Source organism: Benincasa hispida, chromosome 10 (genome assembly GCF_027475165.1).
Source record: "Benincasa hispida cultivar pf3 chromosome 10, pf3_genome.v1.1, whole genome shotgun sequence".
In the NCBI taxonomy this organism is placed as follows: Eukaryota; Viridiplantae; Streptophyta; class Magnoliopsida; order Cucurbitales; family Cucurbitaceae; genus Benincasa; species Benincasa hispida.
The window spans coordinates 6,684,039-6,756,127 of NC_143487.1; the positions used below are offsets into that span (position 1 = coordinate 6,684,039).

Below are 72,089 nucleotides of genomic sequence, written 5' to 3' on the forward strand. Positions count from 1 at the left end.
ATTTACTTTGAAATTCGCAATGTATCAATTTTAAATGTCCATTTTATTAATTTAATATTTGAAGAAGTCTAGACACGTATAAAAATTGAATGCATACAAGTTGAAAAGGTAAATTGAGACATACTTGGTAAAAAAAATTTTAAAAAAAGTTTAGACAATTATATAGTTAGAGGTATTTATTTAAGTTATATGAAACCCAAATTTATTTTAGGCCTGGCCTAAATTTGTATAATCGCTTTGATTTAGGGCTAGGTTAAGGTGGCCAGTGTCAAACCCCCAAGGAAGTCACATCACATTGCATTCTGCTTTCATTTTTTTTCCTTTGTTTCTTTGTCTCTTTATTTCTCTCTAATAATTAGAAACACCTCAACAAGAAAAATACCCATTGTTTTAAAACAACAAATTTAAGCACCCATAAACATCATGCAAGTGTGTAAACTTTCCATCGTAAAAGAAAACCACTAAATCTTTTATATGAATAATACTTTTAAAAAAATGAAAAAAAAAAAAAAAAACTCTTTTTATGAATAATGTTTGGATTGTAAAAGAAAACTACAAAAGCACAAGTATTTTATATTATACCTTTCAAATTAGGACAAACTGAAAGGAAGGCGATTTGTCTCAAGCTACTGCCTTATTCCGTCTCCAACACAACACAATTAGCCAAAAAAAAGAGTACATCAAGTCGTGGCCAAATCCAAATGTTTAACTAAAACGACAGATTTCTGATATTTGACAATAGCATAGAAACTATAGCAATTTTAATTTAAAACAAACTAACCTCTAGTTTTAAAACTGATATTGCACCTTAATATAATAGGGACCAAATATTTAACTTAGCCTGTTATTATTGTTATTATTATTTTTATTTTGTTAATTGATATACTGTCGGGTATTTTATCAATAATTACCTGAAAGAAGATGGTGTTATAAACACCACCCCCCCCAAACAAAAAAGGTTAGACAATACTTGATTGGTCAACGCTGCTGCATTTTTAGCTTCCTTAATCTACTACATGAATTATATATCCTGAGAGAGAAGCAAAATCTTTAACAAAAGTGGAACTTGGAAGTTAACTTTTATTTAAAAATAAAACAAAAAAATTATAGAGTTTAAATAAAATAACGTGGATTACCACGCGGACTTGGTTTGATTATCGGATACGACAAGTTCAATACAAAAAAATAGTATTACAGAAATCTAATGTCCAAACGAGAGTGAACTCTCTAAAGATATCAACATTATTGGTCCAAAACACATCTTTAGTCATATCATAGCAAATGATAACAAATTATAATTCGTATTAGTAGTGGTGTTCAATTGTTCAATTGTTTCTAATGTATGTATATGTGTACTCGTAGAGTGGAGACTAAAGATCACTTATTTTTCTTTATTATATTTTTAGCCAAACTGTCTAAGGGAACTTATGAAGCATAGACATAGATACGAATACGATCAGATACGACGATTCGTCAATTTCTAAAAAACTAAGATACGGATACGTCTAATGATGCATCATTTTTTTTATATAATTTTTAATATATATATATTTATAAAAAACGAGAATATTGATACGTTGAAAATACATTTTGTTTTTCTTTAAAAAAATCTAGGATGTAGATAAATTTAGCATACAAATTAATAATAATAACACAAAATAGAATACAAACACTGAAATACAATACAAAAAAAGCAACATCTAAGATGTTGAAGTACAATAGTTAATAAAATGCATAGAAAAGTGACTCATATTGCAAAGAAAAAGAAGAAGATTAGAGGGAGAAGTATGAAAATAAATGAAGAACTTCTTCATTGAATTGTTGAAGATATCCAAATGGTTTATATTTTGGTGAACTTTGTAGAGACTCAAATGTGAAGATGGAGATTAGATGATTCTAGTCTAGGGTTTGGTCCGTTATTTATTTATTTTCGTTTTAGTTTTGGACTCAAGTAGTGAGTTTTTTAAATAGGTTACCTAGTTTTAGATTGAAAAAGATTGGATGAGTTGCTTGTATTTTTTCTTTAAAAAAAGTACGCGTAGAAATAAATACATCAAATCGCGTATTAGATACGTATCTAAGAAGTATCTGGAAGTATCGGCATTTGATACGCGTCTAATATTGATTTTTTGCCTCACATGAAGTATTTGTGCTTCATAGAAGGAGACATTCTCTTGTGGGGTGTGTACTCCATTCAATATGATTACTCATTGAGATATAGAGCTCATTTGGATGTGTCATTTTGATGCAGGTAATCGGTTGAGACATAAAGTTTAGAGATTCGGTTGATGTGTTGTTGTCTATCAATCTATGTGTCCATAAAATTCCGTGCACCATCCTCCCCAATTAGTTAGCAATCACAGATTGTTCGACTTAAGATTTTTCTTTCTTGTTGGCAGTGGCATATGGGGACTTCAATTGTTGAGGGGACTCAAGCTTGGGAGTTATATATGTTTTTTTTGGGGGGGTTTCTTATCTCTCTGAATTTCTTTGGTTGTATGGCTTTAATTGTGCTTGTATTTTATTTGTGTGCATTATTATCGGGGGCAGTTAAGAAGAATGTGGTATTACGTAGGTTTCAAGAAGATAAGGTAAGGATACACAAGTATAAGAAAAGTGGGGTTTTAATTTCCCTTTGAATTATGTGATAAAATATAATAATCAAACTTTGGTTAAAAGGAAGTGAATTAAAAAAAGAAAAAGATATATAAGATAGGGAATGGCCGGAAGGGTAGTAGCAAAATATGAGTATAGATTATTAATAAAGCAAATGAGAATGATTCTCTGCCGGAACCTCCCAAATGTAACAGGACAAAACATTAAAACATGACCTAGCTACGCTCTAGTAAAAAGAAAAGCCCTAGCTACTTTTTACTTTCTAGTTTCAAACTTAAAAAAAAAAATGTTTTGTAAATAAAGATGGAAAAGAAAGGCTGCTCGTATTCGGTACCACCAAAATTTTGAAAACGAAAAATGGCAATGAAATAGAAGAAGGGAGATAGATATTAAAAGCTAACACTTTGCATAATCAGTTTTATATTTTCTTTTTGCTTTCTGCAGATATGAGAAGATTGGTGGTGGGATAAAGTTTTTTAGCTCTGTTTGTGTGGCTGTTTTTATTCGTTTTTGTACATATCAGAAAGAGACTTGGAAGCCTGCCTCTCGAAAAACAAAAAAAAAACCCATTTCTTTCCTTTCTTAAATCCCCGTCTACCCAAAAGCTTAGACTTTGTTCGGTAACCATCTTTAAGTTTTGTTTTGTTTCAAAATTTTTTGTATTTATTTTCTTACAATTTCTGTACCATAAGTATTGTTGGAATATTGTCTTGAATTTGTTATCCGACACTTCAAATGACCAAGTACGAGTCTAGGGGGACACACCCTCATGGAGGCTCGGGGGTGATGCTCCCAAAACCTAAATATTGGGTTTTTATATAATTTCTATTTTTTGGGCTTAGAGTTTAGAGCGGTGTCATATTAAGCCTTCAAGTCTTATTGGCACTTCTATATCTATATTTTATGTCTCTCTTTGTCCGTGGATGTTGTTAACGCATTGTTGGTGAACCACAAAAATATTTATGTTCATTCTTTTTTGTTCTTTATTCCTTACTCTGATATCATATTAAATTAATATTAAATCCAAAAACTTAATATATAATTAAATTTAAAATTTGTGGATTGATGAATGATTTGACGCTCCTTTCTAACTTAATGTGTAAGTAGGGTAGGATTTCCGTACTAAATTTTTTGATATGATATATATTTTTTATAGCTCCTTTTGTTCTAGATTTCCAAAGGAAAAAGAAAGTTATATGATTTTAAAATTGTCTCCACTTTTACCCTATAAAATTTGAAATGCTATATATATGCATGAAAAGTTAATAAAATTGTAAAACATTTACAGTAAGAAAAGATTTGGGTAATCCATCCATGGTTAAGAGAAGTGTACATTTGTGAATTTGAAGGTTGGGATTAATAGGGATATAATTGATAGAAAGTGGAAATTAAAGGGGTTTTAGAGAAAATATTGCAAAAGCTAAGGGGGGGGGGACACACTTTTGATTCTTCAAAATATACATATATGATGCTGACTTTCCAATGACATGTTGCAGTGTAGACCACATTATGCAATCATCCATCCTCAAATGCCCAAACCCTAATGTCCTCTCTCTCTAAACTCATACTTTACACCATATGATAAAAATAGTGATTCCCATGTGCTCTTCAAATATATATCATATTTATTACCTTTTCAACATTTCACTAACTTTTAATTTATGTCTATAAAAGCTGAGTGCTGTTTGTGTTACTTATCTTTGACTCCAATTTTCCACCTTACCTTAGCCCATTAATTTTATCAATTCACTACCTTTTTTTTAATATTTAATTCTTTTTTCTTTACTATATATATATATATATATATATATATATAATGTGAATATGGATCATTACGATGTGTTTATATAATAAAAATCATTTTAAGGAAGTCTCGCATGATCATTTTGACTTCAATGCCTTTCTTTTGACTTTTGAGTGAGCTTTAGTTTGGTGGCCTACATCATTAAAAAGAGAGATAATGAATAATGTAATTATTAAAAGTATCTTTTCTCAAAATAAATTATTAATATAACAAATTATGTTTAATAGCTAGCGAAAATTTAAGTACAAAGTTCAGTTAAAATCATAACTAGGGAAGTTTTGATGTCTATTCTCAAATTTATTTTGTCAATCTTCACATCTATATAATAGCATATATTATTTTAGTTTGTTTTTTTGAATTTTGCTACTATAAATAAATTCACTTACAAAAATCCACACATGCAAAAATACAAATAATTAAATTAAATTAAACCGTTATTTTCAAATAAAGGAAAATGAGCAAACTTATTTATAAATATAGTAAAATTAGAATAATTTTAAATGAAATTTAATAGAACAAATTTAAAAATTTATGTCCTGTTTGATAAATATTTCGTTTTTTGTTTTTTATTTTTAAAAATTAAGACTATTTTCTCGCTATTTCTTATCATATTTGCATCTTTTTTAAGTACAATGGTTAAATTTTTAATCAAATTCTAAAAACAAAACTAACTTTTTAAAAGCTAATTCTTTTAGTTTTTAAATTTTGATTGGGTTTTTTAAACCATTAATAAAAAAATAGATTACAAATAAAGAAATTTAGAGAAGAAAGTAGTGTCTATAAACTTTAATTTTTAAAAACAAAAACAAAAATTCAAATAGTTATCAAACGACACTTCAAGGATTAGATTAAAAATTAATTTTTATTATAAGAATATAGTATTATATATATATAATTGAAAACAGTTGTTATAAGTAAAAGAATTAAAATAAATTGAGAAAAGATGGGGGTAGGAAAGTTAAAAAGAGAAATTGATCATGGAAAAAAGAAACCTACCAGATTCACTACCATATTGATATATTGCTAATTTCCTTATAAAAGTCAATAAACAAGCATAGGGGGTGAAAAAATCCAGCTTTAGTTTTTCGGATCCGTTTGATAATCATTTGATTTTTTATTTTATTTTTAAAAATTAAGTTTATTTCATCACATAAAATAACTATTTGAAAGCTTACTTTTCTTTAGTTCTCAAAATTTAGCTTTAGTTTTTTTTTTTTAAACCATTGGTGAAATATAAATAACAAAACAAGAAATTTGGATGTGGAGATAATATCTATAGACTTAATTTTTAAAAATAAAAACAAAAAATTACTAAACCGAAACATGGATGTGTCACACGGCCCATCTTAACGTCACCCTCCCTAAGACATTAATCAATTAGCAAAATGCATCTGAATTAGCCTTAATTTCATCACAACAAAACAGAAAAGTGTTTGACAAAAATTTGTTGCCCTTTTGAGAGAGTGGTTAGCTTACACATTTGCCTTTCTTTCTTTTTATTCTATAAAATTCATTTCTTTTTTTTTTTTAAATCAATAAAATTCATTTCTCAACCTAAAGTTTTAGATCAAAACCTTTCTAATTTGCTTTAGAACATGTTTTCCAGTTCTAAAAGGCTGTACTGATCACTGCTCTCTACTTTTCAATTCCTATAATAAATATATTCATGTTATTAATGTTAAGGAATGAATTCATGCTATGTTTTTTTCTTTTTAAAATACTTTCATGCATCTTGGACCCAAAAAAAAAAAAAAAACACAATTCTCAGTATGTCGATGGAAATTTCAGAATAATTATGGAAATTGATTGAAAATTGATATAATTAGTTAATGAAACTTTGATTGTGGCTTAACGAGACTATAATTTATCATTTTTAATCACAATTTCTATAAAATAAGATGACATTTAGATGTTTATTGTAAATTTTTTATGCGAGAGTGGAATTTAAAAATGAAATGGATAATAATTAAAAAATAATTTAAAGTTTAAGATTATTTTGAAGTAAATGATGTGAAAATTATAAAAGTTTTGGATATTTAAAGAAAAAATCATATCAATTCAATTTTGAGGTTAAATGATGTGAAAATTTAATTAAAAAAATTTGAATTAGGTTAAAAATAAGTATATGTTTTTTTTTTGTGTGGTTTTTCATGTTCAATTTCTTTATTAATGAAAGTTTTGGGTAGAAAATAAAACTAAAAATTGAGATAAGTTGGAAATTAGAAAAAGTAACACGTGAAAAGGTTTAATAATTTGTTGAAAATGACATTGACGTCTAAAACTAGACTGGTGTGTAATCATGAAATTTTCTCGAAATCTCAAAATTTTGTCGAAATGAGGAGAATAGAAATATTCTCAATATATTCTCAAAATTGGGGATAAAACGAAATTCCTCCAATCAAAATTTTAAGGTCATCCAAATCTCGAAATTCCATTGGAAATTTTAAACCATGATACATAGCAACTATTTTTCTTACTTTTTACAAGTATTTTTGAGTTTTTTCTTGTTGTGCAATTGGAATAGGTTGCAAAAACATGAATGGAATTCAGCATACACCCAAATTTGATTTTTTTTCCTCCGATATATGTAATAAAAATCACCACTAAATTCTATAAGGTATGTTTTTTCTACGCATGTTAATCTAAACAAATTAATTGTTAAGAAAATAATTTTAAAAAAAATATATTTTTGGTTCCAAGATTTTGGATATAGTTTCTATTTCGTTCTTAAGTTTTCAAATATTATATATTTGGTCCGTAAGTTTTGAGTTTTGTTTTAATTTAGTTCATAAATTTCAAAATATTATAATTTTACTTGTGAGATTTGAGTTGTGTTTCAATTTGGCCCCTAGGTTTTATGATTTTACAATTTTAACCTCATTTTTCATTGACAACTCACTTTCAATCATTAACATCAATTTCTATTGATTAATTTAAAATAATTATGAAGTGAAAATTTTAATTTAATCTTAAAAATGATAAACTTAATAAATTATAATTCTTTAATTGATTTTTAATTTATTAAATAAAGCAGTACCGAAAATAGAAAATAAGTATTTCGTGAATAATCAAGGTTAAAAGTGAATCTCGAAACATAGAGAACAAATTGAAAGAAAACTCAAACTTCAAGAGACTAATTAGAAAATAAATCCAAAATTGAAGGACTAAATGTGTAATATTTAAAAATTTAGAGACGAAAGTAAACCCAAAGTTTAGGGATAAAAAATGTATTATTTGTGGGTAATAAGGAGAGAGAGAGAGAAAGGTTGATAGGGGAAAGATAAGATGGGGGAGGATTTGGTGGAAGTGGGGTGAGGGTGAGGCTTTTGGAAGGTTTTGAATGCTTTGGTGGTGGTTGCTATGTCCCTCCCATCTCCCTTTCATTTTCTTTCTTCCAACCTTCAATTCTCTCCTTGCAAGACAAATTAATCAATTCTATCATACATGCATAAAACATATTCAACTCAACTCTTATGATCCCATTTACATTATTATTTGTCTCTTCTATTTTGGTTTAGGATATGCTTTGTTTTTAAATCCTATAGAGACCCAAATCATGTTTATATTATGCCTCTTGATCATAGTATAAAAGAAAAGAAGTTGATGGAAAATGATATTTCTCCCCCAAGCGCTTTATGAAATTAGGGGTGTGACAAAGTTTACATGTGTTTAAAAAGTATAATGATGAAACATGAGACATGTTATCATTTAGATGTCTTGTAAAGTGGTTTTTAAGGTATGGGAAAAAATAAATAAATAAATACAACACCCATTTTCATGTTCCTTTTTAGTTCAAAATTACTTCTCGATCATACAATGTATTTTACAAACTAATCTAGCTATGGTAAAAAGTAAAATTTTCACGTGACAGCATATAATTAGGTAAGTTTGTTTTTGAAATGTAATAGTAAGAGAAAATGAATGGGTTTATTTGAAGGGGGAATTTGGTGAAGGGTGTTAAAAAAGTGATGACATGATTCTGCGAGGACAGAGGGCCATATTACACATACGGTTAAAATTAGAAGAACTACTCTGAGCCTTTTTCTTCAAAAATGTTACCCATTTTTCCACCCCACATTCTTCTCTCTCCTTCACATGCTTTCATTCCATTCATTCCCACTCACTACACAGACAAAAACTTCTTTGGATTTTCAGATACCTTCGCTCTTTCTTTCTTTCTTTCAACTATTCTGGTAATCCACCATTCTAAACTTGATATCATCCATGCTTCTGCCAATTCAATCCATGTTTTCTATATCCCTTTCTCGATGTCTCTCTTTGTTCTTTTCACCGTCTAGAAATTGAAAGTTCATATCTTTCTCTTCAATTCTCTTCTACTCTTTTCTGGGTCTATGCCAAACTCTGTTTCTTATGGCTGCCACGAGTGCTACCAAAATGTTTCGCAACGCCGGTGATGTTAGCCGCCAAGAAATTCAGGCCGCCATTGCTAAAGCTGTTGAGCTGAGGGCTCTTCATGCCGCTCTTATGCAAGGAAGTAGCCCTTCTAACCTTCGATTCCCTTCGGCTTCTCCTGTTTCTCATGCTGCTTCTCAATTCTCTGCTCAGGATTACCCTGTTTTCACCCCTGTGAGTTTAAATTCTACCCTTTTTTTGCCATTGATTGTCCTCTTTTTTTTCTTTGTCCTGTTTAATTTTGGTATTTCTTGATTCAAACTATGTATATGAATGTTTGATTATGATTAACGGATCTTATTTGCATCACTGACACGGATGGGCATTTATGGTTAGCATTTAATGGGTTTTTCTCTTGAGTTGAGGACATTTTAGGATCCACCGTCTTTCTCTTTCACATTCTAATATGTCATTTTCTCTTGGTTGGTTTATTTGATTATATTGAAAATTTGGGTATGTTTTTGTGGCTGTGTACGAAGCGATTTAGACTAACAAATATATTTATGAGGGGTTAACTTCAGTCAAAGGTTGAGACAATCTGTTTGGTGAGAGTAATTAAAAACATGGGTTTCTGTGAAATTGGTTGAATTTGAAAGTCTCTTTACAGAGTTATGAAGATGAGCCAACGAATGGATACCATCAAGTTCCGATGAGAATTGGGACTTTTTCAGAAAGCTGGGATGAGTATGGATTAGGAGGAGGAGGAGGAGGAGGAGGAAATGAAGATGAAACAATTTTATCCGATTATAAGAAGGAGATTTCAAAAGGCTTGGCTTCTGACTTTACCAATTTGGAACCCCATATTTGTCCTGCTGAGGATCATAAGCCTCTCACTGGATATGATTTTCAAACATCACCTGCAAATGATTACTTCAAATCATCTAGGAGGAATAGTTTGGGGGACTCGAAATCGGTTTCTTCATGCAACCGATGCAGGCCTGCGATTATTACGAAGGAGAGTGACAATACAGCAAAGAATAGCAGGCTTTCAAACACCATAGTGCCATTGACAGATTCTCACTTGTCTACTCAATCGCAACCAAAAAGTCGGGGAGTGATTTCGAGGTTGTTTCCACGGTTAAAGAAGAAGAATAAGTATGAGAATTCCCCAAACAGGACGGAGTCAGAGGATGTCTCTCAGATATTTAAGGATTTGGGGATAGTGTCAATTGAAACATTGAAGAAAGAATTGATTGATGCGAACGAGACGAGAGATGCTGCATTGATGGAGGTTAGTGAGATGAAGTCGTCTTTAGGTGAGCTGAGGCAGAAGCTGGAGGGCTTGGAGAATTACTGTGAGGAATTGAAGAGAGCTTTGAAACAAGCAACAAATGCAAGAGATCTCCAAACTGCTACCAATTTGCCGAAGAGAATACCATCGAGTGCAGGGACGAACGGAGAGAACCGAATGCCAGTGAGCGAGGAAGTGATGGTGGAAGGCTTCCTGCAGATAGTATCGGAAGCAAGGCTATCGGTAAAACAATTCTGCAAGACACTTGTAAGCCAGATCGAAGAAACTGACAATACCCTCATGGAGAATTTGAATTCAATTCTACAACCTTATAAGTTATCTCTAAATTCCAAGTACTCGAGAGCTGTGCTGTACCATTTGGAAGCTATTATCAATCAGGCACTCTACCAAGATTTTGAGAACTGTGTGTTTCAAAAGAATGGCTCACCTAAGCTGTTAGACCCTCACCAAGATCGCCAAGCACAGTTCTCGTCGTTTGTGGCGTTGCGAAATCTCAGCTGGAATGAAGTGTTAAGGAAGGGAACAAAATACTACAGTGAAGAGTTCAGCAAGTTTTGTGATCAGAAGATGAGCTGCATAATCACAACTCTTAATTGGACGAGACCATGGCCAGAGCAACTGCTTCAAGCCTTCTTTGTAGCAGCTAAATGCATTTGGCTGCTTCACTTGCTCGCCTTCTCGTTTGATCCGCCGCTTAAAATCCTGAGAGTGGAAGAGAACAGAAGCTTCGATTCGAGTTACATGGACGACGTATTTGCAGAGAGGCAGAAAAACGGTCCGAGTCGGGTTAAGATCATGGTGATGCCGGGGTTTTATGTACAAGAAAAAATTTTAAGGTGTAAAGTTGTTTGCAGGTATAAGTCACCTGCTTAAGGTGTTTAGAGATTGTTCTTTAATGTCCTTTGTGAAATTTTTCCAAAGCTATTTAAAATCTTAACCCAAACAGATGTCCATAAGTTTTCTCTTTTCACCACTGCCATTTTGGTTGGGGGTTGTAAGGAGATCTTATATACTTCTTCATATCATGCCATCAAGGTTGTGAAAGTGTATGTAGAAGCAATCAAAGTTCTGTGGATGCTTTGCATTTTTGCAAGGATTGGTAAGCTATCATATATACATAAGAATAGAGGTAGAAAATCAATCAAATTTTGTGATTCTTTGCTTATATGTTTTTCTAGTACGTTGAGGGATTCGAACCTCTAACATTGAAGTTGATAGCACATATTTTTATGCTAATTGAACTATTCTCACTTTGGCTTTTTGCATATGATCTGAATTACATTTGGGAAATTAGTCTATAATAATGAATGGATATATCAAACTTGTTTAGACTAATTAAACACGAGAGGGAGTTGTTTTAGAGTTGTGTTGAAGTTGAAGAGCCATCTCATAAGGTAACTCTGGCTTGAACCTTATAAGGTGACATTTAATCCAATCCAATGAATCATTGTTAAAATGAGAAAACTCAATTTGGTGGGCTTGCTTGAATTATCTACCAATAAGTGAAAGAGGCCAGAAAGGTTTCTGGAGAAAAGCCCAAGTTTTGAGTTGAATTGGCTAGACTTATGTCCAATTTCTTTGCTTCATACTTGTGATCCAAAAGTCATTTCTCAAGTGGAATTAGAGCTTATGACAGTTTTTAGGGTTTTATTTTGAAAAAATGACAAAATAGATAAATAATAAGATTTATGGCAATTAACATCACATGCATATGACTACAAATTTTCAAATCTCAATTTTACCCTTGTCTAGTTTGTAGCTTTTGTTATTGATGAAACTACAAATACGTGACAAAATCGTAAACAATGACAGAGTTGGTAATTGTTGATGTCTTAATTCTCTACTTTTCTCTCTAATCTATTCATTTGAAAAACTAAAAATAACCACCTTTCTCAATGCAAATTTTATTAGTAATTTAGATTCTATTAACCATTTTTCGAATTAATCTCACTTGAATTAAATATCCATATATTATCAAATTTTCTTTATCTAATCAAATTTTAAATTTATTCAAATGTTTGAGTTATTTTTTCATTGTTTTATACATATTCCTAATAAATTAACAATATATTTTTCCATATTTTTAAGATTTAAATTGTTTTGTATGTGTTATTATATTCAATTGTACATATTTCTTATTTAGTCACTATTTTAGCGGACATTTTGATAGTATCTTACTTTTCCTTGGTTCATATGTTTAAAATATTAAATACATTGTTAGTGTAGGGCTTTATTAATAACCAAGATATAAATAGAGCTTGATTAATAACTTAGATATAAATATAATGAAATTGGAGAGCTTGATTAATAACCAAATTAATTCTATTATAATCTAACATGTCCAATTCAAAACTAAAAATGAGCGTCATTCCATAATTTTTGCCTTCTTTTGCAATTTAAATTTATTTTTAATATTCACGTTAGAGTTTAATAACTACTCCACGAATTGATTTAAAATAAATCAATATCTTCCTTATTTTTCTCCCCTCATTGATTCAAATTCATTATCTATTTTGATTTGATTTAACCATTTTTTGAATAATTAATCAATTTTTAATTTGTATATCATCATTTTGATTTTAATTTATAATATATCTTTAGAGTTTACATTATTTTATTTGTTTTTTATTATTTTAAATTTGGATTAAATTTTTTATCTTGATTAAGATTTTACTTAATATTTAATATTATTATCCAACACAGTATATTTCATTTAAATTTGATCATTTTTTGTATTTTTTAATCATCTTTTATTCATTATCGTCTTATTATATTATTATAAGATTAATATGTTTTTTTGACAAAATTTGAATTTTATCATTTTTTGTACTTTTTAATCGTCTTTTATTCATTATCATCTTATAATATTGTTATATCATTAATTTGTCTTTATACCTCTACAACTAACTTTCGATTTGTTTAAATGTTTGTTACAAATTCAATTGTTTTTTCATTATTTTATACATATTTGTTATAAAATTATTTGATTATTTTGTTATCACTTTTCCATTCTTTCAATTCTCAGATCTTTCTTTCGATCATTCTCTTTTCCTTCTCAAATCTTTCTTTCGGTCATTCTCGAGGTTAAGAGATCTATAAGCACTACAAAAATGGACCTTTTGCCGACGCTACAAAGTGTGCCTTTGAAAAGCATTCTAAAATGTCGTAAAAAACCGTCGGGATACCTTATCCCGATGGTTTTTCGTCTATACCGACGCTATTTAAGTTCATGGTTTTACATGCATGGCATCAACATAGATTCTCTACGCTAGCGGCATTCATATGTGTCGGTAGATGCTTTCCCAACCCTTACATTTTGTATGCTCGAGATATTTTGTTTTTACAGACGTTGACGTTTTATACATATGCACATACACATGCACACACGCGCACACATGAACAAAAACCACAACCCAGTCCATGTTTAAAACGTAACAAAAACAATTCAAACCTAGTATTCAAAACAATAAAAAAAATTCCCTCCCTTTCAATTTCGATTTAACCTGCCGCCCTTTAAACAATTTTTGCAATTTTTTTCGAAACTGATTCAGGCAATTTTTTTTAATCTCCTTTTCAATTTTGATTTAATCTGCTGCCTCAACACACTCCTTTTTTTTTTTTTTTTTTTTAATTTATTTCCTCTCCAGTGCTTTCACAGATTTCAATTCTCTCTTATTTTTTTTATTTCACTCCATCAGTTTCACATATAATTTTTTTCCCAATCAAACACAATTCCACCCAATTCCTTCTCTCTTTTTTTTTTTTTTTTTTTTTTTCTTTTCTCAAAAGAACGACACGGAGAAAAGCTCTAATTAGAAAAATTAGACTCAATAAAGAAGGCAATAGACGAAAAAAAATACAATATATATCCAATCTAGAGTCTAGACTCTAATACCAAATGATATGAAAATCCTAAATTTGAAAATGTAGAACTTAAATGTTGAATCACTAATATCAAATTCTAAAATCCCAATCCAAAGGGGTAGGATTAGATTTGGATTAAATAAAGAAACTAGTTCCTTACTCCAAATTCTAATCCTCCAGCAAGATGATAAGACTTATCTATTCTTGACATGCAACACTAATTAAAAAAAAACTCTGACATCTACTAGAAAAATTTTTATTAAAAAAAAACCCTAAAAATACAAACATCAAAACACCACCCTACAATCTTTTTTCTACTTAATTAAACGGACTTAAAATGTCCATTTTACCCCTAACTAAAAAAAACTAACTCAAACAAAACATATATGGGTCAAATAATGAAAATACCCTAAAATAAATTAATAAAGTTCAACCGTTTTCATCTTGTAGCATCAACTAAAACTAACTATAATGAGAATCCTTCAACTGAGTTCATCTCCTCTTGATTGTGAGAATTCAACACTAATTATAGCTTCTTGACCCTTAAGTGTGTGATTGGTGTTGAAGGTAAGACAATGATGTCCTGGAGGATTCTGGCTAAGTTCAATTAAAGAGGGAAAAAAATATGAATTGTGTTTGAAAAATCATTCTGGAAACAGTTCAATGTTTTTTTTTTACAAATTTTTCTAAAACTAATTTCTAAAATTGCGACCAAATTATTTATAAAAATCAATATTATGTACATTCCTTGTATTGTTTAGTTTAAATTCGTTGCCTTAAAAACAATAATAAATTACTCCTTGTAATATTTCAAATGAGTAATTGTTGAAATATTTTTAAATATGGTAAAATGTCATCATCTATCAATTTCTATATTACTATATTAATTTATAATAAACTAAATATCTTAGTCAACTTTTTTTAGTACAATAATTAAGTTGAAGGATCAAATCTCTGACTTCTATGGTAGAAGATCATGCAAATTACCATTAAGTTCGGTTCAATTTAATATCTTAGTAAACTTTCCTTAGCAATAATTGATGTTATTCCCCTATTTGAGGTCTAAGATTTGATCTTCATCATCACAATTTTTTATTATACTAAAATTGAAAGTTTAAGTTTTTATTGTGGAAATTATATTTGATTGAATAATTTTGTATTAACTTGAAGATTTACCTATATAGAAAGGAAGATAATCGAATTTCTTAATTATAGCCTAAATATATGTATAATACATAAATCAATGGAAACAAGAACTCACAGAGACTCTGAAAATCAATTGATTGAATTAGCTGACTCACTCTGGAAAATCAACTGAATTGGCTGACTAAATTAAACTAATTGGACTGACTAAATGAAACCAAACCAAGTTGAGAAAATTTGACCATGTGTGGCTGTAACGGTTAGAGGTTCACGTATGAAGAATCTGAACAACAAAATTGGAGTGAATTTATGCATAATAGAAAACTTTTAAAGATTGGGCTCTAATACCATGTAGAAACTATATTTAACGGAATAATTTTTTGTATTAACTTGAGATTTAGGATTTAGGATTTTGTATTCATAAATCAAGGCCTAAATATCTCAACATTGATTAAACCCAACTTTTTGAAAAGAAAATATTGCCATCGTGTAATATATATATATATATATATATGAAAAAAGTATAGAAATTTATAAGAAACAAAATTCAAATCCATAATTCAAGAATTTATTTGGGTTGCCACTGTAATTTTGAAGAATCAAATAATACTCCGCGTGTGGTAATGTTTCTTCGTTTGCTATATATTTTGTGTACAGACGTACACGAGGTGGGATGGAGAGGGAAACGCTTCTCTCTCCCTGTCCCCTCTTCCATATCAATCTTTATTTCTACGAAATTTTTTGGAGATCAAAGTGGGAATTCTTCGTGAGAAAAATTTTCATTTGGTTCTTTTTAAGATTTTTCTATTTTCTAAACTAGTTCTTAAATTTATTCTCAACCCAATAAAATTTTCTATATTAACGGAGTCATTTTCAATACATTTTATATTCAAATAAAATACCTTAAAATTTTCTAATAATAATAATAATATATGTAAAACAATATAATTAAAATATTTAATCTCATAGTTTTTATAAGTTAAAATTTAAATATTACAATATTATAGTCTAGCTTCAATTTAAATATTACAATATTCATCATATTAAAAATTAAAAAAAAAATCTTAAATATAAAAATATCCATATCTTAAAAATGTATAAAAATATGAAAAAATTAGGATGAAAATTAGAAAAGAGTTAATTGTTGAAGCTATGGTTTTTCTAATTTCGCGGGATCTTCCGTTACATTGCAATGCAAGCCACCATTCGCTGTTAATAATACTTTTCAATCTGATATTCCATTGAAATCAATTTAATTTAATTTAATATTAGTTATTTTTTATTTTTTAAAATTTAATTTTGGAGTCCACTGTATTTATTTTTCTACTTCAGTTTTCTTCATTTTGTTTGTGAGACCAACCCAATTTGAATTGTTTTTTAATCATCTTGGACAAATATTATCGATGAGGAAATCATCATATTTCTATTTAATTTCAACAATAATTTTACTAAAAACAGAATAAAAAATAGAACGGGTAAAGGCATGGAATCGAAGTTCTTTACCATTGGATTCTTCCTTCGTTCCAATTGGTTTGTTGACTCAGTCCCCATTATGTTAAGGGCCCACCTCTTTCCCATCAAAATGCAAACCGGTTTTGAATTTCATTTCGCAAACAACTCGATCATCCAAAAAATTGATAAATTCAATCCAATTCGTATGATTTGAATTGGGTTATCAACTCATTTGGATTGAGTTGGGTTCAAATAAATAAAAATTTGATGAATTAAGTTGGTTCATGGGTTTACTTAAACCAAACCAACCCGAACAAACCCGAATTTATTATTAATTTTAAAATATTTTTATATTACTTATAACACAATTATTTATACATATATTGATTTTAATTTTATTTAATTTCAATATTTTTTTAATAATTTATTTTTCAACCGTTTTTTTTTCCACTTTTTTCATTATATAAATTGAAATTGAGTAGTTAATCTTAATTCAATATATGAAAATAATTAAATTAGATTTTTACATATTTATGTTTTGCTTCTTTTTAGAATAAAATTTTAAGTAAATGACCCGATTAACCCAAACTAACCCAACCCAAATATTTCATGGTTGGGTTGTTTTTTTAGAGTTATTTGGGTTGAAGAAATTTACAACCCGAACAATTGAGTTGGGTCTAAAAAGTCTTTCAACCCGATCCATGAACACACCTATCGGATATTAGATTTATATATCTCACTAAATTTGTCAATAAAAAATTAACATATAAAAATGTCAAACTATTTATAAAAATAGCAAATAAATACTAATAGACTTTTATTAATCTCTATCCATTTCTATTAAAGAAAATTAAAATTTTGCTATTTTATATAAATAGTTTCCTTTTTTTTTTTTTTTTTTTTTTTGAAAATCCCTTTAATTTTTTTTTTTTTTTGAAGGTATTTTAATTTTTTTGGGATTAACAAGACGAATAGAATCATTTTGAAACAAACATTTAAAAAAATAGCAAACATATTTCAAAATTAGAGAAATAGCAGAATGGACACTGAAAATCCCTCGGGAAGATATATCATTTAAATTTGCTGACAAAGATACAGTTACATTAAATGACACCAGGGACATTTTTGGAAACCTACTAAGGGTACTATCGAAATAAAAGAAATATGAAGCACATGCGGGAGAGGTTGTTTGCTAAAATTCTTAAGAATTCTTTTTATCTTGCCATGTTTCCAAATGCAACCTTAAAAGTTGTTATATGGCAACATTTTTTTTTTTTTGAGTGATAAAGTGCGATGCATAAGAATCTAATCTTAAAAGTTGCTATATGATCAAAATTCCCTTCTTTCCAAATACAACTGTCACATCCGGTCCCAAATTATCCTACCTGAACTTAGGACGGATTGCGACGACAACAAGCCTCAAGCGTGCAGTGGAGTCTATTGTCAAACTGAAACTTACTTGAATTGAATACTTTGTTTACTACATACCACAACCATCTGATTACATTCGCTAATCTCTGTTGAAACTCAAGAACAACTTGGTGGGGAAAACATTTGAATAAAGGTTGAGCTAAAAATGCCCAATGTGTGGTGAGTTTTTAGAAAAATAATTTGAGAAAATCACAATCATGCTAAATAGAGATACAAGTTCCGTAAATTGATTTAAAACATGAGCATTTTCAAGAGAGTTAACATGTATGGAATATCGTAAGCATATTCTTGCAATCATAAGCATAAACTGTAAATCGATGTAAAACATGAACAATTCAGAAGTTTGATAATTATTGCATAAATAAAATCGAGCATTCTATAGTAAATGTAAACGTGAACTTGTAGAGGTCCTTCACCGTTGTCACACCTTGTACCAGATTCCCCTTCTTAACGTAGAACGAAGTGTGAAGACATTTAACATCACTTCTCTCTATGACATCTAACATCCCAACTCTTAACATATCCTGTACTCAAGATCAAACCCAGACTTTCAAACCCAATTTAAAAAATAATCTACGTTCATTGACAAAGTTTAGGAATTTGATTCAGTTTAATTCACAATATTGTTTAAAAAAAATTTACAAACCAACGGTAAGGATTATTTTGAACAAAACCTCCCATGAAATGTAACTCACAAGTTTTAGCTATTCTGGAATACTCTCAAATACATGTATAAACAATATAATAGATGTTTAACAACACTAGTGGCATTTAGAGGCTCAACAAACACTGAGAACTTTGTCGCTACCTGAGGGGGGGGAAAAACATAAAATATTGAAAACATGAGCTAAAACCCAGTGAGTGGTAGTTTAATATAAACATAAGCTATCGCTTTCTAAATCATCAATAAAGTTTATCAAATCATTTAGTAAATCATTGAACAAAGTATAACAGATTCAACAACATCTCAAACACATGCTAGTAAAACAATGGCATGATCAACTCTCATAAGCACATTATAAAGCATTCAGCCGTTATCAGAAAACCACACAAACTCTGTACCAAAATATTGGTTTACAACGGTAGGTTACTCTGGACAAAGAATGCCCCCTGCGGTGTAAACCAAATCACAAGGTCATACGTGCACGCAGAGCTGCCTCAAAGCTAAGCATAGATACACGCCACAGGTCTAGGTTACTCTGGATTCTACTTTGGCCACATTTGAACCCGGTGGTAGCCCCCTGATAGCCTGGGTGGCACTACAGATGCAGGTTCCTTTGGACTTCCTAGTATACTCTAGCCACATCTGACCTTGGTAGCCCTTGATCGCCTGAGCAGTGCTACTGAAACATATTCAAGTAGCATGGAAAAATAACCATCTCTCGGGAACAAGAACCAATAGTTTGAAACCATTTGCATAACCATTCAACAACCTTGATTCCACCATCAAGAGGTTTTCATAAAAATCATACAAATCACAAGTATGTAAACTCCGATTCCAAACTACATTTTGATAAATCAAGATCATATAAAACCATCGAGAGTTTAGAAATCATAATTTAAACATTTTTGAAATGTTAGACAAGTAAAATAGATCATGTCATCACATTTCATAAATCATATCATACTATTATATATAATTAGTTTCTATATCAAAACATTCGAAAGTAAATCACTCGCTGTTAATCGACTCCTCAGATTTTTGGTTCATTTGTCCTGAAATTATATTGATAATCCTCTAATTATCCTTCACATGACCATAATCCAATTATTTGAAAATTATTCTTCAAGTATAACCAATTTCACTTAAACTTTTCCTAAATCCCTAATTTGATCCAAGGTAGAATCTGCTTTGTAATTTGGTCCTTTAATTTCCCTAAAATTAACTCAAGACCTTAAAATTAATCTTCAATAGGAACTAATTCTATTCCAATTTCCCTTAATTTTCTCATTAACTCTAATTAGGGTTTAGTTTAAATTAACTGCATAATCAACTTCAAAGTTGACTTAGTTTCCAATTTCTTCTAATTTCAGGTTTAAGATATCATAACAATATCAATTGGATCCCTAATTATGCTTGAGAACACCTAATTAACCTAAAATTGATTTTCTAGCTTTTAATGATGGACAATAGATGACAGACAGAAGTCAAACATAAAAGTAAACTCTTTCTTCATCCTTCAGCCCAAAAATTTTCGGATTTGACCTCTGTTTTTCCGGTGAGCGTTTCAGACTTAAATTCATCATTTTTCAGCCATTTAAAGCTCAATTAACCTATGAAAACCTTTTACCCATTCTCTTAAGTAACTTACCTCAAAATTTGGACGTCCTAATTGCCCTAGAACTCCCGAATCAACCAATCTTTCCACCGTGCCCCTGTTTTTCCAGCGAGAAGTTGCAGATTTTTTAGAGCTTAAAATAAAACATTCCAGCCAATACGATCAAATAAAAGACAATATAACTCTAGAAGGACCTTAGAAGTAACTTACCCTTAAAGTTGGAGTTTTGAATTAGCTTCTAACTCCACGGATTTTCTAAAAACCCGAGCATCCTCTGTTTTCGCGATAACTCTAGTGCCACTGTTTTTCTTCGTTTCCTTTACTTCTCCAGCAAAATTTCTTCAAATCAAGCCTCTTACGAGCTTCTTCTTTACTTCCTCTTTAATTTGTTGCATTTTGTCCAATTTTCCTTCACAAGAAAGGCCGCAATTCGAAAATTTCTTCCTCCTCTTTTTAAACCGGCCGAACACCCCAACTCTCCAAATCCTTGCTTATTGCCCGATTGCCAGCTCCAGCTTTGGGTTTTTTCATGTATTTGGATGACTCTCCTTTCATCTTTTGGGCACCCAATCAGAAAATTTGAGGAAGACAACCCAATTTGTCCAAATTTCATTCCTTTCATTTTTTCCTTCCTTTCTCTCGGTCCATCCAATTCCCATCCACTTTTCCTTCAATTTCTGGCCCAAATCGAGTCCTACAAGCCAACAACACCTCCAATTCACCATTAAACCCTTGAAATTTCTAAAATTGACGATAAATCAAAAGTATTGATTTTTTTGTTGACTTTGACTGTTGATTGTTGATTTTGACTTATCCGAACATGTCTAATTCATCATTGAATTTACTTTACATGCTTAACTAGGTTCGTTATCCTCAAATTATTCCTCGAATCCTTATTTCTTTTTCCTAAATGAAACAAAAGTCAGTCCAAATATTTTTTATTTTTAATTATAAATCTTAAAGAGAGATCCACGCCAAATTTTATATCAAGTCATCGAGTTCAATCTCAACTATATGCTTCCTAATATTCTAAGAAAGAGTATAAGAAGAGAGGGCTTACAACCATAAACCTATACCCCGACATGGTCATATTAATACGAAGAAACTCAACATATATAATAGAGAAACATGGTCATACTATACACCGAGTAAGCCCAAGATGGATAGCAGAGCAAACATGGTCATACTATTATCTGAGTAATCTCATGGTAAATAGCAGAGAAAACATAGTCATATGTACACACAAAGTAACCCTCAAAAGGCAAACACCCCGACACACAGATGAAAGCCTATGTGTGTGCCAAAGTGGATCTCAAAGACCTCATGTAAATCATGACTACACTATGGAAACACATTCACAGTAGTGTAATGGGAAATCACCATAGATACAACGATTTAGTGGTTTGAAAACCATTTTAATCTTAAACGCATGTATCTGCCTTTTTAAAAATCTTGCTTTTAAAACATATAATCGTGTTGATAGCATGAATTTACTTGAAAATCTTGATAATCATCTTAAAAAATCATAAGATAAATCTTCTAAATCATTTTAAAACATAAAATCATGGAATTGGTAACTTTTTTTGAAATCACTTATGGATGAAATCTCGTAATATTTTGCTAATAATAAAGTATTCCGTAAAATAAACCACTCACCAAACTTTTGACGTGTAAAATTCGGATTTGTACGTGGTTTCAATCCAGCTTCTTCTCCACTTCTGATTTGTAGCTTGCTTGGCCACGGAAGAGATTGGGTTTGAATCTTTCAAATTTTCAAGAGATTTTTATTAGGCAACTTTTTTTCCTTCTTTTTATTACTCCTCCTTCCATTGTTATTATTATTGTTTCTTTTATATCTTTTGCCAGCATACTCCCCTTTTTTACGTGCCCATAAAATTTTCTTTTCATATTTAAAACAATATTTTTCTCTTTTCACCACTCTTCTCCTTTATTTCCCATTTTGCCATTAATTTGTTTTCATTTTAATTATTATTGATTTACATTACTTTTTTTTCATCTTCAAATATTTCTTTTTCATTCAACTATATTTTTATCCATATAATCTTATTCAATTTATCAACTCTTTTAATTAATGAATAAAAGGATAATTTTATCTTTCCAGTTCACTTCAAATTTCCTCACTCAACATAAACAACTCAATATATTTATAATGTATCAAAATATTAGGAAACTTAAAAATGGATCTTATAACAATTTTATCTTCAAATGCACCAAATATTCTTCAATGCGAAAATAACTCTTTTCATAAATTTTTATCACATTTATTGATTTAGACTCTAATTTTTTAAAAACTAATTTTTTAAAAGAAGATAGTTAATGAAATCTTCAAATGCTTTGAAATTTAAACGAATCTAATATATGAATACACAAGTCAAACACAATGTCAAATATTCTACGAGACAATAAATTAAAATGTAAGAATAACAAAAAGATAAACACAAAGATTGATAACCAAATTCAATGTAACCACACCTACGTTTGCGAGTAATGTGTCCATTACAAGAAACATCACTAATAAGAGTTAAGCAATTATAATGAAGTGCCTATTTGATAGATATCAACTACAAAGACTTTTAAGCAACGTACTTCTAATGATGAGTTTAGGCTTCCCTAGACACCATCTTGCATTGCTCTATTACTCTTTTCACCTTCGTGTTGGTAATACACTTCAAAACATGATAACTTAAACTCCCCTAAGAACGAGAATCTAGACTTCTAAATATAGCACCAATAACGAAGATTATTCTTTAGAAGAATAGCAAGATCAACCACAACTTTACTGTGAGGAACGCATACAATTTATTCGGCAAGCTTCCTTTTTTCCAGAAACACCCACCTCTATATTTTATTCAAAATCGGGACCCTAAAAACCATCACCAGCTCAACTAAACATACCCTTGATAAGGAAAAAACTGTACAAAGGCAGTGGATGATTCATATACCGAAAACAAAATCCGCTGCCGATAAGGGAAACATATTTTTCAGTGAAGGATGGTTCAGATGACCAAGATGTTTTTGACAACTATAGCGACGAGATGCAGAGATAAAACCTAGATAAAAGAAAATAGCCAACATACCACAGTAACACACCTGAAATTATAAATACTTGGAATTATAGATATCAAATATCTTTGGATAACTATATCTTATTTTATATGAATATTTTTGTAGATATATTAAAATAATTGGATAACTGAATTTGTTAAATAAGCTTTTTATTTGGAATTGTCTTAAATATACATAATATTTCACAAAATATGACAAAATGAACTGCATATGAAGTCTATCATGTTTGTTTCTATCACTGATACTACTATTGTATCCACAAAAACTATGGTATAATATCCCACAATATTAAAGTACTGAAATATCCACAAAAACTAAGGTCTAATAGCCACAACATTTAACTAAGTCACAACTACATTATTACATCTGGGAGATTTTTAGGTCAAAACTAGGGACAATGTCCTTGATTCTAAGAGAATGTCTTGTTTCTTCTGGAGAAGCTTTCTTCTAGTCTTTTGCATTCTCCAACATCTTCTTTGACGGTTTAGGCTGTCTTTTCGGTCTAACATTTTTAGTATTCATCATTGTATTTGCTTTTTATTGAATAACTTGAAATGTCAATACTTAATTATAAGTTTATAAATATATATTGAGTCTATAAGTCATAAAGCAATAGAAGAAATGTGACAATTGTTATACCTTCACTTTTTTTTGCTTTGTCATGCATCATTTTTGACATTTTTCATGCCCATTGACTTCTTCCTCATTGTCTTCTTTTTTGTAAATATATTATATAAGTGTACCAATGCACAAAATTTTAGAAACTATTAATATACTTTGTCTATGATATAGTTTTTGTTGGATCTTATGTCATAAAACTCGTAGTTTGTAAACAATAGAACTTATTCTAAAAATTCAATAAGTTGTTATTGAATATTTTATTTTTAAGAAATCCAATAAACCTAAGTCCCTTGACTATTACATGAGTACTTGAACTTTATGTGGAGACATACAAGTGGATCAGGTTCGAGTAAATAGTCAAAATGATCTATAGTATATGAATAAGGTTAGGTGCCTTATTTTGGTAACACTATTGGATGCGGCCTACTCTGTAGTTATTACAAAGAGTTGTAAGTGCTACATACGAAGTGATCCTAATTCGTGCATGTTGGGACATGAGGAGTGGAGGTGTCTTGTGCAAATGAGTTTTGTGCAAGATCGAACCACGAAACCAGTCACTTTTACTTTATAACGTTGTTTTCTGTTTAAGACTGACTATTTCAAAGTGATGACCTAGGTAACTTGACCTTAATCCTGAGCTAACTATAAACTCTTGTTTGTTCGGAATTATCCTTTGATCTGCAAATGGTGAGAGTAAACCAACTCCCTCTGCTCAATAAGCTTACCATTTTGGGGATAAGACCGGATGAATAGCTGAGGACATAGGGTGCAAGACGAAATTCACTCCTACTTGATTAGGGTTAGTAGAGAGGTTGTTCCCTTCAAGTGCTGATTTTGGGTCTTGAACAAGAGGCCCCGCCATTTCTTTGGCTTGAGAGGGATTCAATTTGTTGATTGGATCACAAATCAGTTATTCATTAGGGGATCAGTGGGACTTAAGGAATGAAAGGTACTTTCAGGGGTAAAACAGATATTCGACCCAGTCGTTATTACAAACAACCTGTGAAGGGTTAGCTTACTAATCATGGTTATATCGAGTGAACATAAGATATCTACAATGAGGGGAATTCAGCTATGGCTTTAGTGAAATCACCCATTAGTTAAAGAATGAGGGTTAGATCGGTCTAATGAATTTAATCGATTAATCTCAAATCGTTGGAGCATATGATCTGTAGGTCCGCGAGGTCCTCCAACTAGCTCGTAAATGGATTAGTTCTAGAATAGTGTGATAAGTTAATTTGAAGTGTTCAAATTAGAATTAAATAAAATTGGAGAAATAATAATGATTTAAATATTTGAAGATGGTATTGTGTAAAATTAATTTAATATTTGATATTAAATTAATTAGAATTGTTTAAATTGTTTAAATAATTATTTATTAAATTTATTAAGAAAATTAATTTATGAAATTAATTTTACAAAATTAATAATATTTTCAGTTTTATTAAAAGAAATTGATTTATGAAATCAATTTATCAAAATTGAAAAAGAAGAAAAATCACAAAATGGAAAATAAGGATTTTCCATTATCTTCATGAAGTAGCTCACGAACAATCCACCTCTTCAAGCTTTATTAAACTCCAAGCATGAGTTGCATCTCATACAGAAAATCTCTTTGCATGAATATCTACAATATATTGAAGAGATTGGAGTGTTTTGAAAGGAATGCAACCGATAGAATTTCTCTGAAAAATTCGTAGAAGAAGAGAGTTCTTGATGTTGGGTTGCTGCTGTGAGTTAGTCTACAAATTCCCTTAATTCAAGATTATTTTGAGTCGTACTACTCAATCTAGAGCACCAAGAGGATAGTAGGAAAGATATTGGGGTGGTCTACAACAAGATTCAAAAGAGATTTGTAGCTGGATTCAAGCTTAGAGGAAGTTCTTCGAAGGTATGTTATAAAACCCATTTATTTTTGCTGAAACATGCTTTTATTTCTGTCAAAATTAATGAATTAGAGTGCTTATGGATCCTAATCACTTTCGCTGTACATTGGTACATTCTAACAATCTTTTCATTGAAAAGAAAAATTAAAATAACTAAATGTTGTTACTGTTGGACTCCAATAAAAAGATGACAAAATTATATCAGTGATAGAAACTTATGAATGATAGACTTTAATGAGCAGCAATAGTGGTTTTTTCTATTTTCTATCACTTGAAGTCTATAAAAACACAATAGCAATAACCTACTATTTAACTAGATGGATACATCTTTTCTCTCAGTAATAGTGGTTTCTTCTATTTCTTTCTCTTTCTCACGATTTTCTTCAGGCTTTTATGGATATTAGTATACCAATAAAAAAATGAAAATATTGTCAGTAAACTATATGTACTTTATATAGTCTATCATTAGAAGAAAAAAAAGTAAACAAACTAGAAGGCTTTAATACTTTTACCTCTTTATTCTTGGCATAAGTAGTTGCATATTCAACTACTTTATCAATATTAGCATCGACGTCGACATCTATCAATTCTAGACTCACATATGGAGGAGGATGATTCTTTTCGAAGAACTCTTGAGATTGTCTTTCACTTTGACATCTGTGTGCGACCTTGTGCTTTACAATTTCCGTTAAAGAATGTAACAAAGTGAGAATCTCTGTTTGTCCTTTTTTAAGATCTTCAAAATCTTCTTTGTGTTTCCTTTAAGACCTTCAATATCTTCTTGTAAGAAGATATTCTTTTCCAATATTTTTATCTTTTTCTGCAACATTTTCTCCTTCCTACAATCTTTTCTTCTCGATCTCCAGAAATTTTTTTGAAGTATTCTAATGTCATTTCTTCTTTTGATGCACAGGAACTAAAGAGAACTGAAAACATGATATTTAATTAGTATTGTATACAGAATACCTTCTTTTTATGAGATTTGAAATACTAAGATAATCATAGGTTGGAGTTATCAGTGACATAGTTTAATGAAATTATATCAGTAACATGGGCTTATCACTGGTAGACCTCATTATTGATAGACCAATATCATTGATATGGTCTATCTATCTTTGATATATGTTGTAATTGACGCTGATAGACTCCTTCCGTATAATTTTATGTGTTTCGATAGATATAATACTTCTATCACTAATAGACCAATATAAATGATAGACTTGTATCATAATTATTAATGAAAAAATTAGAAACTTACATTTCGTTCCGAGAAGATGTTGTCATTAAGATCTTGCCAATCCAATTATTTTGTTGTTTTCCAATTCAACATTTTTGGAAAGTCATTTCCTTTTTTTTTTTTTTTGTGAACCCCTCAGAAATTTTAGGAAGTATTTCATATGCTCAATAAGCTAAAACTATGGAGAAGCCTTGCAGATAAGCAGCTGCTTTTTTTTACTCTTAATAGATTTCTTAAAAAACTCGACAGTAAGACTATTAGACAATCTTCCCCATTGATAATTCCTAAACTTCTCCTCATCATTCAACATCTTAACATGCTTCCAATCCACACAATTATGAGGTTGTTTTGGAATCAACAAGTTTTCTAGCATATAAAAATTGACAAGTTTTGCTATTTTTCTTTCATCACTGCAGTGACTAGAAAAATAATTAAATGCACTCTTCAAATTTTCCCTAGTGATGCAAGTTACATTTCTAAAAAATGTTTGTCTAATTTCTAAATCATTTTCTTCAGTTCTCTGAAATATCTTCAATAGGGTATTCATCATAATTTAATCCAGTAATCAAACAAAAATCCCTTAACCTAAACTCTATAATATTACTTTCAATCTTGAAAAGAAGAACATTGTTATCAGTAGAGACACATTGTCTTCTAATTGAATGTGCTAGAAGTTGTAAAGGTACTTTGGACATTTTTAAACCTAACAAATCCATAAATGGTCATTCCTTAAACAAAGATAGACAAGTAGAATCTAAACCCTTAATGATATGGTCTATCACTTCCAACTTGACATAAACTGTGACTTTCAAAGTGGAATTCTATCTTTCTTTAGGAATTTTTTTTTGCCTATTTAAACAAAAAAAGAAAATATATGTTATAAATATTCTAAACTAAAATTTAGAAATAGATGTATACTAAATATATAGTTAATACCTTTTTTTCATTTTTTTTTTTTTTTACTTGATGGTTCTTCAAGTTCTAAGCTTGCTTTTGCCCCCTTTTTTTGTCGTTCAATTTCCATAATTGTTTTTGAATTATCAATATGTTAGAATAGTAATAACCACTTTAGTCAAAAAACTAAACACTTCAAATTTATCAATGATAGAGTTGATAACTGATAGACTTGAAGTGGTGAAGTCTATCAATGTTAAACTTATCATTGATACGCTTCTGTCATTGATAGACTTGAAGTGGTGAAGTCTATCAATGATAGAAACTTATCACAAATAAAACCTAATCAACAACATATTTGAAGTCTAAAGCAGGCTAGCAAAAGTCTATCAACTAAACAACAAATAAATAGAAATGAAACTACAATTTTTCTTCATTTCCATGAAAAATAAATCCAACATACTCCAAGTCTGTCAGTGATAATGATCTATCAATAGCAAACTTTAATCAACAATAAAATAATAATAATAAACAACAGTGAAATTGTACACTGATTTACATTGCATGAAAATACATTCAACATCCATTATGTATATCAGTGATATAACTTATCACTGATAGACTCCAATCAACAACACCAAATAAAAAAACCAATAAACTAATGCATTTACTCACTCATGAAAAACAAAAACAGGTTTAACATTCTTCAAGTTGATTGGTAATAGAAATCTATCACCAATAGACCTCAAACAAAAACACATTTGAAGTTTAAAACACACAAACAATAATCAATCAACTAAACAACAAAAAAGAAAAAAGAAACGGTCATGCAACTACAGTTTTTTTTTTTACCTTTGAATGTGATTCTGCAGTCGATTTCAATGAATAATCGTTGACGACGACGGTAGATGTTAAAAGGAGATAGTGCAGATTTTAGTGTTTTGAAGAAGATCATTGGGGTTAGGGTTTTGAAGAAGATCAAAAAAATAATAATAAAGGAAGAAACCAAACGACGAATGGATGGAAGATCCCAATCTTATGCAGATCAAATATCGAAGAGCGTCGGACGAGGGATCCCAATCGTCGATCGTTTTAGATGGGCTGTAAAATGGCAAAAATAAGATCGTGGAGGAAGGATATCTCGGTCTTGGGCTTATTACATTTCCATGGGATTTTTAGTCTTTTTGTATAGGTTGTACTCAAATTTGGCCACATTTGTAATTTGTTTTGGTTAATGTAATATTTACCATTAGTTTGGCCCAAAAGTTTATGTTTGCAAGCACTATTTTTTTTTAAATACTTCATTTATTATGCTTCATGGACAAGAAAAAAATTGATATCCTTTAAAGCTAAATGAACGAGTATAGAAGGAAATTTCTCCATCCATATACCATCCACTGAGTTCTCCCTAGCAAGCTTTGGAGTATAGTCTACTAATGAATTACATTCTAACCGCAAATTAGTTTATCAAACGTTAAAAAATTTTGCATATCATGGTAACTAGCATGTACTCTTTCTTCAAAATTTAACATCAAATTTCAATTAAAATTTTCATATAATTAAAACTTCTCTCGTTCTAAAAAAAAAAATCTCAAATAGAAAATTACGATCCATTTCTTTCCCTCTTGGCTTTCCTTGATGACTTTGAGGGACTGTTCTAATGGATTTTTTTAATTAATATTGTCATTTTTTTAAAAACTTATTATAAAAATATAGTATTTTGAAACTTATTATTCAAATATTACAGTTTTATATAAGACCTCCTCTCATCTGGTTAGAAATCCTTGTCATTATAAGAGAGAAGATTGTTTAATTCATTAAAAAAATAATAAGAAAACAACACATTTTTCCTTTCTTCTAAGATGAGGAAAGTATAAAATTTGAAAAAGAAGAGTTTGGCACAATAGTCAAGGTGCTATTTTAGAAAGTGGATACATAGGTTCAAGCCCTCACCCCTCCTCACGAATGATGGAAAAAATGCAAACTAAAAAAAAATCATTTCAAATTAAATAGCAGTCTTGAGAGAATGCTAAAGCCGCTAAGACATGGCCAGCTTTGTCCTTTCAAGAGGAAATAAAGTTAAGAATGAAATAAAGTCAATATTTTAGGAGATATGCTCAAAAAGAAAGGGTAGACCTGCGAATAGTAAGGAGAGCGTGTGAACAAAATTTCTTGATTGCCATCTATTGTTTGAGTTAGGTTTGTGTATATATAAGAGACTCACATGGGAAGTATGAATCAAAATTCCACTTCTCTTCTACACTTACATAATACATTTATACCTTTTATCATCCTCAATTCTTGGTATCAATAATGGAGGATGGAAAAAAAAAGAGCATTGTACTATTCCTGTTCATGGGGTAAAGCCATATCATTCCATTTTTAGCTTTATGTCACGCCCCACAAGATGTCCTTCAAATTTCGGAAAAAAACTCCTTAGCATAAGTCAAGAAGAGCCACAAAGCCTTGTAATGTCCCAAGACATGGAGGCACGATTGGCGTGCATGCACACATGCACCATGCCAGGCGCACGCCTCAGATGCAACACGCACAGGGCCCCATGTGTGCACACGCTCGAATGTCCCTACCAGATGCCCATCCGCGTGGCCCTATCAACATATGCATGCCTGTGCGTACGAACATTCCAGACGCACGACGAATGCTCTAGACACCTCACCCATGTCCTAAACGAGCCTAGAAGCTTCTGGAGAGTGTTGGACGGTACCAGCACCTTTGCGAGACACCCAGATGACCCGAGATAAATCCAGACAGCTGTAGAGATGGCTAGAACGTGCACAAAGGCCATAAACAATGCTGGAATGCTCTTGACAGACCCGAACACCTCTAGAAGGCTCTAGAACATGCTAGACAAGGCAGTGTTGGACAAGGACAGGAAGGAGCTGGAAGGGTTTAGACATGCCCAGAATATTTTAGAAGACCCTAGAATGTACTTAATGATTGTAGAATGATCTAGCTAGACCCAAGATGTATCAAGATGGTTCTAGAACAAGCCATAACTAATCTCGCTAGGTTAGTTAAAGTCCTTAGGTCGGTGAGAACAATCCTATAAATAGCCCCAAGGGCTCATTTGTACACCCATCAAGCAACAAGTTCTCAAAGCAATACACACTCATTCCCAAACTCGTACACCAACCTTCCCTTGACCTTTTTAAGTTCGTATTATCATAATAATTTTCAAACCTCTATAAAGGATTTCTTGGAGTGTCTTGAGCATAAGAATCACCCAAGTGTCGCATTCCAAACTGCTTGAAAATAATGACCGCGTGACATTTAGCTCACCAAATTAAGCAAACAAACACCAACTTCAAAATTTACTTTGTAAACACTCCTTTGAACACTACAAAAATCGAGTCTTCACTTTCCCCACATTCTTTCATTTGTTTTCTTGAAATCCCCTTCTCAAGCTCCACCTATGGCCTCCCACTGGCCTCCAAAAATGTTGATACCCTCCCTTACCACCTTTTCCTTCGCCTTTTCCAAGCTTCAAACTCTCTGAAATTCAAATCCTCCTTCAAGGAAGCCATTCAAGCCCTTATAGCCCACAACCATGCCCCCCCCCCCCACTCTGTATCATCTCCAACATCTTTCTTGGTTGGACTGCCAATGTCGTCAAATAACTCAGCGTCTACCACGCTATATTTAGTGGGACAGGTGGTTTTGGCCTAGCTTGCTATTGCTCTCTTTGGCTCAATCTTCCTCACCGGAACGTCACCGTTGACGAATTCTCTTTGCCCGATTTTAAAAAACCATCCATTCTACTTCATAGGATCCAGTTGCCAGCCAACATTAAGGATGCTGATGGTGAGGGTGATTGGTCGATTTTCCAGAGAGAAAATTTATCCGCGTGGGGGGACTCTGTTAATGTGTGAAGTTGAAGGAGACGAATGACTCACGCGGGAAGTTGAAGTGCGTGTTATCATTTGAAAAGGTATACGATGGGACGGTAAACAATAGTAGTAAAAAGGTAGACAATCACGCCAAAAAGTAAACGATAGGGTCAAGAAGTAGACGATAGCATTTAAAGGAGGTAGACGATAGCGTCAAGAGATAGGCGATAGCGTTTAGAAGAGGTAAACGATAATGTCTGAAGGAGGTAGGTGATAGCGTCAGAAGATAGACGATGGCGTGTAGATGATAACGTCAAGAGGTAGATGATATATCAAATAGAGGTAAACGACAGTTTTAACCAGGTAGACAATAATACATAAGGTACACAATAGTGGCACGCCAACCTTTCCTTTATATTTTCTTGTGTTTTGAAATGTACATAGGTGTTATATTTATACAACATGAAATCCCTAATTTGGGAAGCCAAGAATAATTCAACAACAAAAAATGGTTAGACACTTGTTGTAACCATCCTATTCTTTTAGTAAAGGGGTAAGACTATAATTTATGAAGTCTTGCATTGGTGATGAAGCTGCTTAGTGGATTTTCTTTTGGTGACGTGACTGACTGTATTGGCATCTTTAACATCCCCCCTCAAACGAGAGGGTAGTTCTACTACACTGAGTTTGGATCGTAGGTGGAAGAACTGTAAGTGTGTTAAGGTTTTGGTGAGGTAGTCAGCGATTTGGTCGGAGGATGGTACATAATGAACATCAAGCTGACCACTGAAGACTTGATCACGAACGAAGTGAATGTCGATCTCAATGTTCTTGGTCCGCGCATGAAACACCGGATTGATGGCTAGAACACCGGCGCTGAGGTTTTCACAACACAGGACTGAAGCCGACTTCTGTTTGACATCAATCTTAGATAGTAGTTATTGCACCCAGATGATTTCTACAGAGGCATGAGCAAACACTCTATATTCAGACTCCATGCTAGACCGGGCTACAACGGATTGTTTCTTTGAGGACCAGGAGACATGATTACCACCAAGAAAGATGCAATAAGCAACAACTGATTTTCAATCGTCTATGTTGGCTACCCAATCGACATCAGAGAAGACCAAAACAGACAGGTTGGACCCATGTTGAATGTAGAGGCCAAAGTGTCGAGTGCCACTCACATATCTGAGTACTCTCTTCATCGCTTACCAGTGAACATACATAGGTTGCTTTAAGTACTGACTTAGATGATTAACCGCATATGTAATGTCAGGTCTCGTGGTGGTTACGTATTGTAGGGCGCCAATTGTGCTCCGATAGACATAGGGATTGTCAAGAGGAGTTCCATCGAAGATGGAGAGTTTCTTGTATAGAACACTCGAAGAGGGTGCCGATTTTAGGTCTCCAAGGTCAAAGCGGTGTAGTAGGTCCTCAAAATACTTTTCCTGATTTAGTATAACTCCATTTGCGACAGTGTGCAGTTAGACTCCAAGGAAATAATGGAGTTGGCCAAGATCCTTTAGAGCAAACTTGGAGTCCAAGGCTTTTACAAGCTTGTTGATTACCTGCAGATCGGTGTCTGTGATAATTACATCATCAACATATACCAGTAAGAGTATTAAGGCAGAAGTGCTCCGATATATGAAGAAAGATGTATCAAACTTAATATTCTGAAAGCCCTAACTATATAGTGTTGTCTCCAATATGTTGTTCCAGGCCCTTGACGCTTGTTTGAGGCCATATATATGCCCTTGTGTAAGCGACATACATGATTTGGTAGTTGAGGATGAACAAATCCTTGTGGTTGGCACATGTAAACTTCTTCATCGAGGAGTCCATTAAGGAAGGCGTTATTGAAATCTAACTGTCTCAACTGCCACCCTTTGAATACAGCAAGGCTAATGATGATCCGGAAGGTGGACGCCTTTACCACTGAATTAAATGTCTTGAAGAAATAAATGCTCGGGTTTTGATGGAAGCCTTTTGCTACGAGTCACGCTTTGTAGCGTAGAATGGAGCCATTAAGACTCCGTTTGATTCTGAATACCCATTTATTCCCAACAATGTTCATTGTTAGGTAAACAATTGGTGGGTAGGCGATCAGTGGGTTTGACACTAGACAATGAGGGTAAATGATCGTTAGGTAAACTATCGATAGGTGCATGATCGTTGGGTAAGCAATTGGTGGGTAGGCGATCAGAAGAGAGAGGTGGGAAGGCTAGGCTGTCTGTAGAGTTATTAGTTGGTGATTGGGTGTGGATTGTTATGATAATTAGTGAGGGTGAGGTTGTGGACGTAGAGGGCATAGAGTCACTATGCGGTGTGTCCTGACTGAGGGGTAGCTAGAAAACCGGGTGGATGGCAACTGCTTGCTTGGCTGGTCTACAAGCTGAATGAGGCACCTGACAAGGAAAATCAATTTCATCAAACACAACATGTCGAGAGATGAACAGCCTACCATTGGGGCTGAGGCATTTATAGCCTTTGTTATTCATAGTAGGGTCGAGATAGATGCACTTCTCTGTGTGATAGCTCAACTTATGTGAATTGTATGGTCTCAAGTAGGGGAAACATGCACACCCAAATATTCGAAGCTCCCCAAACTTGAGCTTCTTTTTTAACATCACTTCCATTGGAGACTGTCCATTTAGGACAGGGGTGGGAATGCCATTAATCAGCAGAGTTGAGTATAAGAAAGCATTCCACCAATGATGTAAGGGAAGATGTGCTTGGGCTAGTAGGGTTAGCCCTATCTCCACTATGTGTCTGTGTTTCCTCTCAGCCCTTCCATTTTGTGCTGACGTATATGGACAGGTATACCTGGAGGCAATGCCAAGTTGATAACATACTTTATGTATCTTGACAAATTCTCCACCATTATCTGACTGTAGGGACTTGATTAGTGTATTGAACTGAGTTTGTATCATGGTGAGAAAGTGTTGAAAAGTTGCAAGTGTGTCACTTTTAACCTTAGAGGATAGATTCATGTGTACCTACTGTGATCATCAACAAAGATAGCATAATATTTATACCCATCTATAGACAAGAGAGGAGTTGGACTCCACAAATCAGTATGTATAAGTTCAAAGGTTACATATGCTCTTGAGTTAGAGTTAGAGAAGGCTAAAGAGTGCAATTTACCATAGCTACAAGAATCACAAAATTTGAGCTCTTCATTAGATAACATAGGGAGATTACAGGCTTTGATAATAAATTCTAGATTTTTTTACGAAGGATGGCCAAGTCTTCTATGCCATGTAACCTTAGACACCCTATGCTTCGAAGATATGCTAAGAGTAGACAAATCTTTATTCTTGTGCACTGGTTGCGATGGTACTCCGTTTCCTACTGACTTCGAGCTAACTTCTGCACCTTCTAACTGATATAGTCCATCTTTAAGCACTCCCTTCATTACTGTTTGTCCCGTACCCTTGTCCTTAACAAGACAGTAATTCGTGTGAAATTCAATAAACACATTATTGTCTTTTGTTAGCTTAGATATACTGACCAAATTTTTTTCTATGGCAGGCACACATAACATATCATTCAGTTTCAAATTACAAGCATCACTAGACAGACATACAGTTCCACCATGAGAAATTTCTAGAGTATTACCATTAGCTACAGTGACTGCTTCGGTACTTGAGTATTCAGTCGGATTGCCAAGATTGTTGAAGTATGAGGTAACATGATTAGAGGCACCCGTCAGCATACCAATTTACATCAGTTTGTCTTGTCAGAAAGGGATTACTTTCATAAGCAGTGGCTAGGGCTGTTGGATAAGGTTGTGTGTTTTTTGTCTGGTTGTTAGGGAAGGGTTGTCCCTTGTTTTGAGAAGAATTGGGAACAAAATCTCTATTATACCTATTGAAGCAGTAAAATGCTATGTGTCCTACCTTCCCACAAACTTGATACACAGGTTTGTTGTTGTTTCTTCCCCTGCCTCGACCTCTACCATGGCCACCACCACCTCGTTGTCCTCTCCCAGTAGACTGGTTGCTGCTATTGGTCTTGTTATTTTGGTTGACATGTCTAGTATTTGTCATATTCACTGAAACATTACTGACTTGGTTGAAGCCTACTGTTGTTTTTTGGTTTGACTGATGTTCCAATCTCCTTTCATACAAGAGAAATTCTGATTGCATATCAAGCCATGACATGTCTGCTCTCCCTTGGATCGTGGCCACGATGCCATTGTACTCTTCATCAAGTCCCAGTTGCACCTGTGAAAAAAGAGCTCTTGATGGCACTGGACTACCAGCTTACTCAAGATTGTCAGCATTCATTTTCATAGTTCAAAGGTACTTTTCCATTGTCAAATTACCTTTTCTGGTTGTTTGAAACACATGTCTCAGATAATCTTCTTCAGCCTTGGACTGAACACTAAAGAGTTGTTGAATGTTGGTCCACAGATCCCTTGCACATGCACATCCCATCACTTGAATGGCAACTTTTGGTGTCATGGAGTTATATAGCCAGCCTAGGAGGAGTTGATCTACAGCCATCCATGCTTCATATTGAGGATTTACCTCAATTGTTGTCGACGAGCTGGAAGCACTACTGCCGAAGCTTCCTTCTGTGCTGCGCGGAGCAGCTTCTACTCCAGTCAATCCAGTCGGTATGCTCTCATTGATTGCAGGTTGCAAAAACATTGGGGGACAAACTTTTTGTCCGATCAGGTGCCCTTTGAGTCGAAAGCTCTGAAGGATTGGAAGCGCCAAGTTTTTCCATAAAAGGAAATTATTGCGGTCAAATTTGATAGAGGTTATCTGATTGAGGAGTTGGTTTAAGGGTGGGCCGCTGAAGTTGGCTGTGCCGAGGGTGGTTCCCAAGTTTCCTTGATTGACGTTGGTCATTGTTACTCTGATACCAAGTTAAAGTGTGAAGTTGAAGGAGACGGTAGACTCACGTGGGAAGTTGAAGCGCGCGTTGTCGTTTGAAGAGGTATACGAGGGGACGGTAAACGATAGTAGTAAAAAGGTAGATGATCATGCCAACAAGTAAACGATTGTGTCAAAAAGTATACGATAGCATTTAAAGGAGGTAGACGATAGTATCAAGAGATAGACGATAGCGTTTAGAGGAGGTAAACGATAACGTCTTAAGGAGGTAGACGATAGCGTTAGGAGATAGACTATGGCGTGTAGACGATAGTATCAAACAGAGGTAAACGAAAGTTTTAACTAGGTAGACGATAATACAAAAGGTACACGATAGTGGCACGCCAACCTTTCCTTTATATTTTCTTGTGTTTTGAAATGTACATAGATGTTATATTTATACAACATGGAATCCCTAATTTGGAAAGCCTAGAATAATTCAACAACAAAAAATGGTTAGACACTTGTTGTAACTATCCTATTTTTTTGGTAAAGAGGTAAGACTATAATTTATAAAGTCTTGCACTGCTGACAGAGCTGCTGAGTGGATTTTCCTTTGGTGCCGTGACTGGCTGTATTGGCATCCTTAACACTTTCATTGCTTGCTTTTTAACACTGTTGTGGAGTCTGATCAAATTGGGCTGTCGTATTTCAAGCTTAAATTCCCGAGGATCCATGTTCGTCCAATCGGCCCACTTGATTGGGATTAAGAGCAGGATCGTATTGGGAATACAATTGGATTAATTACAAGAGAAGCCATTCTAGAGTGGCTCGAAGCCATCGAACTCTGTTTTGTACGTTTCTTTCGGGTGGATGAACATGATATCATCGTCACAAATGATGCACTTGAGGAAAGCGCTAGAGGCCAGCCTGAAGAATTTCATCTGGGTAGTACGACCTCCGATCGGAGTGGACATAAACTCGGAATTCAAGGGGGAGGAATGGCTGCCGAAAGGGTTTGAAGAGCGAAACAGGGCTTCGAGAAGAGGTTTGGTGGTGCAGAACTGGGCGCCGCAAGTGGAAATTCTATCGCACAGAGCAGTATCAGCATTTCTGTCGCACTGTGGATGGAACTCGATGATGGAATCGTTAAGCCAGGGGGTGCCGATAATCGGGTGGCCATTGGCCGGAGAGCAGTTCTTCAACGTGAAATATTTGGAGGAAGAAATGGGGGTGTGTGTGGAGGTGGTGAGAGGAAAGAAAAGCGAAGTGAAGAGTGAAGATATAGTGAGGAAGATGGAAGAGGTGATGGAAGAGAAGGAGAGAGGGAAGCAGATGAAAAGAAAGGTAGAGAAAGTGAAGGAGATAATGAAGAAGGCATGGAAACAGGGGGAAGACTTCCATGGAGGGAGAAGGACAAACACCATGCTCAACCGAGCAATAATTAGGTGGAGGCTGCATCTAATCTCATCCTCATCTTCTTTATATACAATAAAAATAATAAAAGAAAAAAAAAACTATTACACGATGGTTTTTTATTTGACAGTTGTTTGAGCCTGCACAGACATTTGGTAGCTAGCACCTAATCATTTTTAAATTATTAAATAAAAATTACTTGGATGTCCGTTAATTAAAAATTGGTGAGAGGTTGTATTAAAATGTGTAAGTTGCACCTAGTCATTGTCTTTATACAATATGGCTACTACTATGTGAGTGGTTGGCTCATTACTCCTTAAACTTGAGAAAGACGTTTGAGGCAAGGAGTAGAGGTTTAAACTTTGAAGTTTTGGGTCTAGTTTTCATCTATTTTTAAGTTTTAAAATGAAACATTTTTATCCAAGTTTTGTATTTAGTTTTTATTTGATCATTATATTTCAAAATATAGTTACTTTGTTAGTAAAAATATCATTTTGATACCTGTACTTTAAATTTATTCTATTTTAGTGGTCAATACTTTTAGTAAAATCTTAAATTTTGCCCCTCAAAATTATTTTTTAATTAAAATTGATTAAATAATAATGATAATTTTAATACAATTAAATTATGTGAATATGTTTTTAAGGTTTATAAATGGAATGATAATAAAGACTAATTATTGTTTTCAAAATATCAACAATAAACTAATATCATAGGCTAGTTTCAATGAACCAAAATGGAATTAAATCCAAGCAACAAAATAGTAATTTAACTTACTCTTTTTTATTTTGAGGCTTGAATTTTACTTCCATTTTTAAGTTTTGCACTTTTATTCTTAACTTTTTACTAAATACTTATTTTCGAATTCGATCATTGATATTAATTTTTAAAATAAAAAGTAGTTAATTAATTTGTACGAATTTTCTATCACAATTAAATTTAAGTAAAAGAATTTTACATCATAATTCGTTTACAGTCTAACGCCAGAAATCAAGAGTAAACATTAGTGAAAACTTGAAAGTAAAATGTGAAATATTGAAACCTAAAGGCTAAAGAGAAATTAAATTATAAAAAAATAGTAATGCAACATCTTAAAATATAGGGGAGAAATAAAAATTAAATTCAAATTCAAGAATAAAAGTTAACATTTTGAAGTTTATAGATCAAATAAAGACTAAATATAAGACCCAGGAACAAAGGAGTATATTTTTTTCTCAAACAAAAAAAATATATTAATGTTAGAACTTAGGGACGTTTGATAGTTGGGTTAATTATTCTATTTAAGGATAATTATAGTCCATAAGTTATAATAGTTTGTGTTTGCGTGTAGACTATTTTAATTTGAATTATAATAGTCTGTGTTTAAGGTATCAAACAATCCCTTAAATCTTCACTCCTCTACTCCCATACTTTAACGTGTTTCATTGAAAAGAATTAAAATAAAAAATGAAGGATAAATTATTTAAAAAAAGTCTTTAAACTTTGTATTTTGTGTCAAGAATATTTTTGAACTTTCAAAAGTTTAAAAAATGTACACTTAAACTTTCATAAAAGAGTTCAAAAATTAAATTGCCGTAAATTTCGAATAGAAATCATTAAAGTTTTGTTTTAAAAATACCCTTAAACTTTAAAAAATTTCAACAATACCCTTAATCTAAAAAGATTAAAAAAAAAAAAACATCTTCACAATTAGTATATGAACATAAACTGCTAATACCTCGTTACAAAAATAATTTTTGAATTAAAAAAAAGTTTAAAAATGCTTTTACAGCTAACATGGTGATCAATTTGTCTAATGTTTTCTACGTTCGAAAAGATCCAATTTTAAAACAAATTATATAAATATCCTCATTTTTTTTATACAGATACTCTCATTTTTATGTTAATTTTCCAATAACTTATACCAATTTTCTTAGCAACCAAAATATAACTCAAAATTTTAAGTTAAATTATAAAATCTCACAAAATTCCAAAATCAAAATTTCCCCTTAAAACATCCCAAAATGATAAATAGTCGAATTAAAAAAATATATTTAGCTATTAACATACATTCAATTACTAACGTGTGACTTTGTTAAAATATTTAATCCTGAAGTCTCTTGTGCTTACTTTATATTCTTTCTTCTTATCATAGTTCATATTCCTTAAGTGAAGTGTGAAGTTGTATTTATTTATTTATTTTAGAATAACAAATGTCAAACAATTAACAAAAAGAGGAGTAAGAGAGTATTAAAAAAGGGAGGAGAGAAAAAGATGGAAAATAAATAAGTAAGATATCTCAACGGTATTGTAAGGATATCTTTTCAATTTTTTTTTTTTTAAAGTTTAAGGAGATTTTTTAAAATATTAACGAATTTCATTCAAAATTAACGATAAAGGTATTTTAAACTCATTTTTTTTAAGTTCAAGAAAAAAATAAATTCAACACATTAGATGAAGATTATAAAGTATGAGTCTAATAATTAATGAGTAGAAAATAGGAATATTTTGGAAGTATGGAGGGTGGTAGGTGTAAAGTAGCAGTGTACGGCTTCATGCGCTTTGCTCCTTAATCACTACAAAGGCAAATAAATTATACAGTACAATATATATATATATATTTATTTATTTATATATATGTATATATTTATTTATTTATTTATATATATATTTATTTATTTATTTATATATATATATATATATTTATTTATATATATATTTATTTATATTTATATACTATGCGTTTTGCTCCTTAATCACTACAAAGGCAAATATATTATACAATACAAAAAGTATATATATATATATACACCATTGTTTGATGGAAAAATTAAAATGATATTGTCCTTTTAGAAACTATTTAGGAAAATATTGTTGTTTTCAAACTATTTGTAAAAATATTGTTGTTGTTTTTTTTTTTAAAATAAGTCTAGGGTGAAAATTCGACCTAATTATTGTTTTTTTTTTAAAATAAGTCGAGGGTTGAAAATTCGACCTAGATAGGTCGAATTTTGAACCCTCGACCTTCATTTCACTTGTACGTCGAACTTTAAACCCTCGACCTTGCCCTTCCTAACATTATTATTGAATCTGTTTAATTATCATTCCGGAGACCTTCCTCTATCAAAAGATCGTATTTCTAAATTTTCATAAGGTCCCCCTAGAATTCCTTTCAAAGCTTGTTGAATAATTTTTACAGATTTTGTCATCTCAGCAAGTCTGACTAAATAACGAGCTAATGAATCTCTTCTTTTTGCCACTGAACTTCCCAATCAAATTCGAGAGCGAGATTATGAGAGTGAGTGAGATTATGAGAGAGAGCGAGAGCGAAATAGCAAGATTTTGATAGAGAACGAGAATACCGTACAAATTTTCCTTTTTTTCCTTTTTAATTATTACACATTCCACCTTATTCTTTCTAATCATTTTTTTTTTAATTTTTCATTTTATAAAAACAATTTCTAAAAATATTTTATTATTTTATTTAAACTCTAAAAAGAATAAATTAAAAAAATAATAACTCATAAAAATAAAAAAATATATAAATTAAATATCTCATTTATATAAAAATAATTACAAAAATCAATGTGTCCCACAAGGCGGACGTCATCGATTTCGAGTTGGTTGTCGTCGTCGACTTCGAACTTGAGGTTGCTCGGGTTCTTCTTGATGTTGCTCTGGTACCTCTGCATGCGCTTCATAATATAAATATTCATTATGCTCTCCACGACTCCGACCATGTCCATGCACGTATGAAGACGAAGGACTAGCCTCTGAGTCATAATGTCCTGAACCAAATGTTGGCATCATCGTCATCGGACTAACATATTTAGTTTGACTCTGCGTCTGCGTCATAAGGGGCAACTCTTCCACATTATGTGCAACCTCATCAAACTCATCCTCTTCCCGAATAGGTACTCTACGTCTAGGAGTTGGTGGAGGAATAATAGGTATATCATACATATAATGAATTTCCTCCATATAGCTTTGGTTGTCACTACATATAACAAGAACCTGGTTCGGATCATTCGCAACCTCACGGAGTCTAGCTTTGGTTGTCACTACATGTGTGGTTGTCCTAGTCACACAAATTTTATCTCTCCACTTAAATTTTAAAATTTAAATTAACTATATCATTGATATAAAAATTAAATTGAATTAAAACAACATACCGAGAACCGTAGGCTCGTCCAACTAACTGAGCGTCATTAACATGATGTAGTTGTAGAGCCATTGTTGGAAATCGCTCCCAAGCCCATAGTTGCAAAAGTATGAGAGGCCCAGTTATCTCTCGAACCTCAGGTCTTGTTGTTTTACATAGTTGTCTATACAACCATGCCAAACATGCTCCACCCCATGAATACCGCCCCGCATCATGGAGGTTAGCTAACAATGGCAGGAACATCAAATGAACAAAATGGCTTGATTTATCTGAAAACAGACTTCCACCCATCATTTGTAGTATATATGCTCGCGCATATCTTATGACGGTTTCCTCGTCTGCATCATCTGTGAGCTCACAAAATTGTGTTCCTAACCATATTAAACTTAACCTCGATTCTTTAATCTTGTCGACAGGTGGGGTCGCACCGAGGTACAGTTGACAAACTTCTAACCAGTCATCGTACATCACTCCGGTGACCGACTCACCATCAACAGGCCCAACAACACTTCTATGTCTTGTAGAGTGATAGTGCACTCTCCAACAGACATATGAAATGTATGCATCTCGAGCCTCCATCTCTCGACCAAGGCTGTGATCAGATGCCAGTCCAACTGAATAAATCCTACCTCTCGATGTCTGCAAGATATTTCTCCAGTAGTATGATCTCGCCATACAACATATGATCGATATCTCGTAAGCATAAACGATGGTGACATTTCGGTCCCGTCCAACCATTTGCTGGGTTGTTCACTGTTACAATTATACTAGCATGTCGATATGAAATTAAACACACCTCTTCGTGTGTTACATTTTCTCTCAGGTGTTTCATACTTAGTGATCTCGAACAAGCCATCATACCGAGCAGTACTGTTCATGTAACAAGTGGCAAGCATTCGGCATTCCATGCTCGCATTTTATGGCAGTTTGCTCACATTTTAACATGAACTACGAAGATTTTATTGAGGACTACTACAAATTGTCAACGTATGCTGAATGTTACTCTCCTCAATTTCAACCTGTACCGCATGAAGATTACTGAATCACGCACCCTAAAATGCCTGTCTTACATCCTGATCCATCGTTGTTGAGAAGACCTGGTAGACCGAAAAGTTTACTTTATCACAACGAGGTGGATTGGACAGAACCAGCCACTCGACAACAATGTGGATTTTGTAACCAATTAGGACATAATCGAAGGAAGTGTCCTTCGTTACTAAGACGGGCTCCAGATAGTTAGGGATTGAATAATAAATAATTTTTTTATTATATATTCATTTTATTGTATATTCATTTTTTTTATTATAATTTATTGTATATTCAATTTTTTTATAATAACCTACTGTATATTTATTTATTATTATTTTTTTTTTGTAATCAATAAAGTTTTACATTATAATAATCTAATATATTCAATTTATAGTATAATAATCTAATATATTCAATTTATTCAATTTATTATCTAATGATTATTCAATTTATTATCTAATGATTATTCAATTATAGTATAATAATCTAATATATTCAATTTGTTGTCTAATGATTATTGAATTATAGTATAATAATCTAATATATTCAATTATAGTCTAATAATTATTCAAATATAGTATGATTATTAGTTCTTTTTTCTTTTTTTCTTTTTTATATATATTTCTATGGAAAGTTCAAATAAAGTGAAGACTCTCGCTCTCTCACTCTCACTTTCGCTCTCTCCTAAGATCTCACTCTCGCTCTCTCCTAAAATCTCACTTTGAATCTCACTCTCTCTTAAAAATCTCGTTCAACATCTCGCTCTATCCTACTATCTCGCTTTGAATCTCGTTCTCTCCTTAATCTGCTTCAACCCACTTATCTCCTTAATCGCTTTGAAGTTTCGACATGTGTGTAACCTTCGACAACCTAATATACAAAATTTTGTTCGTAGATAAAGCTAATTCAGAATTGTCTTTCATTCCAAGGCATGACTTGTATCCATGCGCTTCATATTCGCCTGGAGTTCGCTCTCAGAAATGTAGCCATCCCCACCCCTTCATGTCAATCCTACAAGCCTCCGTCTAATTCGAAATGATAACAAAATGCATAGGTTGTTAGAAGCAGCTCGAGTACACAAGTACATATAGTATACCATCTCATTACTTTATTTCCTTTATGAGGGAAAAAGAAAAGTAATAAACCTGCAATCTCGAGGGTGGATGTGTGTCGAAACTTCAACCTTTGACAACCTAAGCGAGATTCACGAGATTTCCCTTGTCGAGGGTTGAAGTTTCGGCCTATGTATTGTTTCCAAGTTTTTCTTTGTTCGTCGAGTTCTCAACGTTCGACTTCCACATTAGTCGAGTTCTCAATGTTCGACCTCTAGCCTCGAACTCCCAAAACAACAATATTTCTCTAATAAGTTTCAAAACAACAATATTTTTCTAATAAATTTTGAAAAAAATAATATTAATATTAAAGGTTCTTTGTTTGATGTAGTTAGAGTAGTGATTAGACACAGTCTAGACTAAATTTTAATTCTTGTGTTCTCCACATTTCTACTATACAAAAATGAAATTAGGTAAAAATTATTTTAAAAAGATAAAATGTCTCTACTATAAAAAAAAATAGATAAAAAATATTTTAAAAAGATAAAAATGTCACGTGACACCATTTTATTAGACTACTAGAAAGCACCTAAAATCACGTAAATTTTCCTTTTTTTTTTTTTATTTGTGTTTTGGGACTTCGAAAATGGAAGGCGGCGGCGTCAAAATTACCGTCCTAACCCTAATTCCCCATTCACTTTCATCTTTCTGCCTCGCCTTCCACAGAATATTATGTATATTGGGTGTGAGTATATACTTGTTGGAAAATATAAAATTGTATTTATGAGATCTCTTTAAAATACAATTCACATGCTCCAATAAATATTTTGAAAATTGGGAATGGACTAAAATAAATATTTAATGAGATATAAAGGTCAAACGAAAAAAATTTAGATAAAAAATCAAATACGAAGAAATTTAGGAAGTTATCTGAAATAATATCTTAAGTACACTTTTCAAAACTAACATGCTTATAAAATTTAATCTTTTCTAAAATTTAAAATCAAAATGCAATCACTTGAGATGTATTTGGATAATTTGTAAATTCTTTTGAAAGTTTGGAAATTCAACTTTGGAAACAAAACTTGGGCAAATTCAATTTTGGAAACAAAACTTGGGTTAAAGATTTGAAAAATTACATATATTTATATAAATTTTGGTAAAGATAACTAAGAAAAAAATTTAAAATATATAGAAGATTCTACGTAAGATTTGGAAAAATTACATTGAAAAACTTAACAGAACTTCAGTGTGCGGTATGAAATGTATCCAAAATGCCAAAAATAATTGATAAGTTAGAAAATGTTAATTTTTTTTAATTATTTTTGATGGTCAATCTCATATGAGATAGATTGAGAAAAACTAATTTAATAAATTTTCAAAAATACATGTTAGTTTTGAAAAGTGAAAATTTGAAGGTGTTATTTTTTATAATTTTCTAAGACATTTACTAAAGAGTTTGCATAAAATCTCAAGAAAATGCTGTTTTACAACATTAAAACATGTACTCACATTGATGATGAGAGAGAAAGTTACCTTCCTAGTTTATTCATTGAACTTTTAAATATATGATTATTTGGTATATCAACTTTAAATGAGTCAAATGAGTATCTTTGAACATTTAATTTCTATCTAAAAAGTTTTTGAATTTTAAATATGTCTAATAAGTCTATAAATTTTCTATTTTGTATCCAATAGATATTAGATATATTTGAAATTTGATTAACTAATCGATTAGATATAAACTCGAGTTTTACATTTAATGAAACCTTAAATTGAATTTTAACCTAACATAAGAATAGAAAAACCATGACATTAACCATAACACAACAAAATCGAAAAGAATTAAAAAAAAAAAGAAAAAGAAAAATCTACAAGTAGATAGAGTTGGAGGAAAAATGAGAGGAATATTGGAGAACTCACATTAATTCAAGTTTAAGGTGAAATAATGTAAAAATTGAATGAAAAATATTTGAACGAAAATATGCGATTTCTTGAAAATAAAGATTTTGTATGGTAAAAGAGAAAAAAAAAAAAAAAAAAAAACTTTTTTTGGCACTTTCCTTCCCTTAGCATAACTAATTGCTAAAGAAAAGTTTCAAAAATTCAAAATTCAAAATTTAAAATTTTGATGGAAATTTCATAATGTGGAGAAATTTTGAGAAATCAAGGGAAAATCAAACTCTCCTTCTATCAAAATTTTGAACCTATCAAAAACTCGAAATTTCAAGTTTTTAACCAAAATTTTGATCAATGATTGGTTGTGACATGTGAATAGATACTTATTAGAACCGAAATAATAGAGCTAAAGAATAAATGTATTTATAAAATCTTTCTAAAATACAATTCACATAACACAGTAGATATTTTGAAAATTAGGAATCAAAATTTATGGACTAGAATAAATATTAAGAAAGATAGAAAGATCAAATGATTTTTTTTTTTTGGACATTTTAGTCATTTACTGAAGGAATTTGCATAAAATCTCAAGAAATGACTGTTTGACAACATTAAAACAAGTACCCACATTCATGATGAGAGTCGAGAGAGAAAAGTCAGAAAGTTATTACTTAATTTGTGTTTAATAGATTAAAATTTTAAACATGTTTAATAATTTTGTATTTAATAAATATTCGACATATTTAAAATTTGATTAACTGATCGATTATATAAAATTGAATTTTATGTTAATGAAATCGTAAAATTTTCAAATTTCATGTATAATAGGTCATTTATGAACTTTAAAAATGATTGAATAGATTAATGTCTAATAAACACAAAATTGAAAGTTGGTTAAAATACCATTTTTAGTCCAGATACATTGGGCTTCATTCCAATTGAGTCTATGTACTTTTAGTTATAAATATATGCTTCTAAACTAATCAACCAAATTTATCGAAGAAAATACATTGTATATATGTTTTCCAAAAAAAAAAAATAAAACCCTATGTTAACTTGTGTTGAAGTCAAGATCTAGATAAGAGAAAATGAACATGACCTTTAAGTAACAACAATGGTAAATTTGTAATTCAAGAAAGCACATGACTGACAAAATGGAAAGATCTACACATCAGTGTGATGCTTGTCATACAAGTATTGATGATTATGTTAAAAAATGAAAAGTAGGGAGTTTGTGAATTATAATGAACTTACTTTTTCTTACCGCTATCATGGTGTACTTATAGGTGGTTGATGTAAGCCTTTCTCCATAGGATTTTGGAGTTGCATTGGGATTATCTTTTGATTAATATGAACGGACATAGTCATTTGGTATTTTGTTCATCTCCTTTTAGCTATATTTTGGACTTGGGATGATTCTTTGGGTTGAGGCATGCCACATTATGCATTTTGTGAGGTTGAGCACGTTAGCTTGAACCTTCATTTTTCTAGGCCCATTTTGGTATTAAGTTGTCACTTTTAACCTGAATATGTCTTCTTGACTTATTGATAGTTTTTCGTGAGGTTGAACATGTTGGTTTGACCTAATTTAACCTCAAAGTAATTCATTATTACTCGTGAAAATATGAATAAGAGGGAAAAAAAGTTTCAAAAGAAAAAGAAAAAAGAAAAAAAAAAAAACTATTTTGGCGTTCTACTCGAGAAATAGAAAAAAACTATTTTTCTTATCAATAGAGAATTTGTTTGAGAAATTAACCGTTGACTTTTTATGATTGAGTAGAGCCATGGAATTTGTTTTTGTTTTATTTAATATTTAAATGCAGAAGAGGTAGATAATTAAGATAAATTCTTATAAATAGAAAAATCTCACGAACATTTACATTTTACATAAAATTTTTTTTTAAAAATGCTTTACTTTTTGCTATAAAGTATAATATTTTTAAATATTTTTTTATATTTAAAAAGACTTCGATAATTAAGAGGATGTCAAACATACTCTTATTCCAATAAACAAATAAATAAGCAAGTGGGTTAACCATTGAAGCATTTTGTTTAGGTTCAATATGATTAAATGGGGGTGGCCGTGTGGGATTTTTCAATCTTTTGACTTTTGATCATGTCAAAATTTACTAAGAAATTGAACTACAATAGAAGCACAACTTCAAGAAAACTCAGCTACAAAATCTATTTAACCTCAAGTATAATAATGATTGTTAACATTAACATAACTTTGGAAATAATGGAAAACTAATTTGACATAATCCAAATATCAAAATTATAAACGGTAACCTTTTTTTTTTTAAAGTAAAATTGAACGAGAAAATTTAAATTAATGAAAAAAATAGTGAATTGATTAGATTAAAAAAAGACTTAATTATGCAATAAATTAGGTCTCCTTTGTTAACCATTTCATTTTTGGTTTTTGGTTTTTCAAAATTAAACCTATTTTTTCCTCTTTCCAAAAACAAAAACAAGTAAAAAAAAATCTACTTTTTAGTTTTCAAAATTTGACTTGATTTTTTAAATTATCGATAAAAATAGATAAAAGGGAAGAAACTTAGAAAGGAAAATAATAATTATAGACTTAATTTTCAAAAACAAAAAAATCAAATGATTTATCAAATGGAGTTTTAATTATAATTTTGGTTTTTTTTTTTTACATAAATCAACAACGGTGGGTCGAGCTCTAAAATGAGAATAAATATTATTCAATACACTACTTTTGTATTGGCTTATTGATAATTTTTTATCCCCTTCATTTTAATAGGCGTGTATTCTCACAAAAAAAAAAAAAAAAAATCATTTTTTAATTATTCAAATATCCTTCGAAATTTCCTCAACAAATCCTTTGAAATGAATATGGTGTTGAAGTGAAGTGGAAGACACCGTCCCATATAAAAGGTTTTCTTTTCTTAGGTTTATTTCCCAACCATTTTATCCGCTATATACATAAAACTAAAATAGTTTTAGGCATTCATTTTTATTCTTATTAAAATTTCAAGAGGCATCTGTAAAAAAAAACTGAAAATACTTTTTCCATTTTGTGGTTGCGTCTGAAGTAATACAATTAAAACGATAATTATAGAAAATCACGCTCACTTAAAAGTTTTTAACTTTTTTTAGAATAAAGATTAACATAAAAAAAATAAAAATTCAAATTACTAGTTGAATTTGTCAAAATATACACAAAAAAGAATAGTAGTGTTAATTATAATTTTTAAAGGAAGGTTGTGTGAGGATGCAAAGAGGGTGATGATGGGTTAGAAGGGGATCGAAAGGAGGCCAAATTATACAAATAATAATAATAATAATAATAAAGGGGGAGAAAAAGGAAAAAAAAACAGAGATTACTCACTCTGATACACAAAAACGCTACCAATGACCAAAATAAAATCCCAAATTGAAAACAAAAAGAGGGAGAAAAGGCTTTTTGGATTTATTTATTTTTATTTGTATATTTTTGAATTGAATTGAATCGCCATAAACCCTAAAATTCGAAATGCGAATGATGACGTGAGAGTGGCTGGAAACATGGTTAAGCAACGCGAAACCAACGCGAAACGATGGGGCACGCTGGAGGAGCTTTTGCTAGCCTCCGCCGTGAACCGCCATGGGACCACCAGTTGGGAGTCCGTCGCCATGGAAATACAAACTAGATGCTCTCAATCTCAATCCCCTTCCTCTTTTCTAACTCCCCAAGATTGTAGGAATAAATTCTACGACCTCAAGCGACGATTCCTCTCCCAAAACGTCCTCGATTCTGATTCCACCTCCCTCATGTCCATGCTCGACGAGTTGAGAAAGATTCGAGTCGAGGAGCTCCGCCGTGATGTTCAACGTCGGGATGTCTTGATCGTGTAAAATTCTTGCTCTTCCACTCAGAGATCTGATCTGACCCCAACTGATTGGTCGGTTGAGAGATCTGAACATCTTTCCCTCCATTTTGTTTGTGTCAACAGGTCATTGGAAATGAAGGTGAAGCGATTGGAGGAGGAGAGAGACCGCAGTTTCAACCAACCCCATCAGGGATCTGATCTGGACACCGACAAAGCGATAACTAACCTCCACCCTCAACCTCAAAATCCGGCCGCCTCTGTAGACGAATCCGACGATCGCGAGAACCGATCCCTCAACGAATCCAATTCCACGAGTAAAAAACACGATGTTCGACAGAACGGCGTCGTTCAGGGGAACCCGATAATCGAATCAGTCAAAATCCCAAAGATCAAAGAAACCGGGCCGCCCCAAACCGGGAGTGAACCGGGAAGGGAATGGTCATTCAACAGCACAGCAGCGGAGCCGGAGCCGGAGCCAGAGCCGGAAAGAGAAAAGAACTCGGCGATGGGGGGAGGATATAAACGAAGGGAAAAAGAAAGAAACTGGGGGAATTCGAAAGGGAGTCAGACGGCGGTGGGCGATTCGAACGAAGCGTGGGAATCGGTGAGCGAGTCGAAGCAAGAAGGGAAAGAGGGGGCGGTGTCGAAGCAGCAAAGCAGCGACGTGCAAAGCTCAGGCAGTTTGTCTCAGAGGAAACGGTGTCGTAACAGAGGAGGAACTAGCAGCGGCGAAGAGCCCGAGGTTTCTCCCGCCAAGCCCAAGCCCTTAGCCGTTAAATCTGAACCGTTGCTCAAACTCCTCGAGATCATTCGCTCCCATCGGCTTGGCTCTACCTTTGAGCGCCGCCTACGGAGCCAGGTACGTTTGCCGCATTTTGGGGGTTTTTTTTTTTAATAACCGTTAATGAATAAATAAAATCGAAGTAAGAAAATTATAAAAAAAGAATTGGGAATGAAAAATGGGAGACTGGATAAGAAAAGGTAACGTGTAAAGAAGGAATCACATTATGAATATGAACGGCCTTGATGATTCATCATGAAGTCATCCAGGTGGATGTTAAATCTACGGCTTTGTACTTGCCACTTGGGTGCGTCTAAGGACTTTTTTGGCCATTCACACCGAGAAATCGAGGGTGTTTTGGTCCTTACAATAGGACAGTTGGGTGGAATCTGAGCCTTGTCAGCTTGACACGCTGACCATATTTGGCTAACGGTGGTGTACCCCCGTAAACCCTTCCGTTAGCGGAACTGCGTGGTTTTAACGTGGCTAAATAAGTCTAGTGGCCCAAAGTTTTTAATTACGTGGCAATTCAGAAATATCCCAACCGTTCATTTCACAAATAGGTTCCGGTTCGATGAGATGGACATATGTCCCGGTTTGAGCCAAGTCTGTCCATTGGGTTAAGTCTTTGTTTTGTTTGGCGTTGGATTTTGTTGTATGTGTAGTAGCGAAAGTGATGGTTACTTGGTTAGTAGTGCGGGCGGACTGTGGAGGAAGTGGGTCTGAATTTCTGTTTGTTTTAATTTCTTGCAGGAATCGGATAGATACAAAAAATTGATTCGGCAACACATTGATCTGAGAACGATTCGTTGTCGAGTGGTTAAAGGTGCGTATGCGGATTCAATTCACCGGTTCTTCCGAGATCTCCTCCTCCTTTTCAACAATGCCATCATTTTCTTCCACAGATCTTCCCCCGAAAATGGTGCAGCACTTAAGCTTCGGGCTCTGGTGTTGAAAGAAATGAAAGACAAAATAAGAAACCCCCAACCCATAGTCCTAAAATCAAAGCCCAATCAAGAAGCCGATCTTTCATCGTCAAAGCCTACCACCAAGCCATCTACTACCATAATGGGGTGTCGTAAACGCGACTCCGTTGCAGTGGTATCGGATGTGGGTGGCAAAAAAACCGAGAAGAACTCTAAAGATGTTGAAGGGAAACCCAAGGTTGCTGATTCTTCTGAGATTAAAATATACGAGAAGGGTACATGGAAGAAGGGCTTGAATTCGAAAGAGAGACCAAGACCGGCAGGGACTAATTCAGGGCCGAGAAGCTCAAGAACATCATCGACGAGCAAAAACAATGGGGAAGTGAAGCACGAATATGGAGGGAACGAATTGAGCTCTCATGATGGGATGGACAAGAAAGAGAGAGTGACGAAGAAGAAGCAAGGTGCTGTAAGCTTCTTGAAGAGAATGAAACAGAATTCTCCAAGTGAAGGCACAGATGAAGATGGTGAAGCTTCAGAGGACGAGAGTTTAAAAGAAGAGGAGGAGGAGGAAGAAGAAGAAGAAGAAGAAGAAGAAGAGAAGAGGAAGGTGAAGAAGCAGAATGAAGAGAAAAAAGAAAGGGTAAGACGGAGTAGTGGAGGAGGGAGAGGGAAGAGAGGGGTTGGGAGGCCGCCGAAGAAAACTGAAACAGTGACAGTAAAGAGGCAGCAGAGAGAGGAGGTGGGCGGTGGTAAACCCCAGAAGCGTTCAAAGAGATAGCTTAGTCATCATTATAATTCATTCTTATTGTATAATGTAAATTATGCAGTTGTCATACGACTGTTTTCCATTTTCTTTAGCCTTACAGGTTACTTTCCCAGGGAAACAGGAAAAGGGACAAACGAACGAACCCTCCCTTTTTTGTTTTGTGGCCGCTGATTCATCATATACATGTCCAGATTAATGAAATTGGAAGTTTGATTGTTTTTTGTTCTTGAATACCACAGAAAGTGATGTAAAGAAGTGTATTGAATGAATCTATTAGCCGTGGCTGTGAGAAAGGAAAAATATTGTGTTAAAACAAGTTGAGTTGTGCAAAAGACAGAAGTGGAGTTCAAATTTTTAACCAATGCCATGCCATTCAGCTATGACAGCCTGGGCCGACCCAGATTAAGGGGAAAAAGTCTTCCCACTTCACATGCAAGCCGAGTTCAACTTTTTGAATGGTTCAGTGGAGAAATTGAGGTGTACTTCAGTTCAAAATTTAACAAATAATTGCATCCTGAACCAAAGATGCAGTGTGATTTTGAAGAAGATACTAAGTTGGCCAAACTTGGGCCGTATCAGCTCCTCACATGACCCATGTGACAAAAGACAATGTTAACTATGTTCATTTTCCAATGACCAAACACACTTGCCTTGATTCCCTGCATTCAAACCCACCAAAAAACACAAAACCCTCTCTTTTTTGCCTCCAAATCAGATCTGTAAACTCTCACTCACTATGAAAATTCCTCGGATTGCAGCTCTGGTCTGTTTCTTTGGCTTCATTCTCATCTCCATTTTGATTTGTTTTCCCATGAGAATCCACAATCACAGATCTGCTCATCTTCTTCCCACAGGCCTAATTGAATCCCGAAGATTGCTCCTTTCTTCTCTCTCCTCTTTCTCCACAAATGGGAGCAAGATGAAAAATGGTAGTAGATCTGCAGAGACAAGTCTAAGAGTGGCGCCGCCCAGCAAATCAAATCCCACGCAGAACAAGTAATGCATTACTTAGTTTAATACTCTACACTCATTCTTGTACAAACATCTTAGAGTGCAGGTGAAAGAGAGAAGATTGAATCAATCTCTTTTCTCTTTCCAAATTTTTGCAGTTTCTCATTTGTTTTTGCTCATGCATTATTGATTAGTAAGTGGATGGGGGAGGCTTTTGGAATTATTGGATTTCCTTGTTACTGCATCCTTGAGTTAGGAGTAGTTAATTATGACTTGCAGAAACTCCAGATTTGATGTTAAGCACTTGGATTCATAAGAAATAACTCACCGTTTAACTTCTTTTCTGTGACGGTCGATTCTTAGTATATTCACATTGGAAATACGAGACATAGGAGTCTATAATTACAAACCAATTCAGGTGACATGAGATGACAAAATGAAGTTAGTTTTAGAATTTGATTAATTTGTTATCAAATGGAGCCTAATCAAACAATGCATAAAATTACTTCATTAAACACTCATATGTTTGTTACATTTTCTCACAAATGTTTTCATATACAAGTTCATTTGGTTTGCTATACACATTTTAAATGCTTTTAAGATATTGAATTAATATAAAGGAACTATTACACACATTCAAATAATGACTTTAAATTTGCATTGAAAGCACTATAGCAGACATCACTAATGGTGGGCGATGACAGTCGCTAAAGGTCTGATAGTTGTAATTACTAATGGTGGGCGATGACAGTCGCTAAAGGTCTGATAGTTGTAATTTGAGGTAGGAGGCGGTTGTCACTTGTAGTAGGCAGAGCTATTCAACAAGGAATTGACAATTAGCATGATCTTCCTCCCTAGAGGTTGAATGTTTGATCTCCTATCCCATAATTGTTGTATTAAAAAGAGTGTAACCTGAATTGCATGCATCTTCGTGCATCCCTTCAATCAATGATATACCAAAATATTTTTTTACGAGTTTGAATTGATCCACTAACCTAAGCGTAGAGGTAGAAACTGGGATTTCACATATCATATTTCAGAATTCAAGTCATTCCCATCCTGAGGCAGAAGGTAAAGTGAAAAATGATGCAGATTGAATTTGAATTAAATATTTGTTTTGCTAAAATGTGCAACTAATGGATTTAATAAGATGTGAATCATTCAAACCAAATTGGACTAATAAAAAAAAAAAAAAAAACAGTACAAATAAAATAATATGGTTTTGATTTCTTAAAAGCCATTGATGGTAGAATATGCAGAAGTCGTGGAATGGTGATAGAGACTTAGAGTAAATGAATTGGTTGCATAGGTCATTAAAATAAAATATAGTTCATTAGATAAACTAAACCCCAGTTAGAAGAAAAATATATATTTTTCATTCCCATAATTTTCCTTATTAGTTGAAACTAAAAAACCGTTTAATTTATGGGTAGTGGTCAAGGTCAAGTGGATACCATCCTTGCTCTGCAGATTCAAAAATTCCAAGTCAACAACGGAACGAGGAAACTGAGTTTCCCCTGTTTGTCTTCTACATTCATTCTACTCTCTGCCGCTTTGCATTTCCACCGCAACTTTCTTCTCATACCTCCAATCAATCTGCCCCGCCATTCTCTTCTCAATTCTATTCCCCTCTCATCTTAATTACCCACTTCAATTTCCTTATGTAAATTCGAAAACTCTTAATTCTTAGCTATCCTCTGCTTCCATGGCTTCCCTCTGTTTCCCATTCCTACCTATTCTTCTACTTCTGCTTCCTTTTTTTCCCCCATCCTCTACTGTTGCTCAGAAGCCAAACCCAAATATAACTTTAGGCACATCTCTCACCGCTCGTGACGGCGATTCCTTCTGGTCCTCTGCATCTGGTGATTTTGCTTTCGGTTTCCTACGCCAATCTGAAGGGGGAGACTATTTGTTGGCAATTTGGTTCAACAAAATTGCTGAGAAAACCGTGGTTTGGTCTGCTAATCGGGACAAACTGGCACCGAAGGGATCTACTGTTTTACTTTCAACAAGTGGTCGGCTCGTCCTCAACGACCCTGGAGGCAACCAAATTTGGCCTACAACTTCCTTTGCTACTAATCAATCTGTTTCCTATGCAACCCTTCTTGACAGTGGAAACTTCATTCTCGCTTCTAAGAACTCTGAAATTCTGTGGCAGAGCTTCGATTATCCTACCGATACGATTTTACCGTCACAGATTCTTAATCGGGGGACCAGTCTGGTTGCACGATATACAGAAACGAATTACTCAATTGGAAGATTTCAACTTACGATGCAAATTGATGGGAATCTCGTGCTTTACACCAGAAATTTCCCTACGGATTTATTAAGTAACAGTTATTGGGCAACTAACACTGTGAACTTCGGCTTTCAACTCGTCTTCAACCTCTCTGGTTCGATTTATCTCATCGCAGAGAATAAAACCATTCTTAACACTTTGTCATCAAATAATCCTCCAACTCAAAATTTCTACCATCGAGCGATTCTCGAGGATGATGGGGTTTTCAGACATTATGTTTACCCAAAGAGGGGTACTGGAAGTAATTCGTCTTGGGCTGAAGCTTGGTCAGTATCCATATCCATTCCTTCCAACATCTGTATGGCAATTAATGAAGGTTCGAACAGTGGAGCATGTGGGTTCAATAGTTACTGCAGGCTTGGAGATGATCAAAGGCCATTTTGTACTTGTCCACCAGGCTATGACTTGTTTGATCCAAATGATGTGACCAAAAGTTGCAAACCCAAATTTGTCTCTCAAAGTTGTGATGAATCGTCTCCCGAAACATATAACTTCGATTTTATTCCTCTGGAAAACGCAGATTGGCCTGAAGATGATTATGGATATTTCCAACCAGTAGATGAGGATTGGTGCAGAAACGATTGTTTAAGAGATTGCTTTTGTGTGGCAGCCATTTTTAGAAATGGTTATTGTTGGAAGAAGAAGTTTCCGCTTTCGTTTGGGAGAATGGATTCTAGTGTTGGTGGAAGAGCTCTTATCAAAATCAGGAGAGACAATTCTACTCTGCAATCTCAAAACTTTGACAAGAATTGTAGGAACAAAACTAAGATAGTCATTGGGTCGGTTTTGTTAGGAAGCTCTTTATTTCTAAATATCCTCTTGTCACTTCTCACTTTATTGATTGGCTTCCGATTCAGTAAAAGAAAATCAAAGGCTGTTGGAAGAGACCCTTTCATTTCAGGTGTGAATTTGAGGGCTTTTAGCTACGAAGAGCTCGACAAGGCCACAAGGGGATTCAGAGAGCAACTGGGAAGTGGTGCATTCGCTACGGTGTATAAAGGTACTCTTGATTCTGTAGAGGACAACAACTTGGTGGCAGTCAAGAAGTTGGAGAATATAGTGAGTGAGGGAGGAGAGAAAGAATTTAAAGCTGAAGTGAGTGCTATTGCTCAAACAAACCATAAGAATTTGGTTAAATTGGTTGGTTTTTGCAACGAAGGAGAACATAGAATGTTGGTGTATGAGTTCATGGAGAATGGGTCTCTTGCCGATTTCCTGTTTAGGCCTTCAAAACCAACTTGGTATTCTAGAATTCAACTTATTTTGGGAATTGCTAGAGGGCTAAGTTACTTACACGAAGAGTGTAGCACTCAGATCATTCATTGTGATATCAAGCCCCAAAACATTCTCCTTGACGGCTGTTTTGGTGCAAAAATTGCAGACTTTGGATTGGCCAAACTTCTGAAGAAAGACCAAACTCGAACCATGACTGCAATTAGAGGAACAAAGGGGTATGTGGCTCCGGAGTGGTTCAGAAGCATGCCCATTACAGTGAAGGTTGATGTTTATAGCTTTGGGATTTTGTTAATGGAGATGATCTGTTGCAGAAAGAATTTTGAACTGGAAGCAGAGAATGAAGATGAAATGATACTGACGGATTGGGTTTATGACTGCATGAAAGAAAGAAAAATGGAGAAGTTGATAAAGAATGATGAGGAAGCAGAGAATGATATGAAGAGAGTGGAGAAGTATGTTAAGATTGGAATTTGGTGCATTCAAGAGGAGCCATCACTAAGGCCACCCATGAAGAAAGTGATACAGATGCTTGAAGGTGCAGTTGAGGTTTCAACTCCCCCTGATCCATCTTCATTTATCAGTGCATTTTAACAACAACATTGGCTCTCTCTTCTTTCATATTGTATGAATAACCTAATGACTTAGCTATTATCATATACTCATATACATGAAATAAAAAAAAAAAAAAAAAAAACAAAGACATGCCTTCTTTCAATTCCTACCTCATTTTATAATGAAAAAAACTTGCACCTATCTTGGTGCAACTCAGATTGCACACTAGTGGAACTCTAATCCAATTGAGTTTTCTTTTCAATTATGGTCCCTACATTTTTTTAGGCATAAATTCATACATTGAAACAAACCAAACAACCCAAACCAATACCAAACTACCCCTCTTCAAGCATGAGGGAAAGAACATGATCTAGAAAGATATCATTCCAGATGCAGGAGAGTCTTGAAGAGGAGGTCAACGAAGCTAACTGTGATCCCTTAGTTAAATATTATGTTTCAGATTGACTTAATCAAACATTTAATTGAGCTGAGAGATGATTTTGATGGAAAAGAAAAGTAACCCATTTGAAAGAGTTGAAATTTTTAGTCAACTTGGGTCCGTCAAGTAAAGGTGCATTTGGAATAGGTGTTAAATTTAAAAACAAGTCATTTTGGAAAATATTGGAGGATTTGATGGAAAATTTTACAAAATGACCCAAAACCTAAAAACTTCTCTATGGATGACCTATTTCTAAAAACTTTTCTAGCACTGACCTTTTGCCTATGCGAAATACCAAAATTACCCCCAGTTTTTAAAACTCGTCAAATCACACCACATTTATTCTTCCTTCAATGATTTCTTCAACCCTTCATTCAATGTGCATACAATACAACACCAACATTTCATCAAAACATTTATTCCCAACTAATATTCTACCAATAACATCGAATAACATTGGTATGAAGAGAATGGAAGGTCACTTTCAGTATTCATTTTCTGTTGAACTCCCACGAAATTCTCTCATTGTTCTCTCGTAGCTTTCTCTAAGAGTTTCACTCCAACATCTTCGTTGATCTCTTTCATCGTCAGATTCAAACAGAGAGAACGTAAGTGATATTCTATGATTTCTTGTCCTAGATCACTTTCATAATAAGTGTCATTTAGCATTAAATGAATGATCGTATAGTAATATATACATAATCCTTTATTACAATATAAACAATCATGCATAAATTACTAGACAATCATTGATCTACAATGGGATAAGCAAACCATTGATAAGTGAACAATCCTTTATACATTACTATGCGATCGTTTATAAATGTTTACACGATCGTTTAGTAAATTATAAACTATCGTGTAGTAATTTATCAACGATCGTATAGTATTTATAAACGATCGTGTAAACATTTATAAACGATCGCATAGTAATGTATAAAGGATTGTTCACTTATCAATGATTTGCTTATCCCATTGTAGATTAATGATGCTACTTCGCATCTTTGTACGATTTGGTGGGGATTGGGATGAGTCCGGAAGAAATTATGTTAGTGGTCATATGAAAGGTTTGAAAGTCAGAAATGATATAACAATCAGTGAATTAGTTAGTATGATGCACCAACGACTGAATATCGATCCGGATATGTTTGATATACACATCAAATGTTGTTACAATTTATTGGTCTCAGCTCCCCCAATTGACATAATCGATGATGAAGACCTTAGACTTTTTTTAAAAGGCAGTGATGCATCCTGGATGTTGTTATTTGTATCAGTTACACCTTGCGAAAGTCATGGAGTACACACGGACAATATGTACCAGCATTGCAATTAAACTGATCAACCCATTTTAACCAGTCAAAGTTGTGGGTTTGCAACCATTCCGACCCGCAATATTCACACCATGTCTTCACTCGATGATCATATTGAGCCATGTAACTTGAGGGATGACTGAAATGAAGCTTGGTTTGGTCAATACAGTGAACTCAAATATACTTCACAATTCGATATTGAACATGGATATGGACAATCTTTAGGACCACAAACTTCTCCAACACCTAACATGCATGTTCCAACCCCACCTGCTCTTGTCCCACCAGTTGTGATGCCTTCAATGCATTCCACCATTCCAACCGAACCATTTGTTGATATACCCAGACCATCTGAGGGCCCATTGTATGACGACCTCATCACAATACCTCATGACTGTCTAAATGACGAGGATATAAAGGTTGGTCAAATTTTCATTTTTAAATATGGTTGTCAATTAAATTATCGATGCTTGCAATAAGAAAGAACTTTGACTACCGTATAAAAAAGTCAACAAAGAGCTTGCTAACTATTCGGTGTTCGGTGGAGGAATGCAAGTGGAGGGTCCATGCAAAAAAAAAAAAAAAATGTAAGAAAGTGATTCCTTTACAATGACGAAATATCCAAGCGAACATACATGTTCTTTTGAAATGAGAATTGGTAATCATCGACAAGCAAAAAGTTGGTTTATTGGACACTTAATCAAGTCCAAATACGAACAAGTTGGTCGAACATACCACCCAAGGGATATAATTGAGGACGTCCGACCAGACTATGGAGTGAACATAAGTTACAGGCGGGCTTATCGTGCTAGAGAGTACGGATTGGTGTTTGCATGAGAGTAGCCAGAAGGATCATATGCTATTGTTAGGGCATATGGCGAGGCACTTAAGCTTGCAAATCTAGGTACGATATTTGAGGTTGAAGTAGAGGACGGACAATACTTTAAGTACGTCTTCATGGCACTTGGTCCGTATATCAGGGGTTTTCTGAACTGCATCTGACCAGTAATCGTTGTTGTTGGAACCTATTTGCATGAGAAATACAAAGGTGTGTTGTTAATAGCAACGTGTATCAATGACAATAACAACATATATCCTATCGCCTTCAGTATTGTAGATGGTGAGAACGATGTATCATGGACTTGGTTCATGACTCATATAAAGACTTCGATAGGAGATGTTCCCAATTTAGTGATTATATCAGATCGTCACATCTCAATTGCAAAGGCTATTGCAAGTATATTCCCTGATGCATTTCATGCCTTATGTATATACCATATTCGTGTTGGGGTTGATGCCCTAAACTCTCGTAGGGTCCTGTAGTTTGTAAACATCTACATGAACAAATGCTTGTGATGTAATAATATAAGATATTTTCTCCACTATTGTCTATGAAATATGAGACATTTTAGTTGCATTTACCATAAACCAATAAACTAAGATCCTTGATTGTCGATATAACTTAAGCATGTATGTGGAGACATACAAATGGTGCCTTAAGTGATAACCTAAATGGTCTGTAGTATATGGATAAAAGAGGGAAACCTTATCATGGTACACTACGGATACGACCCACTTTGTACATGTTACAAGTGTTTTAAAGTGTTACAGATGATATGATCTTAATCCTAGGTCAATTGAGAACTCCTGCTTATAAGGGTGGTCTTTTGATTTGCATGGGTACGAGAGGCCAGATTGCCGACTCAAACCTACCACTTTGAGGATTCATCTGATTGGGGAGCTGAGAACTCAGCTACACAAGATGGAATTTACTTCTTCCTCGAAGCAAGAATAAGTAGATAAATTGCTCCCTTAAGGGCAGATTCCAAGGCTTGAACGATGTGGCGCCACACACCTTCTCATGGCCCAAGAGGCGTCCCCTCATAGTAAGAATATGATGTATTATTCATTAGAAGAATTAGTAGTACCTAAGAAGTTAGATGCAACTACAGGGGCAAAATGGTAAATTGGCGCAGCTGTACTTACGAGCGATCTGTAAAGGGTTATCTTACTATTGACTGGTTATATCCGATGGACATAGAAATATATCTGTGGTGAGAAGAATGCAGCTGTCGGTCTTTAGTGGAGTGTTCGACAGTTAACGGATCGTGGATCTCGTGATTAAAGAGTTTAGTCAGCTAGTCACGTACCATTGGAGATTCAAGCTACAAGTCCATAAGGTCCCCTAGGTAGCTCAATAGATTCAAGTTGAAAATAAGTTTTTTGGTCAGTTTGAAGTATTCAAATCAACAAGAGGGAGTTTGATTATATATGATATAATTAAACTGGTTCAATTATATATGATATAATCGACATGATGTATGAGATACATTAATTGGAGGAATTTGATATAAATATGATTTATATTGAATAAAAGAGAAAGGAACTATAGTTTAAATGTTACATATGATGTGATATTAAAATTATAGGTTATAAATATAATATGATAAGTTAGTTATTATATTTATTTATAATTAAAACAATTATATGATAATTTTGGGTGATTTCTCCTTTAACCATGCGTGAAAGTGGGAGGTTATGTTCAATTTTCATAATTGAAGAATAAAATGAAAAATGTTTTCATTTTGTAAAGAATCGCTTCATTAAGAGCATTACCAATCGTTTAGCTTATTAGAGACTATACGACAGCCTTCTAAGTGAGAGCATAAACGATCGTGTAAGGCACTTTTCACTAAATGATCGTGTAAAGCAATTTACTAAACGATTGCGTGCCTAGCGATATTCTCTAAATGATTGCATAAACGATCAAGCACATAAAGTCTATACGATAGACCGTTCACTTTCCCACTTGCTTGGTTGTTTGGTTCGATCGTTGCCTTCCTCCATCCCTCTACCAAATCCAACAGAGTCCACACCTCCTGGATTCTCACTCTAAGAATATCAAGGTTGCCGAGTGGTGGTGTCTAAGAGAGTGTTTGTGTAGGATTGTATCAGCAACAGTGGAAGTATAAGGATCATCTAAGCATTCTAATTCACTAATTTTGGCCAAATATAAAGCAAGTGAGTTTCAAGACATACCTCTTGTAGAACTTCTTCAAAGCTTGATCTCCAACTGCAATCTTCTCCAAATCTTGTTGCTGACCACCTCAAGATCTTCCCCACTATTCTTTTGGTGCTCTAAATTGAGTTGTGGGACTCAAAACAAGCTTGAATCAAGGGATGAAGGAAAAATACTCACCGTAGCAATCTTGTTGAAGAACTCTTTCTTCAACCCAAATTTTCTCTAAAATTCTCTCTTGATTGCATGCCCGAATTTCACTCTAAACTCTTCAATATATTGCAGATCAACATGCAAAGGTGAGAGTTGCATGAATTGCAACTCATACTTGGAGAAAGGCAAGGCAAAGAAAATGCTATTAGTGTGAGCAAGTTAGGTGATGGATAATGGAAAACCAACTTTTTCCATTTGTGTTTTGTTTTTTTCTATTTTTCAATTTTATCTCAAAAATCAAAACTTGATTTTAAAATTCATTTTGATTTTAAAACTGAAAAATAAAATTAATTTCATAAATTAATTTTAATTAAAAATTAATTAATTTAATATTAATTAATTTAATATCAAATATTTACACATATCCATCTTTACATATTTAAATCATATTTAAATTCTTCTATTTCATTTAATTCTCAAATTAAACACGTAATTATATCTTATATAATTACTAATTCCATTAATTCTAATTTGAACGTTTCAAATTAACTTATCTCGCCATTCTAGAGTTAGTCCGTTACGAGCTAGTAGGGGGACCTCACGGACTTACAGATCATGGGCTCCAATGATTCGAGATTAATTGGCTAAACTCATTAGACCAAATTAATCCCCATTCATTAACTAATGGGTCACTCCACTAAAGTCCGTAGTTGCACTCCCCTCACTGTAGATATATTATGTCCACATGATTTAACCATAATCAGCAAGTCGACCATTCACAGGTTGTTCGTAATAACGGCTGGGTCAAATATCTGTTTTACCCCCAAGATTACGTCTTATTACTCAAGTTCCTACTGATCCTTTAATGAACAACTGGTTTGTGATCCAATCTCTAACCCAAACTCTCTCAGCCCAGTGAGAGGGTGGGGCCCCTTGTTCAAGAGCTGGATTCAGTACTTGAGAGAACAACCTTTCTCCTATCCTTAGATTGGGTAGGCGTGAATTCCGTCTTGCACCTTGTGTCCCCAGTTATCTATTTGGTCTTACCTTTGAAATGGGAGTCTTATTGAGCCGGCGCTGTTAAGCCAACCTTCACCTATGCAAATCTAAGGGCAATCCCGAATAAACAGGAGTTCATAGTTAGCTCAGGTTTAAGATCGAGTTACCTAGGTCATCTAGGTGAAATAGTCAGTCTTATACATTAAACAATATTATAAAGTAAGAGTGACTTATTTCTTTGTCCGATCTTATGCAAACTCATTGCATAGGACGCCCCCATTCCTCATGTGATAACATGTACGAATTAGGATCACATCGTATGTAGCACTTTACAACTCTTTGTAATAACTACAGAGTAGGCCGCATCCAACGGTGTTACCAGAATAAGGTACCAAACCTTATTCATGTACCATAGATCATTTTGACTATTTACTTGAACCTGATCCACTCTTATGTCTCCATATAAAGTTCAAGTACTCATGCAATAGTCATGGGCCTTAGTTTATTGGATTTAGACTTCATACAATTCATGAAATCAATAATAAGTATATTGATTATAGAAAATATTTATCATTTTACAAACTGTGAGTTTTAGGACATAAAACCCAACAGTTTGTTCGTGATCTAAGCAATAGTGAGAGAGTTGCTAGACAATTGTAGCAACAACAAGAGGTTATTGTTCCAAGTCTTCACGAGAGCGAGAGATTTGTAGAAGAAGAGTTCTTTAAAGGTATGTTCCTTTTGTTTTTAATTTCTAAAGCATGCTGTAATTTGTTAGAAGTTGCATAACTTTTCTGTATGTTTGTGAATGCATTAAATTCTGTCACAATGAATTTGGATCAATCATGCTTCTGCTCATGGGTTCTCTTTGATAAGAATTCCTTCAATTGGTATTAGAGTCAGATTTTGATATTCCAAATCCATTGATGTATAGAATAGCATTTACATTCTTGGTGGGTGTAAGTATGTCTGCATTCTGTTTAAGTGTTAAATATGTTTATGGATGAGGATTAATGAAGTTTCTGGGATGGTTGCCTCTGGTTATTGAATTCTTTTACATTCAAAGTGCCCCTATGTTTTTGGGCATGTTAACTTGCTATCAAATCTGTAATTCAAAGTGTTTGAGTCGCTCGTGATGAAGCTTCAAGGCATGAAGATGAAGACCAAGTGTTGGTCAGATTATGTAAACAATGAGGGTAAGTGATCGTTGAGTATGGGATACTCGGCTGTAAGGTAGACGCGCACGCACTAAACAATCGTGTAGCTTAGTATGCTTCATCACATAGTCACTAACTACATGATCGTGGGGTAAATGTTACTTAGCGCTTGTTCTTCGATCGTCTAGACAATCCTGCTTCACAGCATTGTAGTCGTCTATACGATCATTTAGACGTGCGTATTTAATTTTTAGTGCGCTAAACGATCGAGTGACATCATACTTCTTTGCATAGTCAAAGATACTCGATCGTAGCTAAGCGATCGTGGTTACTCACCCAATTTACTAAACAATTAGGAAGAAGTCTTCGCCCGGGCGGTTCAAGACTCGGTTCGCTTGTGAACTAGTTGCTTGATGGTTTTATGTAATAGATAGAATTTAATTTCTGATTTTTTAGGCTAATCATCCCATCCATTAATTTTGGTGAATGTACATAAGATATATGTTTTATTATATGTCATATAGTATGCCATATAGTTGAAATCCCACCCTAGGTTATGCATTGGTCATGCATCATCTCTATATTGTAAGAGTTATGATATAGTAGTTTACATGATTAAATTATTTCAAGAGCATGCTCATGCATCATATAATATAAGAGTTATATTTATGCATGCATTAAGCATATTAATGCATCATCTTTATATTATAAGTGTTATAGCATAAAGGTGTATGGAAGCATGTTAGTTCATTACCAAGTATATAAGAGTGATATATAGTAATGAATGGACATTGCATGAAGCCTGACATATAGGTTAGGTTAATTTATAAGAGTAATAAATGCCTAGTTTTGATTAGCAATGGGAATAGTTTTGGTTGTTTCTTTTATAAGAGGTATAAGGGAAATTAGAACTAAAGTCAATAAGAAAGACATGCATGCGAACTTAGGCTTGAATCATGTTTTAAAAGAGTTCTAAAATTTGATGGAGATAGACCTAAGATCACGGTTTTAATGAGATTAGAAACCTAAGGTTTAATCTTTTAATCAGTTTGATAGGATTAAATTGACTAATAAAAGATTAAATATGTAGCAAATCATCAATAAGGGATCTTTTGTCTAAGGCGGGTTCTGTCTAGGCTGGGGTACTTAAGCTGATGAAAACGGAACACCCTACCTGGGAACCTACCTAGAAAGATGAATTAGATAGATTTGATGCATGCATGCAAATTTGAGGATAGTCCGTTAAAGAGTTTAATGGGCTTGATTCGAACTTATTTAATTATCAAAGACAAGAGTTGTTTTTTAGCAAATTAAACACACTTAGATAAAATCAGTAGCCGGATGATCTAAATTAATAAACCCCTAGTTAGAACATTCAGTGGGAGGTACTTGGGATATGTGATACTGTTGAGTTTTATGTCCTAAAACTCGTGGTTTGTAAACAATAAAACTTATTCTGAAAATTCAATAAAGTTGTTATTGAATATATTGTTTTTTTTAGAAATCCAATAAACCAAAGTCCCTTGACTATTATATGAGTACTTGAACTTTATGTGGAGACATACAAATGGATCAGGTTCGAGTAAATAGTCAAAATGTCTATAGTATATGAATAAGGTTGGGTGTCTTATTATGGTAACACTATTGGATGCGGCCTACTATGTAGTTGTTACAAAGAGTTGTAAAGTGCTACATATGAAGTGATCGTAATTCATGCATATTGAGACATAAGAAGTGAGGGTGTCCTATGCAAATGAGTTTTGTGCAAGATCGGACCACGAAACCAGTCACTCTTATTTTATAATGTTGTTTACTGTTTAAGATTGACTATTTCAAAACGATGACCTAGATAACTTGACCTTAATCCTGAGCTAACTATGAACTTCTATTTGTTCGGGATTATCCTTTGATCTGCAAATGGTGAGAGTAGACCAACTGCCTCTGCTCAATAAGCCTCCCAATTTGGGGATAAGATCGGATGAATAGCTAGGAACATAGGGTGCAATTTGGAATTCACTCCTACTCGATTAGGGTTAGTAGAGAGGTTGTTCCCTTTTAGTGCTGATTCTGGGTCTTGAACAAGAGGCCTCACCCTCTCATTGGCCTGAGAGGGATTGATTTGTTGATTGGATCACAAATCAATTTTTTATTATTAGAGGATCAGTGGGATTTAAGGAAGAAGAAGTAATTTCTGGGGTAAAACAGAGATTTGACCCAACCATTATTGCGAGTAACTTGTGAAGGGTTAACTTACTAATCATGGTTATATCGAGTGGACATAATATATCTACAGTGAGGGGAGTTTAGCTATGGGCTTTAGTGGAATCACCCATTAGTTAAGGAATGGGGGTTAGATCAGTCTAATGAGTTTAGCCGATTAATCTCGGATTGTTGAGCCCATGATCTGTAGGTCCGTGAGGTCCCCCTACTAACTCGTAAATGGATAAGCTCTAGAATAGTGTGATAAGTTAATTTGAAGCATTCAAATTAGAATTAAATAAAATTGGAGAAATAATATTTAAATATGATTTAAATATTTGAAGATGGTATAATGTAAAATTAATTTAATATTTGATATTAAATTAATTAGAATTATTTAATTGTTTAAATAATTATTTATTAATTTTGTTAAGAAAGATAATTTTGTAAAATTAATAATATTTTTAGTTTTATTAAATAAAATTGATTTATGAAATCAATTTTTATAAAATTGAAAAAGAAGAAAAAATCACAAAGTTGGAAAATTGTTTTTTTCCATTGTCTTCATGTAGTAGCTCAAAAACAACCCACTTTAAGTTTTCATTAACTCCAAGCATGAGCTGCATCTCATACAACAAATCTCTTTGCATGAATGTCTGTAATATATTGAAGAGATTGGAGTGTTTTGAAGGTAATGCAATCGAACAAATTTTTGAGAAAAATTCGTGAGAGAAGAAGCTGTTCTTCTGTTGGGTTGCTGCTGTGAGCTTCTCCAAATTCCTTTAATTCAGGCTTATTTTGAGTCCCACTAATCAATTTAGAGCACCAAGAGAATAGTAGAGAAGATCTTGGGGTGGTCTACAACAAGATTCAAAGGAGATTTGCAACTGAATTCGAGCTTAGAGGAAGTTCTTCAAAGGTATGTCATGAAACCCATTTATTTCTGTTGAAGCATGTTTTCTTTTTTGCCAAAATTAATGAATTAGAGTGCTTATGGATCCTGGTTACTTCCGCTGCATATTGGTACCTTCCAACAGATACTTCACTTAAACCTCTTCACGTTTCTCCCTTTATGTTCACACTGTGAGATCTATCCTTGGCCTCGAGGTACCCTAGGAGTGTCCCTCTAAAGAATGGTGTTTGGGTAGGTCAATACTAAGGTGAATGGAGAGAATATTCATAGTAAGTGGGAGTGGGACGTGTGACAACATATCCCACAGTCTCTCTCATTAGGTTGGATAACGTTTCTGTGCATCGCCTTGAGGCACCTTGGGAGTGTCCCTCTATATGATGGCAGTTTTGCACGACTCTTTATCTGATCTTCTGTATAGGATAAGGTCGCTTTAGTCTTTTATTCTAATATGCTTTTTCCCACTATGGGCACATTAGGGCGGGACTCCAGGGTAAAAAATGAGGGCTTACACTTACACAGAATTTTTAAAGGTTAACAGTTTTGGACCGAAAAATGGTGACTATTAGTGTCAGTTACAAGAGTTGTTTCTGCCTAATGGTTGAGAATGTCTCATCCTAGTGAAGAGGCATTTGATCACCCAACCAGTGACTTTTGTCTTGCCTCCCTGGGGCATCATTGCAAAATAGACGTCTTTTCACTTAGGGTACATGGAAACTATTTTGCTAAAATTAAAATTGGTGTTAAAAATGGTAATGCATAGACTTACTAAGTTTGTTCATTTTTTCAGCGACGTAAAAATGGCTACAGCCACATTAGCTCTTTTAAGTGCCAATAAGTTGACTAGTGAGAATTACGCTAGTTGGAAACACACGATAACTACAATTTTAATCATCAATGACCTCAGGTTCATCCTTACGGAGGAATGTCCTCTTATTCCAACTTAGAATGCCACTCGAAATGTTCGAGAGGCTTATGAGAGATGGACATGGGCAAATAAAAAGACCCGAGCTTACATCTTGACCAATCTAAACTATGTTTTGGCCAAGAAGCATGAGCTTATGGTCTCAGCACGTGAGATCATGAAGTCCTTGCGGGGAATGTTCGGACAATCGTCTGGACAGCTCAAGAACAAAGCTTTGGAATGCATCTTCAACTCCAAAATGGAGGAAGACATATCTGTTCGTGAACATGTTCTGAACATGATGGTCCACTTCAATGTGGCAGAGATGAATGGGTTACACATCGATGAGGGCAGCCAGGTTAGCATCATTTTGCACTCGTTGCCAGATAGCTTCCTGCATTTTGTCAGCAATGCTATACTGAACAAAGTTGACTATACCATTACAACTCTCCTCAACGAGTAGCAAACATTCCAATCCTTGCTGAAAAGTAAGGAGAAGAAGGTAAGTGAGGTAAATGTTGCTTCATGTGCAAAGAAGTTTCATCGGGGTTCGACCTCAGGGACAAGTCTGCACCTTCTACTTCTAACACTTCCAAGTGGAAGAAGAAGAAGGGTGGTAAGGGGAAAGGGAAGACATCTACTAACCCACAGCCTATCGCTCAGCGGGGAAGGCGACAAGCACCGGTTGACAAAGGAAAGTGTTTCCATTGCAACCAGGGTGGGCATTGAAAGCGAACTGTCCTCGCTGGTTGAAGAAGAAGAAGAAGGCTAAGGCCAAGACAAAACAAGGTAAATATGATTTACTAGTTTTGGAAACCTGTTTAGTGGAAAATGATGATCCTGCCTGGATTATTGACTCTGGGACCACTAATCATGTTTGTTTTTCTTTTTAGTGGGTTAGATCCTGACGATAGCTTGAGGCTGGAGAGATGACGATGTGAGTAGGCACCGTGCATGTCGTCTTAGTTGTGGCAGTGGGAGGACTCCAGTTGACTTTACAGAAAAAATTTATCATTTTGAATGATGTGTATGTTGTTCCCGAGTGAAAGGGAACTTAATTTCTGTAAAGTGTCTGATTGAATGTAAATATACTCTTCACTTTTCAGTTAATAAAGTGTTTATTATGAAAGATGGTGTTGAGATTTGTTCAGCAAAACTGGAAAACAATTTGTATGTGCTAGAGAAAAATTCCTAAGGAAAACTGCCGTTAGCAATAAATTCCCTCCATAACATAGAGATGTTTAAAACTGCTGTAACTCAAAATAAACGACTTAAGGTTTCTCCTAAGGAAAAGGCCCAACTTTGGCACCATCGATTAGGGCACGTCAATCTCAATAGGATTGAAAGGTTGGTGAATAATGGACTTCTAAGTGAGTTAGAGAAAAATTCCTTACCTATGTGCGAGTCATACCTTGAAGGCAAGATGACTAAAAGACCTTTTACTGTAAAAGGTTATCGAGTCAAAGAGCATCTAAGTTAGAGCATTCAAATCTTTGTAGTCCGATGAATGTGCAAGCCAGGGGAGGCTATGAGTATTTCATCACCTTTACTGATGATTACTCCCGGTATGGGTATGTTTATTTAATTCAACGTAAGTTTGAATCCTTTGAAAAGTTCAAAGAGTGCAAGGCTAAAGTTGAAAATGCATTGGATAGACGGATTAAAAACTTTGATCAGAACGGGGTGGAGAGTTTTTGGATTCTGAGTTCCAGAACTATATGATAGAACATGGAATCGTTTCCCAACTCTTAGCACCTGGTACACTTCAGTAGAATGGTGTATCAGAGAGGAGAAACATAACCTTGTTAGACATGGTTCAGTTGATGATGAGTTTGCTTCCTTACCGAACTCGTTTGGGGGTTTTGCAGTGGAGACTACAACTTATATCCTCAACTATGTTCCTTCCAAGAGTGTTACCAGAACACCTTTGGAGTTGTGGAACGGGCATAAAGCTAATTTGTGTCACTTCCGCATATAGGGTTTCCCAACACATATGCTTGAGGCTAATCCAAAGAAACTAGAACCATGTTTGAGGCTATGCCTATTTGTAGGCTACCCAAAGGTACATGAGGGGGTTACTTTTACGATCTTAAGGAAAATAAAGTGTTTGTGTCGAAAAACGCTACCTTCCTAGAGGAGGATCATATGAGGGAGCACAGTCCACATAGTAAGATCGTGTTGCATGAACTTTCTAACGAAACTACTAAAGCTTCAATAAGAGTTATTAAAGGGTCTGCTCTGTTTATAAGAGTTGTTGATGGAAGTTCATCTGGTAGGTCAGATCCACCTCAAGAGTTGAGGGAACTCGACGTAGTGGGAGGGTTATGAACCCACTTGTTCGCTATATGGGTTTCACTGAAATCCTGGCTATGATAGTTGATGACGAGGTTGAGGATCCGTTGTTGTATCAGAAGGTAATAGAGGATGTTGACCGGGATGAATGGGTCAAAGCCATGGATCTTGAGATGGAGTCTATGTACTTCAACTCAGTATGGGATATTGTAGATCAACTTGATGGGGTAAAACCTATAGGTTGTAAATGGATCTACAAGAGGAAGGGGTGCTGATGGGAAGGTGCAAACTTTCAAGGCTAGACTTGTGGCAAAAGGTTATACCCAGGTGGAGGGAGTCTACTATGAGGAGACTTTCTTGCCTGTTGCCATATTGAAGTCTATTCGCATCCTCCTGTCCATTACCTCATATTATGACTATGAGATATGGCAGATGGATGTCAAGACTGCTTTTCTAAACGGTAATCTTGAGGAGACCATTTATATGGTGCAGCCTGAGGGATTCATAGTCCAAGGTCAAGATCAAAATGTTTGCAAACTGAATTGGTCCATTTATGGGCTGAAACAACGTTTTGATCTCTGAACATTCGATTTGATACTGCGATCAAATCGTACGACTTTGACCAACACGTTGATAAGCCTTATGTCTACAAGAAAATCATCAACAGTTTAATAGTTTTTCTAGTGTTGTATGTAGACGATATCCTACTCATTGGGAATGATGTAGGTTTACTAACATCAGTTAAGAACTGGCTAATGACCCAATTCCAAATGAAATATTTGGGAGAGGCTCAGTTTGTTCTTAGTATTCAAATCTTTCGAGATCGGAAGAACAAAGTGCTAGTGCAATCTCAGGCATCGTACATTGACAAGATGTTGCTCAAGTGCTCGATGCAGAACTCTAAAAGGGGCCTATTGCCTTTTCAGCATGGAGTTACATTGTCTAAGGAAATATGTCCTAAGACACCTCAAGAGGTTGAGGAGATGAGACGGGTCCCATATGCATCTGCCGTTGGCATTTTGATGTATGCGATGTTGTGTACTAGACCAGACATCTCTACACTGTGGGGATAGTCAGTAGATATCAGTCTAATCCAGGATAAGGTCATTAGACCACTATAAAGAACATCCTCAAGTATCTTTAGAGAACGAGGTCGAGTATGTA

The 72,089-nt window shown here is 33.7% G+C and overlaps 4 protein-coding genes and 2 long non-coding RNA genes across 6 annotated transcripts; 5 read left to right on the plus strand and 1 right to left on the minus strand.

The window, feature by feature from the left end:
* The first annotated feature begins 8,449 nt into the window (after positions 1-8,449).
* LOC150033066 (DNA double-strand break repair RAD50 ATPase) lies at positions 8,450-11,178 on the plus strand. Its single transcript, XM_090305521.1, has 2 exons — positions 8,450-9,007; positions 9,441-11,178. The coding sequence occupies exons 1-2, from the start codon at positions 8,792-8,794 to the stop codon at positions 10,956-10,958; spliced, it is 1,734 nt and encodes a 577-aa protein (XP_090161647.1). The 5' UTR covers positions 8,450-8,791; the 3' UTR covers positions 10,959-11,178.
* Positions 11,179-18,887: 7,709 nt separating this feature from the next.
* LOC150033067 (uncharacterized) lies at positions 18,888-20,911 on the minus strand. The gene is made up of 3 exons (XR_016524001.1): positions 20,465-20,911; positions 20,288-20,351; positions 18,888-19,318 (listed from the first exon to the last, which is right to left on the minus strand). It is a non-coding gene; the product is annotated as an uncharacterized LOC150033067 (long non-coding RNA).
* Positions 20,912-30,292: 9,381 nt separating this feature from the next.
* Positions 30,293-38,239, plus strand: LOC150033068 (UDP-Glycosyltransferase superfamily protein). Its single transcript, XM_090306271.1, is given in 6 exon segments — positions 30,293-30,371; positions 31,275-31,552; positions 31,555-31,864; positions 37,314-37,485; positions 37,487-38,101; positions 38,200-38,239. Coding segments are annotated over 6 exon segments (1,494 nt in total).
* Positions 38,240-49,508: 11,269 nt separating this feature from the next.
* On the plus strand, positions 49,509-52,733 carry LOC120088082 (uncharacterized). Its single transcript, XM_039045129.2, has 3 exons — positions 49,509-50,047; positions 50,150-50,885; positions 51,561-52,733. Exons 1-3 carry the CDS (start codon positions 49,722-49,724, stop codon positions 52,512-52,514), a joined length of 2,016 nt encoding a protein of 671 aa, XP_038901057.1. The 5' UTR covers positions 49,509-49,721; the 3' UTR covers positions 52,515-52,733.
* A 383-nt stretch (positions 52,734-53,116) lies between these two features.
* On the plus strand, positions 53,117-53,802 carry LOC150033069 (uncharacterized). The gene is made up of 2 exons (XR_016523961.1): positions 53,117-53,265; positions 53,357-53,802. It is a non-coding gene; the product is annotated as an uncharacterized LOC150033069 (long non-coding RNA).
* Positions 53,803-54,744: 942 nt separating this feature from the next.
* Positions 54,745-57,768, plus strand: LOC120088081 (G-type lectin S-receptor-like serine/threonine-protein kinase LECRK3). The gene has a single exon (XM_039045128.2). It carries the CDS (start codon positions 55,159-55,161, stop codon positions 57,577-57,579), a length of 2,421 nt encoding a protein of 806 aa, XP_038901056.2. The 5' UTR covers positions 54,745-55,158; the 3' UTR covers positions 57,580-57,768.
* Positions 57,769-72,089: the final 14,321 nt, after the last annotated feature.

Excerpts from the sequence above, each read along its gene's own strand:
- LOC150033066 (XM_090305521.1), top strand. The coding sequence starts at position 8,792 with ATGGCTGCCACGAGTGCTACCAAAATGTTTCGCAACGCCGGTGATGTT. Across the intron at positions 9,008-9,440 it reads ATTACCCTGTTTTCACCCCT|AGTTATGAAGATGAGCCAAC; the intron begins GTGAGTTTAAAT and ends GTCTCTTTACAG.
- LOC120088081 (XM_039045128.2), top strand. The coding sequence starts at position 55,159 with ATGGCTTCCCTCTGTTTCCCATTCCTACCTATTCTTCTACTTCTGCTT.
- LOC120088082 (XM_039045129.2), top strand. The coding sequence starts at position 49,722 with ATGGTTAAGCAACGCGAAACCAACGCGAAACGATGGGGCACGCTGGAG. Across the intron at positions 50,048-50,149 it reads CGTCGGGATGTCTTGATCGT|GTCATTGGAAATGAAGGTGA; the intron begins GTAAAATTCTTG and ends TTGTGTCAACAG. Across the intron at positions 50,886-51,560 it reads AGCGCCGCCTACGGAGCCAG|GAATCGGATAGATACAAAAA; the intron begins GTACGTTTGCCG and ends AATTTCTTGCAG.